Source organism: Leptodactylus fuscus, chromosome 8 (genome assembly GCF_031893055.1).
Source record: "Leptodactylus fuscus isolate aLepFus1 chromosome 8, aLepFus1.hap2, whole genome shotgun sequence".
Classification (NCBI taxonomy): Eukaryota; Metazoa; Chordata; class Amphibia; order Anura; family Leptodactylidae; genus Leptodactylus; species Leptodactylus fuscus.
Genome location: NC_134272.1, coordinates 33,730,268 through 33,802,356, shown reverse-complemented (window position 1 = coordinate 33,802,356; position 72,089 = coordinate 33,730,268). Strand labels below are relative to the sequence as shown.

General features: G+C 43.2%; 1 protein-coding gene across 1 annotated transcript; it reads right to left on the bottom strand.

Annotated features, from left to right (window-relative positions):
- Positions 1-48,888: 48,888 nt before the first annotated feature.
- ZDBF2 (zinc finger DBF-type containing 2) lies at positions 48,889-71,403 on the bottom strand. Its single transcript, XM_075284281.1, has 7 exons — positions 71,286-71,403; positions 61,682-61,771; positions 57,593-57,644; positions 57,068-57,119; positions 53,846-53,951; positions 53,311-53,438; positions 48,889-51,648 (listed from the first exon to the last, which is right to left on the bottom strand). The coding sequence occupies exons 3-7, from the start codon at positions 57,642-57,644 to the stop codon at positions 48,999-49,001; spliced, it is 2,988 nt and encodes a 995-aa protein (XP_075140382.1). The 5' UTR covers positions 61,682-61,771; positions 71,286-71,403; the 3' UTR covers positions 48,889-48,998.
- Between the last annotated feature and the right edge of the window lie 686 nt (positions 71,404-72,089).

Sequence of the window (72,089 nt, the reverse complement as noted above, 5' to 3'; positions counted from 1 at the left end):
CTGTCTGTGCTCTAATGCGAACCAAACGACTGGACCGATCTTCACCAAATTTGGCACAGAGATACTTCAGGTATCCGGGAAGGTTTAAGATGAGACTCCAACTCGCTCGGACGTACCGTTGCTGAGATACAGCATTCCAAACACAATGCCCCCCCCCCTTAGCCAATGCAAACCTGCAAGTCTTTCACTCATATTCCAACTGCAATACACATGGTCACTCCACATGCACAACCCAACACTGATATCCAAACTGAGATACACGCATCAGAGGATTAGATACACAGATCAGCAAACAGTATCACACGCCAGAGGATTAGATACATGGGTCTGCACACAGTCCCACACACCAGAGGATTAAATACGCGCTTCTGCACACAGTTCCACATGCTGAAGGATTAGATACATGCGTCTGCACAAAGTACCACACGCCGGGGGATTGGATACATGCGTCTGCACACAGTACGACATGCCAAAGGATTGGATAAACGCATCTGCACACAGTTCCACACACCAGAGCATAAGATATGCACATCTGCACACAGTACTACATGCCGTAGGATTAGATACGTGCATCTACACACAGTTCCACATGCCGTAGGATTAGATACGCTCCTCTTCACACAATACCACACAGGGGAGGATTAGATACGTGTGTCTGCACACAGTACCACACTTTGGAGGATTAGATACATGCTTCTGCACACAGTACCACAAGCCAGAGAATTACATACACGTCTCAGCACACAGTACCACACAGGGAGGATTAGATACGCGCATCTGCACACAGTACCACATGCCAGACGATTAGATATGTGCATCTGCACACAGTACCACACAGGGGAGGATTAGATACGCGCATCTGCACACAGTACCACATGCCAGAGGATTAGATACACGCATCTGCACACAGTACCACACGCCAGAGGATTAGATACAGTCCTATGAAAAAGTTTGGGCACCCCTATTAATCTTAATCATTTTTAGTTCTAAATATTTTGGTATTTGCAACCGCCATTTCAGTTTGATATATCTAATAACTGATGGACACAGTAATATTTCAGGATTGAAATGAGGTTTATTGTACTAACAGAAAATGCGCAATATGCATTAAACCAAAATGTGACCGGTGCAAAAGTATGGGCACCTCAACAGAAAAGTGACATTAATATTTAGTACATCCTCCTTTTGCAAAGATAACAGCCTCTAGTCGCTTCCTGTAGCTTTTAATCAGTTCCTGGATCCTGGATAAAGGATATTTTGGACAAACAGTTCAGTTAAGTTAGATGGTCGCCGAGCATGGACAGCCCGCTTCAAATCATCCCACAGATGTTCAATGATATTCAGGTCTGGGGACTGGGATGGCCATTCCAGAACATTGTAATTGTTCCTCTGCATGAATGCCTGAGGATTTGGAGCGGTGTTTTGGATCATTGTCTTGCTGAAATATCCATCCCCGGCGTAACTTCAACTTCGTCACTGATTCTTGAACATTATTCTCAAGAATCTGCTGATACTGAGTGGAATCCATGCGACCCTCAACTTTAACAAGATTCCCGATGCCGGCATTGGCCACACAGCCCCAAAGCATGATGGAACCTCCACCAACTTTTACAGTGGGTAGCATGTGTTTTTCTTGGAATGCTGTTTCTTTTTGGACGCCATGCATAACGCCTTTTTTTATAACCAAACAACTCAATTTTTGTTTCCAAAATGAAGCTGCCTTGTCCAAATGTGCTTTTTCATACCTCAGGCAACTCTATTTGTGGCGTACGTGCAGAAACGGCTTCTTTCTCATCACTCTCCCATACAGCTTCTATTTGTGCAAAGTGCGCTGTATAGTTGACCGATGCACAGTGACACCATCTGCAGCAAGATGATGCTGCAGCTCTTTGGAGGTGGTCTGTGGATTGTCCTTGACTGTTCTCACCATTCTTCTTCTCTGCCTTTCTGATATTTTTCTTGGCCTGCCACTTCTGGGCTTAACAAGAACTGTCCCTGTGGTCTTCCATTTCCTTACTATGTTCCTCACAGTGGAAACTGACAGGTTAAATCTCTGAGACAGCTTTTTGTATCCTTCCGCTGAACAACTATGTTGAACAATCTTTGTTTTCAGATCATTTGAGAGTTGTTTTGAGTAGCCCATGATGTCACTCTTCAGAGGAGATTCAAATAGTAGAACAACTTGCAATTGGCCACCTTAAATACCTTTTCTCATGATTGGATACACCTGGCTATGAAGTTCAAAGCTCACTGAGGTTACAAAACCAATTTTGTGCTTCAGTAAGTCAGTAAAAAGTAGTTAGGAGTATTCAAATCAATAAAATGATAAGGGTGCCCATACTTTTGCACCGGTCAAATTTTGGTTTAATGCATATTGCGCATTTTCTGTTAGTACAATAAACCTCATTTCAATCCTGAAATATTACTGTGTCCATCAGTTATTAGATATATCAAACTGAAATGGCTGTTGCAAACACCAAAATATTTAGAACTAAAAATGATTAAGATTAATAGGGGTGCCCAAACTTTTTCATAGGACTGTATATGCCTCTTCACGCAATACCACACAGGGGAGGATTAGATACATGCCTCTGCACACAGTACCACAAGCCAGAGAATTATATACGCGTCTCAGCACACAGTACCACACAGATAGGATTAGATACACGTGTCTGCACACAGTACCACATGCTGTAGGATTAGATAAGCGCATCTACACACAGTTCCACATGCCGTAGGATTAGATACGCACCTCTTCACACAGTACCACACAGAGGAGGATTAGATACGTGTGTCTGCATACAGTACCACACTTTGGAGGATTAGATACATGCCTCTGCACACAGTACCACAAGCCAGAGAATTAGATACGCGCATCAGCACACAGTACCACACGCCAAAGGATTAGATACGCGCGTCTACACATAGTTCCACACGCCGTAGGATTAGATATGCGACTCTTCACACAATACCACACCGGGAAGGATTAGATACGTGTGTCTGCATACAGTACCACACTTTGGAGGTTTAGATACAAGCCTCTGCACACAGTATCACAAGACAGAGAATTAGATACACGTCTCAATACACAGTACCACATGCTGTAGGATTAGATACGCGCGTCTACACACAGTTCCACTCGCCGTAGGATTAGATACACGCCTCCTCACACAATACCACACAGGGGAGGATTAGATACGCGCATCTGCACACAGTTCCACACACCCGAGGATTAGATAAGCACGTCTGCACACAGTACAACATGCCGTAGGATTAGATACGCGCGTCTGCTTACAGTTCCACATGTCAGGCGATTAGATACGCACATCTTCACACAGTTGTACACGCCATAGGATTAGATACACGCGTCTGCATACAGTACCACATGCTGTAGGATTAGATACGTGCGTCTACACACAGTTCCACATGCCGTAGGATTAGATACACGCCTCTTCACACAATACCACACAGGGGAGGATTAGATACGTGCGTCTGAACACAGTACCACACTTTGGAGGATTAGATACATGCCTCTGCACACAGTACCACATGCCAGATAATTAGATACGCGTCTCAGCACACAGTACCACACGGGGGAGGATTAGATACGTGCATCTGCACTCAGTACCTCACGCCAGAGGATTAGATACACCTGTCTGCACACAGTACCACATGCCAGAGGATTAGATACGCGCGTCTGCACATAGTACCACATGCCGTAAGATTAGATATGCACGTCTGCACACAGTTTCATTTACCGGAGGATTAGATACGTGCCTCTTCACACAATGCCACACGGGGGAGGATTAGATACACACATCTGCACACAGTACCACACGCCGGAGGATTAGATAAGTGCATCTGCACACAGTACCACACCAACAAGGATTAGATACTTGCGTCTAAACACAGTACTACATGGGGAAGGATTAGATACAGCTTTACTCCAGGTATCCATAACAACTGATCACAGGTTTTCACTGATATCCAAAATGAGATACACATAATCACATGACGCTTATGGACATACACAGAAACCACATACAAAATACACCAGTGCAAAACTGGACAATTCTTATGGGGCCACTACACAAACATAAAATTTAATATACCCGTGCGAAGCCGGGTTTTCCCTCTAGTATATATTTTTTTTTTATATTAGGCTGGATTTGTATTGATCCTTCATACACACTATGTAATGAATTATCTACATTTTTATACTTTATTATTACATGATCTTATTTGCGTCTTATGATTAGTACACTTTGTTATTCCCACTAGTACAATTGGTATATAGGTTTTATCCATCTTTACCCATTTAATTTCTGTCTGTGGATCTGTTATTACTATTTGCCTTGACAATCGTTCTTTTAATAAAGTTTTAATGGTTTTGTATTAGAGCATGCACAATAGACTACAATGGTGGCCATGTTGTTGTAGTAGTAAAGATCTCTAGTGATAGAATGGTCCGGGCATGCTCAGTAGCATTTTTGTTGGCCATTGTATTTGGATGCTTTCTGGCATTGGCAATACAACGATAGAAATGAAATAATGGTGATTGCCCCTGCGGTAAGTCCTCTAGTAATGACTGAGCTATAGAAAGTCCTTGTGTCCAGTCAGTGTCCCCGGATATATATCACAGGAATGATGGATTGTATTATCTCTCGTGTCATTTACAAACTTCTAAATAGGAGGTGAAAGGGCCTCATAAGTGGCAGAGCCTGGGGCCTCTTCATCTAAATCCGGCCCTGGCTATGGTGTACTGCTGGGGGGGTAGTGACATAACAAGTGTCTTCTGGGACCTGGTGAAAACTATTGTTTGGGCCCCCTCCCCCCAGTGGTGGCCCCCACACAGTCTTACATGCTCAGCAGTGTGTCCACCCCCCATTATTATATGCCCTGCCCAGCAGTACACCCACCCCCACACTATTATATGCCCAGCAGTACACCCCCCCCCCCCCCCCCACAGTATTATATGCCCAGCACTGCCCCCCACAGTACTATATGCCCAGCAGTGCCCCCCCTACAGCATTATATGTCCAGCAGTGCCCCCCTCCCACAGTATTATATGTCCAGCAGTGCCCCCCCACAGTATTATATGTCCAGCAGTGCCCCCCTCCCACAGTATTACATGCCCAGCAGTGACCCCCTCCCACAGTATTATATGTCCAGCAGTGCCCCCCTCCCACAGTATTATATGTCCAGCAGTGCCTCCCTCCCACAGTATTATATGTCCAGTAGTGTCACCCCCCCCCCCCACAGTACTATATGCCCAGCAGTGCCTCCCTCCACACAGTATTATATGCCCAGCAGTGCCCCCCCCCACAGTATTATATGTCCAGCAGTGCCCCCCTCCCACAGTATTATATGCCCAGCAGTGCCCCCCTCCCACAGTATTATATGCCCAGCAGTGACCCCCTCCCACAGTATTATATGTCCAGCAGTGCCCCCCTCCCACAGTATTATATGTCCAGCAGTGCTCCCCCCCACAGTATTATATGCCCAGCAGTGCCCCCCCACAGTATTATATGCCCAGTAGTGACCCCCTCCACACAGTATTATATGCCCAGCAGTGCCCCCCCTACAGTATTATATGTCCAGCAGTGCCCCCCACATTATTATATGCCCAGTAGTGACCCCCTCCACACAGTATTATATGCCCAGCAGTGCCCCCCCACAGTATTATATGCCCAGTAGTGTCCCCCCTAAAGTATTATATGCCCAGCAGTGCCCCCCCCCCACAGTATTATATGCCCAGTAGTGACCCCTTCCACACAGTATTATATGCCCAGCAGTGCCCCCCCACAGTATTATATGCCCAGCAGTGACCCCCTCCCACAGTATTATATGTCCAGCAGTGCCCCCCTCCCACAGTATTATATGTCCAGCAGTGCTCCCCCCACAGTATTATATGCCCAGCAGTGCCCCCCCTCACAGTATTATATGCCCAGTAGTGTCACCCCCCCCACAGTATTATATGCCCAGCAGTGTCCCCCCTACAGTATTATATGTCCAGCAGTGCCCCCCTCCCACAGTATTATATGTCCAGCAGTGCCCCCCTCCCACAGTATTATATGCCCAGCAGTGTCCCCCCTACAGTATTATATGCCCAGCAGTGCCCCCCTCCACACAGTATTATATGCTCGGCAGTGTCCCCCCCCCCCCCACAGTATTATATGCCCAGCAGTATCCCCCCCACGGTATTATATGCCCAGCAGTGTCCCCCCCCCCACAGTATTATATGCCCAGCAGTATCCCCCCCCACAGTATTATATGTCCAGCAGTGTTCCCCCCCACAGTATTATATGCCCAGCAGTGTCCCCCCTCCCCCACAGTATTATATGCTCGGCAGTGCCCCCCCCCCACAGTAATATATGCCCAGCAGTGTCCCCCCTACAGTATTATATGCCCAGCAGTGTCCCCCCTACAGTATTATATGCCCAGCAGTGTCCCCCTCCACACAGTATTATATGCTCGTCAGTGCCCCCCCCCTCCACACTATTATATGTCCAGCAGTGTCCCCCTCCCACAGTATTATATGCCCAGCAGTGGCCCCCCACAGTATTATATGCCCAGAAGTGCCCCCCCCCCACACACACAGTATTATATGCCCAGCAGTGCCCCCCTCCCACAGTATTATATGCCCAAAGTGCCCCCCCCCCCACAGTATTATATGCCCAGCAGTGTCCCCCACACTATTATATGCCCAGCAGTGCCCCCTCACAGTATTATATGCCCAGCAGTGGCTCCCCACACACAGTATTATATGCCCAGCAGTGGCCCCCCACACACAGTATTATATGCCCAGCAGTGCCCCCCTCCCACAGTATTATATGCCCAGAAGTGCCCCCCCCACACAGTATTATATGCCCAGCAGTGTCCCCCACAGTATTATATGCCCAGCAGTGCCCCCTCACAGTATTATATGCCCAGCAGTGGCTCCCCACACACAGTATTATATGCCCAGCAGTGGCCCCCCACACACAGTGTGGTTTATGGGTACCTGTGTCCTTGGGGTCTCGTTCTTCTTGTTTAGGACGTGTGGGTATGGGTGGGCATTGGGTGGGGTTTAATAGTCCTTGGGGTCTCATCTTCCTCTTGTTTCGTGGCAGCTAGACACACATTGGGCAGCGATCTCCGCCGTGGACTCCTCCCAGTAGGATGCAGAGTTTCCTCTTCTCGTCTGCAGATGTGAAGTCTGGGATGTGGGCAGAGAGTCTCGCAAAGTAGATGATCCTCGTTGCTGAGTATTTGGTGCAATGTAGTAGGAAATGGGCCTCGTCTTCTAGGGCCCCTTGGTCGCAGTGTTGGCATAATCTGCTTTCTCGTGGCTTGTACAACTGCTTGTGCCGCCGCAGGGGTCCATAAACTGGGACTCCATGGACAGTTAGAACTATGACCGAAATATGTGCATGGTTACGGCTGCATGCACACGATGCAGACATTGGGGTCTTTTCTAAAATATTTGTTGACATTAACAACCAATCACAGCCGAGTTTTAATTTAGCATTCCTGGCTCGACATGAAAGCTGTGCTGTGATTGGTTGTTAAGCTGGTGTTCAATCAATAAATGGCAAATGTCCCAAATAAGGCCTAGTTCACATGTGGGTTCGGTATTCCGTTTGGGAAGTCCGCATGGGGAACCCCGAACAGAATACCGAACACATTGACAAGCGATGAGCTTATGGAAGCACACGGACCCCATAGACTATAATGGGGTCCGTGTGTTTTCCGCGCGGTTTCCACACAAGTCATGAACTATTTTCCTCTCCGCATGACTCATGCGGACACCATGCGGAAAACACACAGATCCCATTATAGTCTATGGGGTCCGTGTGCTTCCATAAGCTCACCGCTTGTCAATGTGTTCGGTATTCCGTTTGAGGGGTTCCCATGTGATTCCCCAAACGGAATACCGACTGCAGGTGTGAACTAGGGCTAAGCGGCCAATTTATGTGTAGTAAGACCTGCCCACTTCCACTTTGGCTCCGCCCATTCCCATCAATGTCACTTTGTGCCCTCATGCAGTGTAATGCCTGTACAGTGGCCCCCTCTAGCTGCTCCCACTGTATATAGCCCCTTCTTCTTAATTTTTCCCCACAGTATGCAGTCCTCCTCCAGTTGCCCCCCCTAGTATACAGTCTTTTTCCAGTTGCCTCCACAGTACACAGTCCACCTCCAATTTCCCTAACCGTATACAGTAAACTACCTCCGGTATGAGTCATATTTCAACCCTGCTCCAAATGGTATGATCCAAAGAGAGAGGTGACCCTAGCCTCTTTATTGAGTCAAATTATCATCCCCAAAAAAAAAAAAAAAAAAAAAATAGGCACCAGCTATCTCTAGTTTTGTGATTTGGCCCCCCTAATTAGGACCCCCCCCCCCCAATTGGCAGATCAACAAATGCCCTTATTTGGCCCCCACACAATATACAACCTCCCCCCCCCCCCTTTTTCTTGGGCCACCACACAATACATGACCTCCTTCTTTTGGCCCACAACGTGATGCCTGACCACTTTTTCTTGCCCCTCACTCAGTATATGACCCCCTTTTTCTGGCTCCCAACCACCAGACTGTTCAGAGGATTTTATAAAAGACGACACCACACAATAAAGAAGCCACAGACACAATGAATAAACTAAATTAATCTAAGTTTTATTACTATAATAAATGTAAAATAATTAGAAACCATCCAGTATAATTTATAGGATTTACTGCATAAAATAGTGTGAACCAGAGGAAGGCGAAAAGAACCCCCATATAAGGGGGAAAAAATTCCTTCCTGACCCCAAGTCCTGGCGATCGGCTACTCCCTGGTTCACTGCAGTGATGACACTGGATGGGGCCCTGTCACACATAGATTATATCTACGCAATAACTATATAATATCTAACTTATACTGTACTATGTATTATGACTATCACTAAGTGGACCTATACCTATGCACTCTATAGAAGTCTATATTATACTAAGTTTACACATTTTTTTGCATTTTTATTTTCATTTTTTTGTCCTTATTATACCTATGCTAATCCTATTCCTAATCCTATTCTATATATAAGCTCTATCATTCTATCATATCATTTTTCAATTTTTATACTATTTTTCATTACTATTCCTATGCTAATCTTATTGCTGTTATATCTAGGTTATCTTATATAGAAAGTCTAACATTTTATATTATACACCTAGAGTTTTTTTTATTATTTTTTTAATCTGATACTATTTTTCAGAACTACCCTTACACTTATCTTATTATACTACACTTACACTAAACTATTGTTCTATATATTATCTTACTTATACACCTATTTTTTTTTTTTGCTTTTTTATTTTTTTTTTATTTTTATACTATATTGTATTTTTACACTTATCCTTATTATACTACACTTACATTAATCTATCATTCTATATATCATCTTACTTATCTAACACTTATTTTATTTTTTTTTTGCTTTTTTTATATTTTATTTTTATACTATCTTGTATTATTACACTTATTCTTATAGTATACATTTTATCTAGTATATAATGTCTGTTATTCTAATCTATATATCTTATATTTATTTATTTTCTTGTTCATACTATTTTTGGTTGTTGTTTTTTTACTATTTTTTTAGTTATTAGCCTAACTATAATATTATCTTATTTCTGTCTTAGCCTAAAATTTCTAGCTGATATAATGTTATCACATACCTATATTTTACGTCTATTTCTATATTAGCTTTTTACCATTTTTATTTTCATTATTTTACTTATAACTTATTGTTATCTTAAAGGTGTTGTCTAGGAATTGGACCAACTCTTGTAAAGGCTGGGGAAAATAAAAAAGAAAAGCACCTGTACCTATCCCTGGCACACTGTCTCCCGCCGCCTACGTCTGTTCAGACTTTGCTGGTAACTGGATGTTGTAAGTCCTGCGTCCCACGTGACCGCTGAGATCAATCAGTAGCCGCAGCAGTTGCTGGTGAGTAACCGGTGATGGTGTGAGTGATGTCACCAGTTCCCTCTCCAGCGGCCACTGAAGCCACCAATTGATGTCAGCAGTCACGTGGGACGCAGGACTTACAGCATCCAGGTACCAGCAAAGACTGAGCAGACACAGGCGGTGGATAACAGAGCGCTGGGCATAGGGAGAATGGGTATTTTTATGTTACACCTCCTCTGGCCTCCATACACATTGTCCCAATTCCTGGACAACCCCTTTAAATCACATTTTGAAATAATATTCTATGTTATAGTTATGGGATTTTTTTTCAGATTTTTTTTTTACTATAACTTTATATCTATAATTATTCCTATCTTGTCTAGTTTATATCCTATATGACTGCTATCACTCTTATTATTATGTTTTATCTGACTTTTTGACTTTTTTTTTTTTAAATGTTATTGTGACTATACTTACCTATACTTACCTAACTTCTATGTAGGAAGGAGGCGATCCTGGCCCTGACGCTGCGGAGGATGCGTCTCACTGGGATGCAGGACCAGGCGCAGCAAGGTGTTTCCTCCTCCTCTTCTTCTTCTGAGGCCTCTTCTGTTGTTTCTTCATCCTCCACATCTTCAGCTGACTCTGAGGCCTCTTCTTCCGATGTCTCCTCTTCTTCTGAGGCCTCTTCTTCCGATGGTTCTTCTTCCTCCACATCTTCAGCTGACTCTGAGGCCTCTTCTTCCGATGTCTCCTCTTCTTCTGAGGCCTCTTCTTCCGATGGTTCTTCTTCCTCCACATCTTCAGCTGACTCTGAGGCCTCTTCTTCTGATGTCTCCTCTTCTTCTGAGGCCTCTTCTTCCGACGGTTCTTCAACCTCCACATCTTCAGCTGACTCTGAGGCCTCTTCTTCCGATGTCTCCTCTTCTTCTGAGGCCTCTTCTTCCGATGGTTCTTCTTCCTCCACATCTTCAGCTGACTCTGAGGCCTCTTCTTCCCATGTCTCCTCTTCTTCAGGAATCTCTTCAGAAGTTTCCATCGCTGGTTCCTATAAATAAGATGAAGTCACAAATGAATATAAATCTTTTTATTTCAGATGACTGTAAGGATAAGATACGGATCTCTATGATATAATGACTATGTGGAGACATCACTTACATCGTCCTCCTCGGGGGTCCTGAGGCCGTCGTCCTCATTCATGTAGATCCACTGCAATAGATAAGGTAATGGTTAGTTTTCTGTGCCATCTAAGATTATTACCATGTTTAGTAACCTAGTGGCTCTATAAGAAATGGTGAGAAGATCCCGCTCTATAGAGGATCTCTGGTGCTGGTGTAATGGAATGACATGTTATGTGTCAGGATCTGGATGTGATCGGTAAGTAACATGAATAAGAAGAATCTGCAGAATTATAGACTCTGAGATCTTCTGGGCTGTGGGTCACATTTATGTATTACAGTCTATTCTTTACAAGGATCTTACCCCGTCCTCAGAGTCTTCATCTTCATCTTCATCATCTTCATCCTTGGAGAAGTAAAGAGATAAAATATCTTATTAAATATAGAGTTCTGGATCTGAATCCAACCAAATACAACATGTACATAGAGTTTGTCTGTTCTCCTGGTCTTTACATGAGTTTCCTCTACACTCCATAATATACTGATATTCCTATAAAACTGACCCTATTGTATATGTGTGTGATGTAGGTACATTATATAGTGAGCCCCATTGTGGGCAGTGACTGATGTTTATGATGACAATCTCTATAGAGCGCTACAATACAGCACAATAACTAACACAATTGTATGATATTGTCTTATGTGGGGAGGGGGCAGTGAAGTGGATTTTCTGTAATATCAGATATGTACATGTATGTGACATGAGTATCATATGATATTATGTTCTATGTTATAATGATTTGCTGATGTCACTTACGTAGATCTCGAAGGGCTGTATTCCGATGAGCATTGCCTGGAAAAATATAGAAATGAAAATAACTCAGATTGTCTATGTGTGATGATAATGTGGTCAAGTGTCTCTAGTGTAGTGTTGTGTCCGCTGGTGTCACTTACATATTCCTCGCCTCTCCTCTCGATGTGCACTCCGACGTAAACTAGGTAATGCTGCAAGAAAACTTCTTAGATTTAGTTGTCCTGAGTTACAATTGAAAAAATGGCCACAATTACCGTATTTTTCGGAGGAAAATGAGGGTGCGTCTTATAGTCTGAATGTGGGATGGCCGCGCTACTGCCACCGTTGGTTTTCTTCAGCGGCAGTAGCGCGGCAATCTGCAGGCCCCGGCAGCTAAGACAGTCCCCGGCATCTGCTGTAATAGACCGGCGGATGCCGGGGAGTGTCTTAGCTGCCGGGGCCTGCAGATTGCCGCGCTACTGCCACCGCTGGTTTTCTTCAGCGGCAGGAGCGTGACTATACTGCAGGCCCCGGCAGCTAAGACACTCCCCGGCATCCGCCGGTCTATTACAGCAGATGCCAGGGACTGTCTTAGCTGCCGGGGCCTGCAGATTACCGCGCTACTGCCGCTGAAGAAAACCAGCGGTGGAAGCGCGGCCATGCTGCAAATCCACTCCTCCTCCGCAGGTCCCGGCAGTCAGTTAGCCCCCCCCACCGGCCCCATACCTTTAGTGATGTAGGCCGGCTCCTGCACGGCGAGGCCGCAGGAGCCGACCTGTTCCGATGACAGCCGGGAGCCTAATGAAGGCTCCGAGGCTTGTCATAGATATATATTACTATCGCGGCTGGTCTATGACCCTCCGCGATAGTAATGTATAGAATCTCCCATAGACGGCAATACACTTGTATTGCCGTCTATGGGACTTGCAATCAAATGATTGCAGGTTCAAGCCCCCTAGGCGGGGGATAATAAAATAGTAAAAAAAAAAAAAAAAAAAAAACACTTAAAAAAAATATATTAAAAAATAAAATAAATAAAAGTTCACCTCCTTTCCCTAGAATACCAGTACATATAAAAGTATAACATTACTGTGAAACATACACATTAGGTATCCCTGTGTCTGAAAATGCCCGGTCTACTAATAGTTTTATGTACAGTGAACGTCAAAATCAAAACTGCTAAACCGCCGGGTTTTTCTCTCTGTTTTGCCTCTGAATTAAATAAAAGTTGATCTAAGCAATAAACATTTCCCAAAATGGTATATCTAAAAAGTACACCTGGCCCCACAAAAAAAACGCCCTATACATCCCCGTACAGCTGCAAGGTCACCTGTCAATGTGGCCTTGCAGCTGTTCCAAAACTACAACTCCCATATATTAAATATTTTACCATTTTTTGCCTGAAATTTTTTTTTCCCTATTTTTCTCCTCTAAAACCTGGGTGCGTCTTATAGTCCGAAAAATACGGTACATAAAATTCTAGTCATGAAAACCTAATAAAATTATATACTGTTTTGTGGTTATTAAAGGGATTGTCCAGGATAAACTAAGAAATAATCCTTAAACTAAACCCCCTCCCCCTGCCTAACTTCTAATTTACTTCAATTAACCAGACTTCTTGAGGCCATCTTCTAATGTAGAAGATCACTTTTCAGTGCACTTTGTGTAGTCGTCTGAAAGAGGTTTTCTTGTATTTCTCAGTTTCGTATAGTGTAGACATGTTGTATGTGTTCAATAAAACAATATAAACAAAGTAACAACTACAGATAAAAGACCCCGACACTGACATTGTAGATAAATCCTGCCAGCAGTGTCATTGCCATCCAGGGGGGGACGTTGTAGATCTCCTCGTACTCCGGAAGGCGCTCCATGTCTTCTTGGCTGGCTCCTGAACAGAAAGATATTGTATAAGGATATGTAAGGGATAGAAGATGTGATATAAGATATGACGTGTTCATGTAGTGTCATATACAGTATATATATATATATATATATATATATATATATATATATATATATATATATAAAACTCTGCTGCACTTGGAAGCTGTGAATATCAATCTACTGCCATCAATATCTGCACCTGCCAAACCATCTGAACAGAAAGATGTGCATTAAATTCACTAGGATAAACACTCCTGTCACTGTCCCTTATACAGTACACCTGGAGTCCCCTATACAGTCTCCTTGTGCGCCATTGGACTCATATCGTACCTTATAATTACATTTTATAGGCAAACCTTTCACCTGAGACATTTGGCATCAGTGAGCGGTTACACATCTATGAGTTGAATATATAGACAGGGTTACAATATGGATATCAGTCCATAAGGACCTGTAGGTGGTTTATTGTCCAAAATACACCTGACAGGTTTCCTTTATACAGAGACTGCAGCACCTATAGGGTTTCAAGTCTGTCACCAGGGTGAAGCATATTAAACCAGCAACATGATTAGATAGTGTTACATCCAAGTGAGCAGCGTTGGACTGGGGTGTCTAGGGCCCACCAGTGGAATTGTTTATAGGGGCCCACCATCTTGACTCCTGCACACCAGCGATACCGAGACAGGGCGACTAAAGGTAATAACATGTCAGGAGCCATTCTGCTCACCCGCCATACGATGACTCAATGAAAAACACTGTGGAAAAAATTCATTGAGAATCATTTCTATTTTTTTCCATAGTGATTTTAAGCTGCGTCTTGCTGTTGCTCCTAATCCTTAAAGGGATTCTACCATTAAATTCCTTTTTTTTTTCTAATGAACACGTCGGAATAGCCTTAAGAAAGGCTATTCGTCTCCTACCTTTAGACGTGGTCTCTGCCGCACCGTTCCGTAGAAATACCGGTTTTAACCGGTATGCAAAAGAGCTCTCCGCAGCAATGAGGGCGGGCCCCAGCGCTGAAAGGCTGACGAGAGCATCCCCATTGCTGCCCAAAAGCTCTTTCCTGCGCCGCCTCTTTGTTCTGCAGCAACTCCTCTTCTGGCTTCTCTTGCTCTTTTAGTTCTATATAGGAGCATAGAGAGGCCACCCCAAAATGGCCGGCGGTCGGCTCCTGTATTGAACTGCAAGAGCGGCTACCCAAAAATGGCTGCTGGCCGGCCTTTCAGCGCTGGGGCCCGCCCTCATTGCTGCAGAGAGCTCATTTGCATACCGGTTAAAACCAGTATTTGTACGGAACGGCGCGGCGGAGACCATGTCTAAAGGTAGGAGATGAATAGCCTTTCTTAAGGCTATTCCGACATGTTCATTAAAAAAAAAAAGGTAGTTTAATGGTAGAATCCCTTTAAAGAGGACCTTTCACCATTTGGAGCACATGCGATTTAATACACTGCTAGAAAGCCAACCCATTCTGTGCCCCCAGTGAAGAGCTATCTGTGCCGGTACCTTAGCTCTTCACTGTCAGAAGGGCGTTTCTGACAGTCAGTCAGGACCGCCCTTCCTCACAGCAGCAACTATAGTGCTTTACGGTGAGAGGGGGATGGGGTATTCCTTACCACCAAGCCATGACGCTGAGCGGTGAGGAATGTCCCCCCAGTACTAGTCTATGGATGAGTATTATCAGGAGGGGGCGTTCCTCACCGCTCTCACAGTACAGCACTATAGGCGCTGCTGTGAGGAAGGGCGTTCCTGAATGAAACGCTCTTCTGACAGTGAAGAGTTACAGTACCGGCACCGATAGCTCTTCACTAGGGGTACAGATCGTGAAAGTCAATAGTGCGCTGAATTCAGTGCACTGTTGGCTTTCTAGCAGTATATAAAACCACAGGTGCCCCAACTCATGAAAGCTCCTCTTTAACATCTCTATATTGTACATCACACTATAAGGCCTAACGCAGCATCCCGCAGCAAAAAAGCGCTGCGGGAAACCCCCCGGCAGCAACACATAAGTTTTTCCTGCAGCGCTTTTTGCGGAAACTCATCAACAGGTTTCCTCTGAGGACTTTCTACTTCCATTATACCTATGGGGTCACTATAGATGTTTGTGTAGGTATAAGTGACATGCTGCGATTTCCAAAAACTGCAACAGTTACCAAAACACTCATACATATTTATTCATATATACTCACACAAGTGTATATATATAATAGTATATAATATATATATAATGTATGAGCAATATATATATATATATATATATATATATATATATATATATATATACATGAATGTATGAATACTATATATACTCACATATATACATACACTCACACAAACACATTATTATAGCATACTGTATATACTCACACATACCTATATACAAACATACAGTACTCACACAGTATACAAGACACATACTTTAACCCTTAAGTACTATCATGGTTTCTATCATAATATGTGTTTGGTAGTGGTGTATTATAGACACCATGACACTGCTGGGAGGGGGGAAGTCCAGGCTGCACAGACAGCTCTTCATAAAATGTCAGTGATAGGTAAAGCCTCTGCCCCTGGTGTCCTCCCAATGTATACTTTCACTATATTAATAGGGAAAGTATACCACTGCCAGGAGGCCCCTGTATGTGTCAGGGCCCTGGAAAACTGCCGGAAGACGGCCATTACAGTCATTACAGCGCTGCTGGCAGCTTGGGGCCCCCGAGCTTACCAATGCAGCCCCTGACCACTATTGGTGCTCATTTTGTCAATGTAAATGCATTGGACGGGGGCTTGACCCGGCCCCTGAAAATCCCGATTGGGCCCCTTACCAATGCTTCTGCATTGGGGAAATGAGGACTGATAGTCAAGGCTCTGGGCACACCGGGGGATTCACCGGTTCCCCGGTGGGCCAGTCCGACACTGCAGGTGAGCCTGACCTATGTAAATTTCTGCCTCCATTGATGAGATATTAATATTTTTACAATATGTAAATGAGCAGTCTAGAGCACTGAGGGCGGCTCTGTTGCTCCAAACTGCTAGGCCCTATACTGCTCTAATCCACCAGTGTGAATGTGAGAACACAGGGCCAGGTGAGATCTCAGCATCACTATCCTTGTCACTCACAGAGAGGTGGGGGCGTATTAGAGCAATGTGGGGGGCAGCAGTTTGGAACAACAGGGCCACCCTCGGTGCTCCGGTTTGGTCAATTACATATTGTAAAATAAATGAATATCTTAGCAATGGAGGCAGAAATTTCCTTGGCAAAATATGACATTCAGGTGAGCCAGATCTATCTAACTGTGTTGCTGGTTTAATATGATACACCCTGGTGACAGACTCCCTATAACTAGAGATGAGAGAACAGTAGAACGTTCGAGGTTCGATATTCGTTTTGAGTAGCCCCTCAATATTCGACTACTCGAATCGAATATCGAACCCTATTATAGTCTATGGGGGGAAAGGCAACGTTCGATCAAATTATACTTACAAAGTCCACGAGTGAGGGTCGGGCTGGATCCTCCGAGAAGTCTTCTCCTTGCAGCGTTCCCGCGGCATCTTCCGGCTCTGAATTCACTCTGCCAGGCATCAGGCCTGGGCAGAGCCGACTGCGCATGCCCGCACTACAAGCGGACATGCGCAGTCGGCTCTACCCAGGCCCGATGCCTGGCAGAGTGAATTCAGAGCCAGAAGACGCCACAGGGAAGCTGCACGGAGAAGACTTCTAAAGGTAGGAGAAGAACCAGCGTTGATTGGCCGACTGTATAGCATACCTCCCAACTTTTGAAGAACTGAAAGAGGGACAAAATGTGCGGCGCGCGCTGCTGCAAATTTAGCCCCGCCCACTTTTGTGTTGACTCCACCCACTCATTAATTTTTCATGTGCCCGCACACAATATAATCCTCCTACAGTCACCCGTAAATTATAGGTCCCCCTTCTATCTCTCCCCCAGTTTCATATACTCCTTCATCTGCCCCCAGTTTCATGTCCCTCTTCCATCTCTGCCCCCAGATTCATGTCCCTCCATCTCAGCCCCCAGATTCATGTCCCCTCCATCTCTGCCCCCAGATTCATGTCCCCTCCATCTCTGCCCCGAGATTCATGTCCCCTCCATCTCTGCCCCCAGATTCATGTCCCCTCCATCTCTGCCCCCAGATTCATGTCCCCTCCATCTCTGCCCCCAGATTCATGTCCCCTCCATCTCTGCCCCCAGATTCATGTCCTCTCCATCTCTGCCCCAGATTCATTTCCCCCCATCTCTGCCCCCAGATTCATGTCCCCTCCATCTCTGCCCCCAGATTCATGTCCCCCATCTCTGCCCCCAGATTCATGTCCCCACATCTCTGCCCCCATTGTCATGCCGTCCTCTCCATCTCTGCCCCCAGTGTCATGCCGTCCTCTCCTTCATCTGCCCCCAGATTCACGTTCCACCTCCACATTAAACTTACCTTCTCCTCCGCTCCCTCGCCACTCTCTGCCCGCCTCTCTCGCTGACACATGCGGCTGTAACTTCAACTTTGTCACTGATTCTTGAACATTATTCTCAAGAATCTGCTGATACTGAGTGGAATCCATGTGGCCCTCAACTTTAACCCCTTAGCGACCCTTGACGTAACTGTACGTCATGGGTCGCATGGGGATGTATGGAGCGAGCTCACACGCTGAGCTCGCTCCATACACGGCAGATGCCGGCTGTATCATACAGCCAGGACCTGCCAATAACAGCAGCGGTCGGTGCCCGAGCCGATCGCTGCTGTTAACCCTTTACACACTGCGGTCAAACGTGACCGCAGTGTGTAAACTGCGCCGGCGGCATGGGCGCCGCCATGTTTCGCCGATCGCCGCCCTCCTGAACGTCACATGAGGGCGGTGATCGGTTGCTATGACAGCCGGAAGCCTATTGAAGGCTTCCAGGCTTGTCTCTGCACTAGATCTATTAGACGATGCCAGAGGCATCGTCTAATAGAAGTGCTGCGATTTTCCTATTCACTGCAATACTATAGTATTGCAGTGAATAGTATGAGCGATCAGACCCCCTAGGTTTCAAGGTACCTAAGGGGTCTGATCATAAATGTAACAGAAGAAAAAAAAAAGTTTTTAAAAGTATTAAAAAAAATATAAAAGTTCAAATCACCCCCCTTTCCCTAGATTAGCTATAAAAGTAATTAAAGAACATTAAACATAAACATATTAGGTATCCCTGCGCTCCAAAATGCCCGAACTATTAGAATATTGAAACATTTATCCCGTACTGCGAACGGTGTAGCGGCAAAAAAAATAAAAACCGCCAAAAAGCGTTTTTTTCAACACTTTGCCTCCTATAAAAAATTGAATAAAAAGTGATCAAACCATCAGATCTTTCCCCAAATGGTATCAATAGAAACGTCATCTTGTCCCGCATAAAAAGACACCACAACCAGCTCCATACATGGAAATATGAAAAAGTTACAGGTGTTAGAACATGATGACACAAAATTTTTTTTCTATTTTGCAAAGTTTATCATTTTTTTAAAAGTATCAAAACATTTCAAATACTATATAAATTTGGTATCACCGCGTTCGTACTGACACGTAGAACACAGGTAACATGTCATTTGTACCAAACAGTGAACGCTGTAAAAATTAAACCCATAAGAAAATGGGGCAAATGCATTTTTTCTCCAATTGCACCTCATTCTGAATTTTTTTCCAGCTTCCCAGTACATTGCACAGCATATTGAATGATGCCATTACAAAGTACAATTTGTCCCGCAAACAATAAGCCATCATGTGACTCTGTGAACTGAAAAATGAAAAAGTTATGGCTCTTGAAATGTGAGGAGGGAAAAACGAAAATGCGAAACCAAAAAATGGCCGGGTCCTTAAGGGGTTAACAAGATTCCTGGTGTCGGCATTGGCCACACAGCCCCAAAGCATGATGGAAGCTCCACCAAATTTTACAGTGGGTAGCAAGTGTTTTTCTTGGAATGCTGTTTTTTTTGATGCCATGCATAACGCCTTTTTGTATGACCAAACAACTCAATCTTTGTTTCATCAGTCCACAGGACCTTCTTCCAAAATGAAGCTGGCTTGTCCAAATGTGCTTTTGCATACCTCAGGCGACTCTGTTTGTGGCGTGCTTGCAGAAACGGCTTCTTTCTCATCACTCTCCCATACAGCATCTCCTTGTGCAAAGTGCGCTGTATTGTTGACCAATGCACAGTGACACCATCTGCAGCAAGATGATGCTGCAGCTCTTTGGAGGTGGTCTGTGGATTTGACTGTTCTCACCATTCTTCTTCTCTGCTTTTCTGATATTTTTCTTGGTCTACCACTTCTGGGCTTAATAAGAACTGTCCCTGTGGTCTTCCATTTCCTTACTATGTTCCTCACAGTGGAAACTGACAGGTTAAATCTCTGAGGCAACTTTTTTTTCCCTGAACAACTATGTTGAACAATCTTTGTTTTCAGATCATTTGAGAGCGGGCTGTCCATGCTCAGCGACCATCAAACTTAAAGGGGTTGTCCCATCACAAGGATCCTATCTATACTGCTTGATAATGTGAATGTAAGACTTTTCCTAAATACATTGTTTCAGCAAAACGGGTTTGTTTGTCCACTATCATACTTTACTCATTTCTTTGTTGACACATCCCTTGACTTATCTGGTCAAAAGTCAAGTGATGTATCTGCCTGCTGCCAGGGGGGAGGGAGGAGGGGCTAAGTGCATGGAAGCGAGCCTGGAAGGGGGGGGAGTTAACACTTTGGGGGAAGGAGCCGCCAATACAGACCCGGCATCCGCTGTAATAGAGAGGCGGGCTCCGGGGAGGGTTAGACGCCGGCACAGGTGCCTGCAACATCGCTACGCTCCTGCCCTGCATGAAGCCAGCAGCGGCAGGAGCGATGCTGCTATTTTGCTCTTCCGCCCCCCCCCCCCTTCGGAATAGCAGCATCGCTCTTGCCGCTGCTGGCTTCATGTAGGGCAGGAGTGTAGCGATGTTGCAGGCAATTGTGCCCATACCTCCCAACTTTTGAAGAACCTAAAGAGGGACAAAATGCCGCGCACCGCCCACTTTTGTGTTGACTCCGCCCACTTGTTAGTTTTTCATGTGCCCGCACACAGTATAATCCTCCTACAGTCACCCGTAAATTATATGTCCCCCCCTCTATCTCTCCCCCAGTTTCATATACACCCTTCATCTGCCCCCAGTTTCATGTCCCCCTTCCATCTCTGCCCCCAGATTCATGTCCCCACATCTCTGCCTCCAGTTTCATGTCCCCTCCATTTCTGCCCCCAGATTCATGTCCCCCCATCTCTGCCCCCAGATTCATGTCCCCCTTCCATCTCTGCCCCCAGATTCATGTCCCCACATCTCTGCCCCCAGTTTCATGTCCACTCCATCGTCTGGACGCAGATCTGAGTTGAAATCGGGACATACCTCCCTCCAACCGGGACCGCGGGACATGTCACCCAAATCGTGAATGTCCCGCGGAAATCGGGACAGTTGGGAGGTATGCTGTGCCGGCGTCGAACCCTCCCCGGCATCCGCCTCTCTATTACAGCGGATGCCGGGTCTGTATTGGCATTGTGAAGGCTGGAGCACTGACTGGTCTCACCATCTATGAGTTCACACGCAGGACCAGCGGCATCTCGCCGCTGGCTTCGCATATGTAACCCCGCCCACCAATGACGCAACAAAGCAAGAAGACAGAAGATTTTACAGCAGCGAAGACTGGTGAGTATGCAACGTGGGAATACCCCTTTAATATCTTGACTCTTCTCTTCTACTTCCCCTGGTTGGCATAGATCCGTGTGAGTGCCCACGGTAAGGACTACTGAGTTGGGAACTCTCATTACCAAATTTTTAATCCAGAATCCCACAAGATCCATAAAAATCTGCTCATTGGCGATTTGATACTTGCGAGAATACAACAATGGAAGTCAATTTTTTTGTTATTTCTGCAGTTGGGCATTAAATCTATATCAGGGTGCACATTATTTCCCTTTGGCTAAAATAACATAAAGGGTACGTCCACATGGAGAGAATATTTTCAATGCAGATTAAAAAAAGCTTTCATGTTTATCATCAGATTTTGTTGTCGGGTTGCTATGTATCTTACTGTATGCAATGAAATAGGGTGAAATGCGCAGTGAAAATCCAGATCATACATTTACATGCTGCAGAAATACAGAGTTAGAGTCTGTGGCAGAAAATCTAGAGACTATCCATCCCATGTGTACATACCTTGATGGTAGACCATGACTGATAGATACAGTCCTATGAAAAAGTTTGGGCACCCCTATTTTTAGTTCTAAATATTTTGGTGTTTGCAACAGCCATTTCAGTTTGATATATCTAATAACTGATGGACACAGTAATATTTCAGGATTGAAATGAGGTTTATTGTACTAACAGAAAATGTGCAATATGCATTAAACCAAAATTTGCCCGGTGCAAAAGTATGGGCACCTCAGCAGAAAAGTGACATTAATATTTAGTAGATCCTCCTTTTGCAAAGATAACAGCCTCTAGTCGCTTCCTGTAGCTTTTAATCAGTTCCTGGATCCTGGATGAAGGGATTTTGGACCATTCCTCTTTACAAAACAATTCAAGTTCAGTTAAGTTTGATGGTCGCCGAGCATGGACAGCCCGCTCTCAAATGATCTGAAAGCAAAGATTGTTCAACATAGTTGTTCAGGGGAAGGATACAAAAAGTTGTCTCAGAGATTTAACCTGTCAGTTTCCACTGTGAGGACCATAGTAAGGAAATGGAAGACCACAGGGACAGTTCTTGTTAAGCCCAGAAGTGGCAGGCCAAGAAAAATATCAGAAAGGCAGAGAAGAAGAATGGTGAGAACAGCCAAGGACAATCCACAGACCACCTCCAAAGAGCTGCAGCATCATCTTGCTGCAGATGGTGTCACTGTGCATCGGTCAACAATACAGTGCACTTTGCATAAGGAAAAGCTGTATGGGAGAGTGATGAGAAAGAAGCCGTTTCTGCAAGCACGCCACAAACAGAGTCGCCTGAGGTATGCAAAAGCGCATTTGGACAAGCCAGCTTCATTTTGGAAGAAGGTCCTGTGGACCGATGAAACAAAGATTGAGTTGTTTGGTCATACAAAAAGGCATTATGCATGGTGTCCAAAAAAACAGCATTCCAAGAAAAACACTTGCTACCCACTGTAAAATTTGGTGGAGGTTCCATCATGCTTTGTGGTTGTGTGGCCAATGCCGGCACCGGGAATCTTGTTAAAGTTGAGGGTGGCATGGATTCCACTCAGTATCAGCAGATTCTTGAGAATAATGTTCAAGAATCAGTGACGAAGTTGAAGTTACGCCGGGGATGGATATTTCAGCAAGACAATGATCCAAAACACTGCTCCAAATCGCCTCAGGCATTCATGCAGAGGAACAATTACAATGTTCTGGAATGGCCATCCCAGTCCCCAGACCTGAATATCATTGAACATCTGTGGGATGATTTGAAGCGGGCTGTCCATGCTCGGCGACCATCAAACTTGACTGAACTTGAATTGTTTTGTAAAGAGGAATGGTCCAAAATCCCTTCATCCAGGATCCAGGAACTGATTAAAAGCTACAGGAAGCGACTAGAGGCTGTTATCTTTGCCAAAGGAGGATCTACTAAATATTAATGTCACTTTTCTGTTGAGGTGCCCATACTTTTGCACCTTTCAAATTTTGGTTTAATGCATATTGCACATTTTCTGTTAGTAAAATAAACCTCATTTCAATCCTGAAATATTACTGTGTCCATCAGTTATTAGATTTATCAAACTGAAATGGCTGTTGCAAACACCAAAATATTTAGAACTAAAAATGATTAAGATTAATAGGGGTGCCCAAACTTTTTCATAGGACTGTAAATAAAACCACCTACCAGATCACTGCTTACACGTTGTCTTCATATTACAATGATATATCTATTATCACCATGTTTCCATATATCACTAGTGCATGCAAAGATAAACTTTGTAATATACCTGTATCACCTCCGCTTATCTCGTCCTATTGACAGCCACTAGAGATGAGCGAACAGCATTCGATCCAATAGCTATTCGATCGAATATCAGGCTGTTCGAGATATTCTATTACAATCGAATACCACGCTGCAAACGCAGTAAAAATTTGTTACCCCTCCCACCTTCCCTGGCGCTTTTTTTTACACCAATAACTGTGCAGGCGAGGTGGGATAGGAAATAGGAAAACGTAGGCATCGAAAAAAAATCGGAAAAAGTAATTGGCTGGCTAAATCAGGTGACCTCCACTTTATACCAATAGTGGATTTCAGATTCGGTTCATATGCCACTGTGAACTAGTCAGGGATAGATATACTGGCAGGGTTAGCTAGGAATTAGCTTTATTTAGGTAGGAATCTTACTCAAACAGCTCTTTGGGGCCTTGACTTCCAAGTGCTGTGACCTTGCCAGCTCAAGATACATGCAAGAGTACGGTCAATGCATTCCTGTGGAAAAAGTCAGCTCCCGCATAACGCAAGCTGCCAGCGATCCCAATTAGCATATGGTGCACTGCCACGATGTGTTTGCATTGAACTTACTCTCCCATTTAGCTCGGGCTGGCAAGGTCTCATCACTTTCAAACTTCACCTGCAAGCACATCTCTTGGCAGCCCATTATATGCTAGTCGGGATCAATGGCAGCTTGCGTTATGCGGGTGCTGACTTTTTCTCATAGGAATGCATTGACCAGCATTGATTGGCCAGATGTACAGCAGAGCTGTGTGCTCAACTCTGCTACACTTGAGATCGGACCACAATGGAGACTGCTGTGGACCGATCTTAGACTCCGCCTCCTCACAGACGTGCCTCCAGCAGAACCAGCATTGATTGGCCGAATGCTGTACATTGTATAGCATTCAGACAATCAACGCTGGTCAATGCATTCCTATGGGAAAAAGTCAGCTCCCGCATTATTAGTGGCGTAATACAGGGACTTGGGCTTGATAGATGCCCCCAGACATGCTTCCCCTGCTGTCTCAGTTGCATTCCAGAGGTGTTGTCATCATTTGCTGAGGTGTCATAGTGGACTTGGTGACCCTCCTGAGTCGAATAGTATCTTCCCCTTAAACAAAGCTTTTTTCTCCATCCTATTAATATTATAAATGTGAATGTTTGTGAGTTTGGATGTTTGTGGGTTTGTGTGTTCGGATGTTTGTTAGTCAATCACGCAAAACCCGCTCGACCGATTTGGCTGAAATTTTCCACAAACATAGTTAATACACCCCATTGCGCAATAGGCTACTTTTCGTCACAATAGCGCACATACGTTTTTCCCAGGACCCCCACAAACCCCAAACTCACACCACCATCTCTGCAATCTCACACACTTTGGACCATAGCAAGCCACAAAATTCATATTGCCCTCTACAGCCTCGCCCCTAACCCCACACAATCACATATACATATACTTTACCACTTTGCCCCTCACCTTAACGATACTCCAGGAGGCTCTCTTTAACGCTCCGGAGCAGCCATGTTTGCCAACCCCCACCGCTATGACAATCCGCGACACCGCCCACCCATGTCAATACCCCTAGGCGGTCTAATAAATGCAAAAAAAAATTTTAAAAAAGTTAAAAAAAAATATTAAAAAACAAAAAAAAAGGATTAAAAATTCAAATCACCCCCCTTTCCCTAGAACACATATAAAAGTAGTTAAAAACTGTGAAACACATACATGTTAGGTATCCCCACGTCCGAAATCGCCCGCTCTACAAAGCTATGCAAATATTTTTCCTGTTCGGTAAACGCCGTAGCGGGAAAAATGGTCAAAAGTGCCAAACCGCCGTTTTTTCACTGTTTTGATTCTGATAAAAATTTGAATAAAAAGTGATCAAAGCAATAACATTTCCTGAAGATGATAGAACTACAAAGTACACCCAGTCCCGCAAAAAAAGACGCCATATACATCCCCGTACATGCACGTATAAAAAAGTTACGGCTGTCGGAATATGGCGACTTTTCAAAAAAAATTTTTTTTAACAGTTTTGGATTTGTTTTTAAGGGGTCAAAATGTAACTAAAACCATATAAATTTGGTATCCCCGGAATCGTAACGAAACACAGAATACAGGGGACATGTCATTTTGGTTGCACAGTGAACGCCGTAAAACCAAAGCCCGTAAGAAAGTCGCAGAAATGCATTTTTTCTTGAAATCCACCCCATTTTGAATTTTTTCCCTGCTTCCCAGTACATTATATAGAATAATTAATGGCGGCATCATGAAGAAAAATTTGTCCCGCAAAAATTAAGACCTCATATGGCTCTGGGAGCGGAGACATAAAAAAAGTTATGGGGTTTAGAAGGAGGGGAGTCAAAAATGAAAATCAAAAAATGCCATCGGCGGGAAAGGGTTAACTTCAAATACCTCTGTCCCAAAGTCACTATGTAAAGTTTCTCACAACACCATATATATAGCAGCTCAAATACAAATTAACTTCACCACAAAAGTCTCACGGATTGTCAGAATTACAGCAAAAACAAGATACAAACTTACATTTCATATCCCAGACCTTATACACACTACGAAAACCTTACCCACGCCTGTATATACCCACTTCTACAATCACCGCAGACGAAGTCGCGGTTACCAGCTAGTAGACTATAATGGAATTCGATATTCGTTCGAATAGTCGAATATTGAGGCGCTATTCGAATTGAATATCGAATATTTCACTGTTCTCTCATCTGTAACTGCCACAATTGCTACAGATCTGTATACTGGGCCACAATGTTCTGTCCAATTCTCCTGTGCACATCCATAGGGTTTGTGTGCGCTTCCTTGCTGACCCTTAAACAACAAGCTTGCACTTGGATTACAATCTCTGGACAATGCCCAAAAGTTCCCGGGTATTAAAACACCTTCCCCCTGAGCAATAAGGTTCCTAAGTTGCTATATCATGTGAAGGTGTTATCTGCTTCAATATTGTGTTTACCCATGTCCTGACCTCTGCCGTCTACCTGACTTTGTACCTGTTATATACAAACTCCACCTAGCCATGGCTTGCCCTTTGATCACATCTCTTTCAGGACCACACTTCGTCCTCTCCTGACCCACCTGGGTCAACTGTCACAAAACTGAGACTACTTCTCAGTCATGTAACTAGGAATCACTGGGCGCCAAGGCAAACATTTGACATGGGCGCCCCCCCCCCCCCACGCACAAACTGCATTCCTGCACACACTATTATGCGCCATATTTTGGATCACTGTTCTGGTGAACTGATCTCTTGCTTATTTGGTTTTATCTACAAACTCCTGTGCTCTCTTCTGGCTTGGATTCCTGTGTTCTTCTGGTTTTTGGCTGGTATATTGTTCTTTTGCCCCAAAATGGTTTCTGGTTTGGTCCTTGGTTTGCAAATGCACCTGTCCTGAGGTTTCAACCTGGGCCTCAAAGCAGCCAAGTGCATTCCGCCTCATAGCTCACTCTGGTTATCTGCTACATATTAGGAAATTGCTTAAACTGTAATCCCATAACAAAAGCGGAGAAACCTGTAGAGGATTCTAATAGCGGATTTAAAATTCAATTTATATCCCCTGCCACGATTCTAGTACCTTCTGCAAAGTCACAAACAGGTGTAACTTGAAGCTCCTGGGATCCAATGTAGAATAGGTAATAGGGCACACAAAGCTCTCAAATAGACGGCTTCTTGTCCTTAGGGAACTTGCAGGGGCGTAACAACCGGGGTAGCAGTGGTAGCAGCTGCCACAGGGCCCGGGACAGTAGGGAGCCTGGCGGCAGCCGCTACTGCTGCATATTTTTTTTTCTTTTTAATAGGCCCTATTTACTTACCGATCCTTGCTCCTGCTCACGACTGCTTTTGCTACCCATTCTGTAGAGGTGGCTGTGAGCAGGAGTCGGGAACAGTAAGTAAGGCCATGGGCCTGCGAACCCCACAAACAGCGGTATCATTATACACAGGGGTTCGGAAGGTTTCGGGCCTACTTGGTGACATCCCAGACATCATGTTGGCCGGACTTGTGTCCTTATACATTGCAACATAAGCCTGGCTCAAGTGACGTCTCTTCCATCATTGAAGATGGTCAACATCAGCAGGGAGTGCGCTGGAGCCCAGGAGAGGTAAGTAACAGTGTTTTTTATGTTTGTATCCTCCCCTGGGTCTCCAATTTTTATACTCTTGGGTCTGAAAAGAGCCCAGAATATAATATTTGTTCATGAGTAGTCCATACTGGGGCATAATACTGTGTGCAAGGGTCATTATAGGGCATGATACTATGTGCAGAGGCCATTATAAGGCATAATAGTGTGTGCAGGGGCCAATATGGGGCATAATAGTGTGTGTAGGAATGCAGGTGGGTGGGTAGGTCGGTCAGAGTCTTCGGGGGCGGGGTCATATCAAATTTTCATTTTGGGGCCCGCCATTCCTAGTTACGACACTGCTGGGGACTTGGAATTTTCCACTGTAGGCCATTGCATCAGTTACAGTCAGGAAGGGAGGTCTCTGTATTTGTTCGACATCACCAACCAGGAAGAGACATCTAGGGGTAGAGTGCTGAGTGTTATAGATGACATGGTTTCCTGAAGGTATGCTGCTTTCCTCCTAAATGCTAAGTCTCACTGGAAAGAGCCATTTGTACATTAACTTGAGGGGCCAACCACTTGAAAAGAGTATCGCATGCCAAGTTCTGAAGTAGGGATATTTAATATTCTCCCAAGTGAAATGTCTTCATAGTCTCTACAAGCTTTAAGGATTCCAGAGCCTGTAATAATAGACCCCAGACATTCCTGAGAGGACCGCCCTGTTTAGAACTAGAACTGGAGGAGCAATGTATGAGCTCTGTGATTATACTTCCTATACTTCTGAACCAGTTTTCACTCTGCAGTATTGTGAAGATCTGCTTGATGGCCTCCAGGAGCTTTTTATGTACAAGTGTACCTAGAAGAATTGATGCTGTTTAGAAAGCAAAGAGTGGTCACACCAAATGTGGGTTTGACGCTAGGTTCACACCTGCGTTCGGGTCTCCATTCTGTGGTTTCCATCTTCTGCATGCAAGAAGACAGAAACCACAGACCGGGTCTGGCCGTGAGCGGTGGTGAGCATTTTATGCTCTCCGCCGCGAAACCAGTTTTTTTAAACCGGACACAGAATACTGCATGTCCGACTCTGTGTCCGGATTTTAAAAAAAACGGTTTCGCGGCGGAGAGGATAAAGCGCTCACCGCCACTCACGGCCGGACAGCTATCAAACCCATTCAAATGAATGGACGAGAAAGAATCCTGCAGGTTTCCGTCTCCTGCTCTGTTTTGTGCAGGGCTTGTGACTAGAAGTATCAGCAAAGGAGGAAGAAGATCAAGACTTTCAGCCTTCCCAAATGTGCTCTGCAAGGCTCATCCTTGGGGCTCTGGGGATGCTTTGTTAAAGTAACGATAACCCTTTGACTGCTGGAGAGCTGTGCTTTCTTTGATACATCTCTGTACAAATGTAAGGATCTCATAGGCTTCTGTCCAGTGTGTATTGGGAAATGATCTATGCTCAAGCAGAGTGAAATCTGAGATGATATGGATTGAGAGGCCTATAATAGATCTGGCCATGTCACATGCTGTGAAGGTATGTAATGGACACTACTTTATCAATTCTTTTTAGCTTTCCTCTACTCCTTATGTTCACTGTAATGGTACAGCCAGAGTTGGATGTTTAACCTTTCCCTGGCTTATACTCCAAATATCGGGCTCTGGAACAGTGTACACAAAGCATTATATTTGCCTATTGCAAATTGCATTCCAAATACTAGACAGGTATTAAGAACACCCCCCCCCCCCCCCTAAAATATCAAAATGTTTAGTATAAAGAGATTAAAACAAGCACAATAAATATATTGAAGTACAGGTAAAGCCTGTGAGTGCCACTGCTATCTGTTTTCCATTCCCCAATAATCACTTGGGTCTCCAGGGAAGTTATGTAGCTCTGTTTCTTATTAGCTGTATAACATAGGGGAAATAAACACAGCATCAACCAAACAACGTCTCCCAGTAGACTGCAAGTCAGCCTTACTTCTTGTGTATCTTTGCAACTTAAAGAGAACGTGTACAGTCATGGCCAAAAGTTTTGAGAATGACACAAATATTATATTTTCACATGATCTGCTGCCCTCTGGTTTTCATGTGTGTTTGTCAGATGTTTTTATCACATACAGAAATATAACTGCAATCATATTATGAGTAACAAAAGCTTATATTGACAGTTAGAATGAGTTAATGCAGCGTTGCAATATTTGCAGTGTTGACCCTTCTTCTTCAGGACCTCTGCAATTCTCCCTGGCATGCTCTCAATCAACTTCTGGACCAAATCCTGACTGATAGCAGTCCATTCTGGCACAATCAATGCTTGCATTTTGTCAGAATTTGTAGGTTTTTGTTTGTCCACCCGTCTCTTGATGATTGACCACAAGCTGATCACTCTTTATAACATTCTGGAGTATATGCAAACTGCCATTAGAAAAACTGAAGCAGTAGACTTTGTAAAAATTAATATTTGTATCATTCTCAAAACTTTTGGCCATGACTGTAGGCTTGACTTAAAGGGGCTCTATCATTGGGAAAAGTCAGTTTTAGATAAGCACATCCTTGCATAGCCTTTAGAAAGGCTATTCCACACCTACCTTTTCTATGTAAATTGCCTAAGTAGATCTGGAATAATTTCGTTTTTATCCATATGTTAATGAGCTTCCACCGTGCACCGGAAGGGTCTGTGATCACAGTTTGCTCTGTGTGTATGTACAGCAGAGATAAGTCATCAACACAGCAGCCTCTGCTATACATACACATAGAGCGGACAGTGCATAGAGACATTTCCGGTGCACGGTGGAAGCTCATTAATATGTGACTTATTCCAGATCTATTGAGGCGATTTACATACAAAAGGTAGTTTCGAAATAGCCTTTCTAAAGGCTTTGCAAGTATGTGCTTATCTAAAAATGACTTTTCCCAATGATAGACCCCCTTTAATATCCCTTACCACCATCAGTACCTCATAGTGCATCTCACATGTTGCCAATCTTTCTATGCCCCAGCACTATGTTGTGACCGTAGCAGGGATGAGAGATGTCAGTCACAGTATGGGCACCAGATTGGAGCGTGAAGAGCTTTGCCTTATTCCATTAGCTTTCCATATTTGGCATGGAACACCTAATTTGAATATGGAATAAAAGTTAATTTTCAGAGAATGGAAAGCACTTGGGCATTGTAAGCAGCAAAAATGTTATCATAAAGATTATATCAGCACCATATTGTCCTAAAAAGGAATGTGGTGTACATAATAACGCTGGTGTTTATAATCTCTGTGCCAGGGGAGAAGACGACTCATATATTAAGTGTGTCCTCCCGGCAATCCATCTGCTGATACCCAAATCTATGTCAGCTCATAGCTGGTGTAGATTTCATATTAGATAAGGATACATGTTATTCCACATTGGTATATTGAGTCTTCCTATCTGGCTCACTCCTCCCCGCACGGCTTTTCATAGTTGCTTCTTGATATGTGTAATCTGATAAATATGATATGAAAACTAGAGTGATCTGCAGAGATTTCAGAGTGAATGTCAGTTTAACACATACGGGAAAAAAGAGGAAAACAGTAATTTTTTGACATGCTAGTGACCATTACATTTTTTAACCAAAGATTTTATTATTAACCCCTTCATCGTCCTAGACCATACTATTTAATCTGTTCAGAATCAGACAATGAAAAAATGTTTAACCCTTGTAATGGATTTTTTTTTTGTGAATATGTACCCTTATTGCTACAGTAAGGGCTAGTTCACACGTGGGCAAAGGGGAGGTTTTTGACAGCGGAATTCGCTTCAAAAACCTCTCCTTTAACATGGTGGTCTATGTAGACCACTAGCTTTTTTTTTCCTCCTAGCGTTTTCCGCCTGAAGAAGCGACATGACCTTTCTTCAGGCGGAAAACGCCTGAAGAATTGCATAGAAGTGAATGGGAGGCGAAAACCGCACGGTAAAAAACCGCGCGGTTTTTTGCACACAAAACTGCGCGGTTTTTTGCAAAAAAACGCGCGGTTTTCGCCTGCAGTTTCTATAGCACATATAGGAAAAAAAAACCCTAGCGAAAACCGCGTCAAAAACCTCGTCAAAAACCGCGTGGAATGCAAAAAACAGCGTCAAAAAAACTCCTCGAGGTTTTTTACCTCGCACAAATAAGCTAGGCGGTTTTCACGTGTGAACTGACCCTAACAGCTGTAACAGCACTGAAATACACAATATGATCATTAAGTAAAATATCACATAACTAGTTATAAGAAGCCTATTTGCTCAATTATGTTTAAACATATGACTGCTTCGTATCCAATATTAAGTTAATTTAATAAATAATCCAATTAAATGTATCTATTCTAGGTATGACTAGTCCTTTAAAGCAGATCACCCAATCTATAACTATGTGCACAGTCACGAAAAGATGACACGTGAAGCAGAGAGCAGTAATGAATAGATGTGATCAAATTTGCTGATCAGGCTACATTTATAATCTGAAACTTCATCCATTATTTAATCCTACATGTTTTTCTTGCTCTTGAAATCGATCCGTTTCTGAAACCATGAAATGTATAAATGCACATTCCCAGCAGTATGCAAAGAAATTCAAGGGCAGCATCTGATAATCATTAAAAGCGATTGGAGTTATTCACGTGAAAAAAGGTTTGTTAACTATTTATCCCCATCGCATCAGTATGGAGTATCCTTATTATCAATATTAGTTATCCTGCATCATCCTGCATCATCATTTGTGCTATCAGTGTGCAATCCAAGTGTGCAACTAAGTGTAGCTTCAGAATTATACCAGAATTGAACCAGAAGGTAACATAATCTAACTGCTGTAAACTGCTCGAACAGAAATGCTTCTCATTTTAATCACTGTTGTTCTCCCACTCCTTGTAAAAAACACTTTTCCACCCCAAACCAGCCTGGTCAGTAAAGAAATCCTCATCTCTCTCTCTCTCCTACCCCACCATATAACTTTCTCTGCACAGCTCCTCACAAACCTGCAGGCTTTCCGCCCCAGACACATACAACCCCCCCGCACCCTCTCCTACCTACACCTGCTGTCACTCTCCCTACTCCTCCTTACTTCTGGCGATATATCTCCTAACCCTGGACCTCCCCAGCAAATCCCCACACCTAGCGCTAGCACACGGAACCTCTGAAATCTCAAACCAATCTCACTCACTCCTACCCCTCCCCCTGCCCTCCCTGGTGCACTATGGAATGCCCGCTCCGTATGTAATAAACTTGCCTACATCCACGACCTTTTTATTCTTAACAAACTTACATTTCTCTGTCTCACAGAAACATGGCTGACACCCTCAGACACAGCCTCTCCCGCCGCCCTCTCCTATGGAGGTCTGCACTTCTCACATACCCCCTGCCCCAACAACAAACCTGGTGGAGGTGTAGGCGTCCTCCTGTCAGACAAGTGCTCATTTGCCCCTATCCAGGCGCTACCTGCCCTCACCCCCCCCACCCTTTGAAGTGCACGCTGTTCGTATCTACTCACCCTCCAACTGGCCGTCATATATCGACCGCCGGGACCTACCGCTGCCTTTATCGACCACTTCACCACCTGGCTCACACACTTCCTATCCACAGACACCCCCACCATCATCATGGGTGACTTCAACATCCCCATTAACATAGACCACCCTTCCGCCTCCAGTCTCCTGTCCCTCACCGCCTCCTTTGGTCTCTCCCAATGGTTCTCCTCTGCCACCCACATAAAAGGGGGCACACTAGACCTCATATTCACCCGCCTCTGCTCCATATGCAGCCTCTCTAACTCTCCATCCACGCTCTCGGACCACAACCTGCTGACATTCTCTGCCCTCTCCTTTCCAATAGACACCCCAACCTCTAAACCAACACGCCCCTGCAGGAACCTCAACCACCTTGACACCTGCATCCTCTCAGACTCTCTCCTACCACTCACTGACATCTCCTCACTCCAGGACACAGATGCCGCTACTGCCTTCTATAATACCACCATTACCTCAGCCCTTGATTCTGTAGCCCCCTACACATACACCAGAGCCCGACCGATCAATAGACAACCCTGGCACACTGACCTGACTAAAAAACTGAGACATGCCTCGCGGGTTGCAGAACGCCTCTGGAAGAAAAGCCACTCCAAGGAGGATTTCCTCAGGTACAAAGAAGCAGTGCTCTCATTTAAGAACGCACTCACCTCTGCAAAGCAGGTCTACTTCACCACACTCATATCTGCACTCTCTCGCAACCCCAAACAGCTATTCTCCACCTTCAACTCCCTCCTCCGTCCCCCCCACCCCCCCTCCGACATCACTTATGATGCTGACGACTTTGCCTCTTACTTTAAAACTAAAATTGACACCATCCGAGACAGTCTCACCCTACTCCCCCGACAACCCCTCTACCCAACTACTTACTGTTCCTCATCCCTGACCTGTTTCTCCTCCATAACTGACAAAAAACTCTCCTCCCTAATCTCCAAATCCCACCTCACCTCCTGCGTGCTCGACCTGATTCAGTCACATTTCATCCCCAAACTCGCTGAAGTCATTACTCCAGCCCTAACCCATCTCTTCAATCTATCCTAACCAATGGATCCTTCCCCTCAGCCTTCAAACACGCCACTGTCACTCCTATACTTAAGAAACCGTCCCTCGACCCGTCCTCTCCTGCCAACTATCATCCCATTTCACTGCTCCCGTACGCCTCAAAACTTCTTGAGCAGCATGTCCACTCCGAACTCTCCTCCTATTTCTCATCCAACCTGCTCTTTGACAAACTTCAGTCAGGCTTCAAACCCCGGCACTCCACTGAAACTTCCCTAACAAAAGTCACCAGTGACCTGCTAACCGCCAAAGCCAAGCGCCATTACTCTGTCCTCCTCGACCTCTCCTCTGCCTTTGACACAGTTGACCACTCCCTCCTGTTAGAAATTCTCTCATCCCTTGGTATCTCAGACCTGGCCCATTCCTGGATCTCCTCATACCTCACCGACCGCACATTCAGCGTCTCCCACTCGCACACCACCTCCTCACTTCGCCCCCTCTCTGTAGGTGTCCCCCAAGGCTCTGTCCTAGGACCCCTCCTGTTCTCCATCTACACCCTTGGCCTGAGCCAACTCATAGAATCTCATGGCTTTCAGTACCACTGCTATGCCGATGACACCCAAATCTACATCTCTGGACCAGACATTACCTCCCTGCTGGCCAGAGTTCCAGATTGTTTAGCGGCCGTAGCCTCCTTCCTCTCCTCCCGCTTTCTCAAACTCAACATGGAGAAAACAGAGTTTATCATCTTCAGCCCATCCTGTATGGCCCCTCCATCTGACCCATCTATCAAAGTTAATGGAACCACAATTACCCCTGTCCCACAGGCCCGATGCCTTGGGGTAACCCTGGACTCTGAACTATCCTTCAAGCCACATATTCAAGCCCTCAACACCTCCTGCCGCCTCCAGCTCAAGAACATCCACCGAATTCGCCCCTTCCTCACCCAGGAAACTACCAAGATGCTCGTCCAGGCCCTCATAATCTACCGCCTAGACTACTGCAACACCCTTCTCCATGGACTCCCAGCTATCACCCTCGTCCCCCTCCAGTAAACCCTAAACTGCGCTGCTCGCTTAATCCACCTCACCCCCCGATCTTCATCAGCTGCTCCCCTCTGCCAGTCCCTCCACTGGCTACCTATAGCCCAGTGAATTGAGTTCAAGCTACTAACGCTAACATACAAAACCATCCACAACCTGTCCCCTCCGTATATCTCTGAACTAATCTCCCGCTACCTGCCCACACGTAACCTCAGATCCTCCAATGACCTCCACCTCCGCTCTGCTCTCATCCGCTCCTCACACAACTGTCTCCAAGATTTCTCCCATGCATCCCCCATACTCTTGAACTCCTTACCAAGACACATAAGACTGATCCCCACAATCACAGTATTCAAGAAGGCCCTGAAGACCCATCTATTCAGGAAGGCCTACAACCTCCAATAACACTATCACCGCACCACCATCTGTACAGTCTCCCCCTCTCCTTCTGTCTCTACCCCCCTTCCCTCATAGATTGTAAGCCCTCGCGGGCAGGGCCCTCTACCCCACTGTGCCAGTCGGTCATTGTTAGTATTATATCTACCTGTATATTCTGTGTATTGTATGTAACCCCCAAATGTAAAGCACCATGGAATTAATGGTGCTATATAAATAAATAATAATAATAATAATCAACTTCTGTAGCACTTACATAAGAGAGGTTGTGGTGTTAGGGAATTAGATTCCCAAAATTTGAACCATGATGCACTCTCTCTCTCAATACAGTAGGATGCAGTATACATGAGTAGTAACGAAAAGAAGATTATTGGTAAAAGATAATGCATTTCAGGTGTTCAGTGTTATACACAACACCACCCCTTCATCAGATCTCCCAGAAGATGGTCTCAGCTCCTGGAAGGGATGTCTCAGGCAACTGCCCGAGTGCCATTTTCTTGTGGACAATGGAAGAAAGTGCACAAGAAAATGGCGCTCAGGCATGCGCAGTAGCGCTCAGAAGGGAGCGTTACTGCGCATGCCCAAGATTTCAATGCACAGGGATCGAGACTACAAGAATGGAGGCGGTTACAACAACAGAGGAGGAGAGCAATCATGGAGGACAAGCAAAGGAGGGGGCGTTATCAAGGTATGACGCTGGGGGTGCATAGAGAGGCTCATTTACATATCGGTTTTACCGATATGTAATAGAAACGGTGTGTGTGGGGGGGTCTTTTCAAAAACGAGTAGCAGCACCTGAACAGCCTTTTTAAAGGCTATTCACGCATATCACTGGCTCAAAACACATTTCACCAATGATAGAACCCCTTTAAGTATTTTAGACACTTTTATTGCCTTACCCAACAAAAGAGTGTAACTTAAGGTAAGAGGTAAGGAGCGAGATAGAACATGCACCAAAATATTGGCACAAAATTCAGACACAAGGTAAATCAATAAGTGGCATAAGATTATACAGTTTAAAGATACATTAAAGGGGTATTCCCACGTCGCATACTCACCAGTCTTCGTTGCTGTAAAATCTTCTGACTTCCTGCTTTGTTGCGTCATTGGTGGGCGGGGTTACATATGCAAAGCCAGCGGCGAGATGCTGCTGGCCCTGCGTGCACACTCATAGATGGTGAGACCAGTCTAGCCTTCACAATGCGAATACAGACCCGGCATCCGCCTCTCTCTATTACAGCGGATGCCGGCTCTGTATTCGCATTGTGAGGGCTAGACTGGTCTCACCATCTATGAGCGTGCATGCAGGGCCAGCGACATCTCGCCGCTGGCTTTGCATATGTGAATACAGACCCAGCATCCGCTGTAATAGAGAGGTGGATGCCGGGGATGGTTAGACGCCGGCACAGATGCCTGCAACATCGCTATGCTCCTGCCCTGCATGAAGCCAGCAGCGATGTTGCAGGCATCTGTGCCGGCGTCTAACCGTCCCCAGCATCCGCCTCTCTATTACAGCGGATGCCGGGTATGTATTGGCGGCCCCTTCCCCCAAAGGGTAAACTACCCCCCTCCAGGCTCCCTCCCCCCTGAGAGCAGCAGATACATCACTTGACTTATGACCAGATAAGTCAAGGGATGTGTAAAAAAATGAATATAGTAAGATAGTGGACAAACAAAGCAGTTTTGCTGAAGCAATGTATTTAGGAAAAGTCTTACATTCACATTAACAAGCATTATAGATGGGGTCCTTGTGATGGGACAACCCCTTTAAATGTATCATTCGGCATAAGACTGATAAATCTGGCACATTTATAGCCTTGGCCAGAATTCTGAGCAGCCTGTCCAAAAAGCCATGAACTTCCCTGGAAATCTCTCATTAGAACAGTCTCATCTAAAATGTAAGTTTGAACTCAGAAACGGGATAAGACTCATTTGGCCGCTATCACTAAATTAAAATACTGATTGTGATTTTTAAAACGTGGTAAAGTTAAAAAATTTTAGGGGGCGCTAGAAAATAATTGATTCTCAAAGTGGGCGATAGACTAAATAAGTTTGAGAAGCTCTGCTTTACACCATGCTTTACACCAATTCATGTAATTTCTCTCTAAGTTATGCCCTCTTGTCGGATGCAAAGAACACAAGTGTCTAAACATATATCTGTTCACAATACTGACATTACTATATATGCATCACAGCAAGGAAGGTTTGTAAACCCCTCACTACAAGAAATCTGCAGAAGTATTTTTTGAAATTGCTGCTTCTGCATTCTAAAAATGCTGATAAGGATTTGTATTTCCAAACTAAATGTCCTCATAATATTTCCCAGGGACCGAGAAAATGTGCAGGTGACCTGTCCTAGTTATAAGAGAAAATCTTACACAGATGAGTCTCAAGAACGGGAAACTCAAAGTATCGCACCAATGTTTTATTAGCTCTGGTAAATAAATTGAATATTATTACATTTAGTAGAATTTATGCGTTGACTTATATGATTCTTAGGGCACAGTTTACATTGCCTGACATGCAGGACAATGATCTGGTATGAGATTTCCTAGGAAAGTTCATTACCAATAGTTTCTCAACTGGTCACTGCAACTATTACCTGGGCCAGTTATTAGGAGCAACCATGAATCTGGGTTACCTGATCCAGTGGATGATAATGATGATAGACCTCAGGGTCCCGGCCTCTTCATGACCCTCGAGTCACATGATCAAGCAGAACTCCATCCCTCCTTCCCCGATCTCACAGGTAATTAGGGCTGACTGACTATAGTAAAGGACATCTGGGAAGACAGTCAGCTGTCTTAAATGTTTTCTATTTAGGAGCAATCTTCCTCACTATAGAATAATAAACTCGTTTGTAAATGGGTTTATAACTCTTCTCAAATTATCAACTGCTTCTCTAAGATCAATGCTGATGTCTTTCCTCCTTGATATTGTGTTAATACAGCTGAATGCTCCACACCAACAAACTGCCAAAACTTGTGCTTTTATAGCTGTGTTCACACTTGCTGATCAATTAATCACAGACATTTGATTGGCAGCACCTACTACTTATCCTCTTAATCCCTATGGAAACAGTAAGTGTTTATGATTTTTCACACACTGTTTCTGTATTGTGACCTATTTATCAGTAAAGGGAATCTGTAAGCATGGAAATTTGTATCCAACTAATGATAGTACCTTGTAGGGTGACTTCTACACTTTTAACAGATGCCTTTCTTGTTCTGCATTTCAGCTCCATTATCATGAAAATCAGAGTTTTATTTATATGCAAATTAGTTGAAAAGGGCTTTAAGGGCGTGTCTTCTCCTGTCAGGGCTTCAGTTGTCAGCTCCAAATAACGGTCCCTAACTGCTGCCTACGGCCTCGTTCACATCTCCATTGGTAATCCATTCAGGGAGTCCGCATGGAGACCCCCCCGAATGGACTACTGAACACATTTGCAAGCGATGTGCAGTGAAAGCACACGGACCGCATAGACTATAATGGGGTCCGTGTGCTTGCCGTGAGATCTCCGCAGGGAACACATGGACAGAAAAATACTTCACAATCTACTTTACTGTCCGCATGACTTGTGTGGAGATCTCGCGGCAAGCACATGGACCCCATCATAGTCTATGGGGTCCGTGCGCTTGCAAATGCATTCGGTAGTCCATTCGGGGGGTCCACATGCGGACTCCCTGAACGGATTACCAAATGCACATGTGAACCAAGGGTAAGTATGACAAAGTGGAAGATGTCGCTCAAGCAATGTGGCTATGGAAGTTATGGGTGATTATGTAGAACAGAGTTCGGGGGATATTGTCACTCCTTAGGGAGAGACCACCATATAGGTGTGTGGAGACTTGTTAAGCCTTTAGCACTCCACTTTGCAAGGAACTATGGGAAGAATATGCAAATCTGCCTTCCATGATGTAATTAGGAAGACAGTTGCTGCCTCAGTGTTGCAAACCAATAGAGGGCGCTCACTGGAATGTGCAAGCCTGTCTTAAGACAGGATTTCTCGATTGAGAGACTATACCTGGTAATAATCCCATCGTCATTGCTAAACAAAGGCCTCTTGGAAGGTCGGGCATGAGGCTAAAGGGAGCAGCCATTATTGGGTTATTTCACTGGAATCCTGTCTTAAGACAGGCTTGCACATTCCAGTGAGCGCCCTCTATTGGTTTGCAACACTGAGGCAGCAACTGTCTTCCTAATTACATCATGGAAGGCAGATTTGCATATTCTTCCCATAGTATGCAGAACAGAGTGAAGCACCAGCAGAAGAAATGACCTTAAAGCTCTTAACAGTTAATTTGTATATGAATAAAATGCTGATTTTCAAGAAAATGGAGCTGCAATGCAGAGTAAAGCAGGCATCTTTGGAAAGTGTAGAAGCCGCCCCTACTGTCATAAGTTTGATATTGATTTTCCCTTTAAATAATGACACTGTATAGTTAGTCATGTTTTGTTCCTCTGAGGTTGTAGTTACCCAATTTAAAACTTTTTAAGGACCAGATTTTTTTTTCTTATTATTATGTCCTAAAATGTAAAGCCATACAATTCACAGAAGGTGTACTTTTATTTTTCTCTGTTAAGTTTTTTAACAGATTGAGACAGACAGCTATCCGTTCACATAGAGATCAATGTTGATAAAAAAGAACTAAACAAAAAACATATGTTTGTCTTTTTTTTTTTATAGAGTCAGTATTGTAAATGTATCTATTTTTTTTTTTTTTTTTTTTTTAATATTGATGTTTATGTAAATGGGTGGCTGTTTTCATCTGTTTTTTTACCAGCTATGAATGCGCCCTATGTTTGGATTGATGTTTCTCAGGCTTATTTTCCTGTTTTTTTCTATTATTTCAGGAAATGGACTTGAAAAAGAATGAGTGTTTTTGTGCATCGTGGTTTTTCCTGCATTGCTTTTCCTAAAAAGTCCGCAAAGAGTCTGAAAGTTTTACAAAGTTTCCGTAGGTATACATGACATGCAGAACTTTCCAAAAGCATAACTGTTTTGGAAATCGCAGCATTTCTGTTGCGGCTATTTTTCTGCAATGTGTGGGATGGGATCCTCCAGGGACTGCAAATAACTGTAAAGCCACAATCTCATCCACTTTGCAGGTAATGTAAAACACAACTTTTTCTCTCCACTGCATTTCTGCACATTTATACAATAAACATATGGGGTAAGTTCTATCTCTTCCAATACCTCATCTAGTGCAGCAAGGCAGGCACCCCCATCTTAATGGGGACTAGAGAAGGGGCTACATATGTGCACATCTCTTTATTACTCAGCTTCATGGCCGTTCTGGGGATAGGTGCGGGTACCACATCCTGTAAATGTGTAATAAATGTTGAAGGTACGAATACTCCTCTATATATAGCTCACTAAAACTCCCTCCGTATGACTGAGCCATTGTAGAATACTGTAATAAATATATACTCCACTCTGTGAGGTTTACATAAGTTATATTGTGATCTTTTGTGAATTTTGTCTGTGTAATTTAAAGAGGACCTTTCATCACTTGGGACACATGCGGGTTTATAAACCACTGGAAAGCCGACAGTGTGATGAATTCAGCGCACTGTCGGCTTTCCCGATCTGTGCCCCCGATGAAGAGCTATCGGTGCTGGTACCGTAGATCTTCACCGTCAGAAGGGCGTTCCTGACAGTTAGTCAGAAACGCCCTTCCTCACAGTAGCGCCTATAGCGCTGTACTGTGAGAGCGGGGAGGAATGAGCACTATCAGGAGGGGAGGCAGGTGTTCCTCCCCGCTCTCTCACAGTACAGCACTATAGATGCTACTGTGAGGAAGGGCGTTTCTGACTGTCAGGAATGCCCTTCTGACTGTAAAGAGCTACAGTATCGGCACAGATCATGAAAGCCAACAGTCCACTGAATTCGGCTTTCCAGCGGTATACAAAACCACATGTGCCCCAACTCATGAAAGGTTCTCTTTAAAAGATTAATTTATTTGTCCAGGCAAAAATATAATTTTTTTAAATCGTCCTGAGTCTGTGAAAAAATTGGAAAAAACCCCCCAGAAAACAAACAACCCTACCCTTTCCCGGTTGCCTTCCAGCACAGTTCGGTCCTCCCGGTCTGTTGTGGTCTTCTAGCAGAAGGCGCCACTGCACATGACCACTGAGGGCAATCGGTGGCCTGAGCCAAGGGCAGGTGATATCACTACCTGTGAAGTCCCGGGGTCTCTTCCTGAGGCCAAACGGATCTGGGACGTCACAGCTGGCAAGTAGTCTCACTTTGAGAAGATGCCAGAGCAGGAGTACGAGATCGCACTAGGAGGGCACCTTCACAGTCTATTTTTAAAAGAATTGATTCGCCTGAAAAACTTCTTCAATGCTAAGGCCCCACACAGCGAGCCGCAGCCAAAAACAGCTGCACAAAAAAACGCGGTGGAAAAACATTACAGTTTTTCCTGCAGAGCTTTTCACAGGGGACTTTCTGCTTCAGTTATACTTATAGGGAAATTGGAGGTATTCCCCCCCCCCCTCCATGGGGCACCCCGGCCTTGAGGGGTCTTCCAGGATTATGATACTGCTGACCTATCCTTATATTATGAGATTGGTGGGGGTCTAACTAATCGTTACAATTATATTTATGAGTCCTTGAGGGTATGGGGGGGAAAAAGGGAAAGAAATTACTTACAAAATGCCTTTGTATATGATTTTCTCCACTATTTTTTATTTTTCCATTCATGTTAAAAAAAAAATATATAGAACAAAACATGTTATTAAAAAAACAAACATTTGCATAGCATTTGTAATATCAATACCTCAGAACTGGTCGATGTCAAATACAACTAGCTAAACTAAAATATTCTCAAATCATAAATACCATTTTTTGCCATATGGTTATAGATAACAGGAGAATCTAGACAATACGTTACCTAATTTGATCCATATTCTAGTCCAAGGCAGAACAAGAAATAACAGAAAAAAACACTGCCACCTAGTGGTATTACATAACAATACATGTCAAAGAAAAACTAACACCGTACAAAAAATCTGTGTACACAGAAAACAACTCTTCAAGAAATGAGAACTATGAGCTCCACAACACAGCGACCATGTTATTCAATATTTGTCTATATAAATTCATTTGATAAATTGTATCCGAATGGTTTTCCTGATTCAGTAATTTAATGAACTGGTTTCTAGTCTTTCAGACAATAAGGAAATACACTCTGTTGGGTAGAAGAAATACTCATGGTAAGTAATACTAGAAACCTGGTCCTTACCACAGATCATCGGTGGTGCAACTTTACTCCAAGCAGCAAGTGCACCTTGGTGGGTCAAAGACACAGATGTGGCCAATTTATCTTAAGATATAGTAGGTGAGTGTAGTAACGTGCAAGACTCTTATTGGTTATTGTTACCTATTTTTGACATACAAATGTAGCAAATGTTAACCCTACCAATATGATGCGCTATCCTACTAATGTATCACACCTACACTACTTACTTTACTTCAACGATTGTTACACAAATAGCATAACATATGTCCTGTAATTCAGACTATGAAAAGGACAAGTGTAATATTTAAAGAGGACCTTTTACCACTCCAATTCTTTGCATCCTTCCATGGGTGCAGCTTTATGGATTCCAGTGATGTTAGCCCCACCATTCCTGAACAATTGGTGCTGCTTAGTCTCAGAACCCTATAGGCTAAGTAGGTTCTCTAGTCACAGGTAGGTGGTCCTGAGCTGGAGCTGAGACCATCCACCTGACAGTAGGGAACATAATTAGCATACTGGGTAAGGAAACTAGCACCCATTGCTCAGGAAAGGTGGGGGCTAGAAAAATATAACTGCTCTGGAATAGCACCTAATGAAAATCGCAAAGAACTGAAGTCAATGGAGGTAGTTAAGGGTCCTCTCTAAGGGGGCGTTCACCCTACCGTCTGTGTCCGACAGGTAGTGTCCGCTCCTAGTGTCCGTTCAAAATCTGGCACGGACACTAGGAGCAGACACTAGCTGTGTCCGTGACACCTGTCATTTATTCAAATGGCGATCAGGTGCGTTCTTTTGCACTCCGTGCCCTTCCTTCACTGTCCGCATGTAAAGATGTCCGACTTTTCAAGCAGACAGAAAAACCCGACATGTTGGGTTTTTCTGTCCGCTTGAAAAGTCGGACATCTTAGTACTTAGTACTATCGCCTGGCATTGCTAGGGTTTGACTGAATGGACTTTGTATGCTCTCCCCGTGTTCGTGTGGGTTTTCTCCAGATACTCTTGTTTCCTCCCATACTGACCAAAGACATACTGAATTAAGATTATGAGCCTTACTAGGCACAGTAGGTGATATGGGCAATATCTCTAAAGTACTATGGCATATGTTGGCTCTCTATATACAGTGAAGGAAATAGTTTTTTGATTCCTTAGTGCAGTGGTTCTTAACCAGGGTTGGATCGAACCCTAGGCCCTATGAACGGTTCATTTTGTGTACCAGTAAAAAAAACATATACCTGTGTCTTGAATTTGGAAAAAAAATCATATTTGATTTATCACTAAAGAAGGGTTCGGTGAATGTGCATATGAGACTGGGGTGTTTGGTACCTCAAACAAGGTTAAGAACCACTGCCTCAGTGATTTTTTAAGTTTGCCCACTGACTAAGACATGAACAGTCTAGAACAAGGGTAGGGAACCTTTGGCTCTCCAGCTGCTGTGAAACTACAACTCCCAGCATGCTCCATTCACTTCCATGGGAGTTCCCAGAACAGCAGAGCAAGTATGCATGCTGGGAGTTGTAGTTTTGCAACAGCTGGAGAGACGTACGTTCCCTACCCCTGTACTAGAATTTTAAGGGTAGGTTAATTTTAACAGTGAAAGATATACATTTTAGAAATGTATTTGTATTTTGCAGAGAAATAAGTATTTGATCCCTTACCTCTTATATTGTCACCTGTATAGAAGACCCCTGTCCACAGACTCAATGAATCAGTCACACTCTAACCTCTACAACTTGGGCAAGACCAAAGAGCTTTTCCTTTCTAAGGATGTCAGGGACAAGATCACAGACCGGCACAGACTATGCTGGGTGAGAAGGAGACAACTGTTGGTGCAATAATGAGAATATGGAAGAAATACTAAATGACTGTTAATCAACATCGATCTGGGGCTCCATGCAAAATCTCACCGTGTAGGATATCCTTAAACATAAGAAGGTGAAAGAGCAGCCTAAACCTACATGGGGGGAAACTTGTTAATGATCTCAAGGGCGCTGGGACCCCAGTCACCAAGAAAACCATTGGTTACACTGTAATGGATTAAAATCCTGCAGTGCCCACAAGGCCCCCTTCTCAAGAGGGCACATGTGCAGGCCTGTCTGTAGTTTGCAAATGAACACCTGGATGATACTGAGAGTGATTGGGAGAAGGGGCTGTGGTCAGAGGAGACAAAAATGGACCTCTTTGGCATTATCTTGACTCGCTGTGTTTGAGGGAAGAGAAATGCTGCCTATGAACCAAAGAACACCCTCCCCACTGTCAAGCATGGAGGTGGAAACATTATGTTTTGGGGTTGTTTCTCTAAGGGCACAGGACTACTTCACCACAACAATGGGAAGAATATGAAAATCTGTCTCCCAAGATGTAAACAGGGAGACAGTGCCGCTGTTATGCTGCCCTCTATAGCAAGCAACCCTAAACATCATGCCCGACTTTCCAGAAGCCTTTGCTGCATGATGCGAGGTTGTAACCAAATCAGTTTCTCAGCTACGGACGGCACCGTTTCTGTCTCTTTGGACGTCATGAGTGCAGCCTAGAGAGAACTGATTTGGTTTAAGTGAGAGGCTGAGAGACCAGATTATGGGGATAACGTCTATCTTTAGGGAGAGACCACCTTCTCAGGTGTGTGGAGACTTATAGCCAGATTTGCATATTCTTCCCATGTTCCTTTGCAGTGGAGCAACTATGGCTATAAGTCTCCACACACCTGAGAAGGTGGTCTCTCCCTAAGGATAGACGTTATCCCCACAACAATGGGAGAATGGATGGAGCCATGTACCGTAAAATCCTGAGTGACAACCTCCTTCCCTCCGCCAGGACATTCAAAATGGGTTGTGGCTGGGTCAGCCAAGCCATCTAAAAAGTGGCTCAAAAAGAAGCACATTAAAGGTCATGGAGTGGTCTAGCCAGTCTCCAGACCTTAATCCCATAGGAAACCTATGGAGGGAACTGAAGCTCCGAGTTGCCAAGCGACAGCCCCAAAATCTTAATGATTTAGAGATGATCTACAAAGAGGAGGGGACCAAAATTCCTCCTGACATGTGCGCAAACCTCATCATCAAGTACAAAACCCGTCTGACTACTGTGCGCGCCAACAAGGGTTTTGCCACCAAGTATTATGTCTTGTTTGCCAGAGGGATAAAATACTTATTTCTCTCTGCAAAATGCAAATACATTTATACAATGTGATTTTCTGGATTTTATTTTTGATATTCTATCTCTCACTCTTCAAATGAACCTACCCTTAAAATTATAGACTAAATAAATATTCTTCCCATAGGAATGCCAGGAACGTCTGATTGCAGGTCATGCGGGACAACAGAGGAAAAGATCAAAGCAGAAACTTCAATTAAGCGCCTGATAAACTCCTGCTGGGAGAGATGTTTTAATGACTCCTGTATTATCATCTATTGTTCTTTTTAAACTTATTTTTTAATTTGCTGTTTAATATTTTTGTATCATACAATATTTTAATATTTTATATTGCATAATTATCCCTGTACATAATTTATTTTCCTTATTATCTGATAAGACAGAATGCAGAGAAAAACAGTATTTTAAGAAAAATACTCAGAAGTACAAAAATAGATTTTTGGTTCTCATAAAACATAGATATCTGTGATCATTTGTAATATATCTTTACATCTCTGCAGGCTAAATACTGTTTCCTTAGGTTAAATAGCCCACTCTGAACCATACTAAGCTTTGAAGACACTGCAGACACTATAGACACTGTACTTTTTCATTCATTCTTTCTTTCTTTCATTCGTTCATTCATTCTATGGGTAAGGAGATCTCCTAGCTTAGTGGAAAGCGATCCAGGCCAGGAGCTGTAAAGTTTTGTGAAATGCAGAATAGTCTGAACGTTTTTATTGCCACTGTATTTATATATGGAAAATATCTATTTTCAGTGCAAATAAACTTTCAAGCCATTGTAGGCACAGTCTCTGTTAAAGGGGTTATGCCATTAGAAACATTTATCCATAATATATTGATGATCTACCTGCTGAGACCCCCACTGATCCTGAGAACAGGGGGTGCTGAACCTCAATTGTGAATGCCCTTCACTTCAATGGGAAAGACAAAGATGGCTGAAATACAGCACTCGGTTTTCTGACGTGACGTGAATGGAAGCAAGAGCATGTCCACTGGTGGTTCGGCTGCCTTTACAACAAGGGTAATTCTACCTGTACTCAATATCGGTGGGGTCTCAGCAGTCAGGCCCTCACCAATCACTAAATTATCCTCTTTCCTATGGATAGCAGATAACTATTTCCCATTACATAACCCCTTTAAATACATCCAAACACAAGCTCCATCATTGGGCTTAGCAGTTCTTCTGAACACAGTAAAGGGGTCAAAACTACACAAAAAAAAAAAAAAAATCAACAAAAATTTATGGATTACCTCTATCATCTCTACAAGAGATAAACGACAGTCTAAATTTCACAGTTAGTAACCTGGAAATCCACAGCCAATTCATTGGAGTTGTGGGAAGCCAGCAGTGAAATGAAGCCATCCAACACTGGGAAAGCCGACCGTACGCTGGATTCAGAGCACTGTCAGCTTTCTAACGGTATATAACGCTGCACATTGGTGAGGATGAGGAAGGTCCTCTTTAAGACAGACATTTTATAAGTTAGTCTAGATGTGCCAGAAGTATTACAAGACTCCAGCCTCTTAATAATACTGGCGCACCTTGGGAGGTCCTTTGCACCAGAATTGAAATCTATCGGGAGTGGTGCAGATTTTTGGAATAAACTCTTGCCACTTTTTCTGGCATGAGTTATAGTAAATTTGATAGGCCAAGACATACTGCTGTAGCTTGATCCCTGTCCCACTCTCTTTCGTAAAAAGTGGCAAGCAGGGAGCAGAAAGAAGAAGATGGTGCACATCATTGGTGCAAAAAAGGGTCATGAGCCAAAGATGCGCCACTTCTACACCAGTTTTCTGGTGTTAAAGGGATTCTATCATTAAAATGAAATTTTTTCTCTCTAACACGTAGGAATAGCCTTAAGAAAGCTATTCTTCTCCTACCTTTAGATGTCTTCTCTGCACCGCCGTTTCGTAGAAATCCCGGTTTTCTTTGGCATGCAAATGAGTTCTCTCAAAGCACTGGGGGGCGGTCCCAAGCGCTCAAATAGCACTGGGGCATCCCCAATGCTGCCAGAGAACTCTCCAGCGCCGCCTCCATCTTCGCCTGGAACGGTCTCTCCCTGTGTCTTCTTCCGGGGCTAGCTTCAATCTTCCAGGCATGCGCAGTCGGCTCTGCCATCGGGCCTCGGGCAGAGCCGACTGCGCATGCCTGCCTGGGGTAAGCGGCCATTTTCTTGTGGCTGCTTACGCAGTAGGCTGGGGTAAGCGGCCACAAGAAAATGGATGCGCGCATGTGCAGTCGGCTCTGTCCGAGGCCCGATGGCAGAGCCGACTGCGCATGCCTAGAAGTTTGACCCCCAGCGGAGAGAGGCCGTTCCAGACAAAGATGGAGGCGGAGCTGGAGATTTCTCTCACAGCATTGGGGATGCCCCCAGTGCTGTTTGAGCGCTTGGGACCGCCTCCAGTGCTGCGAGAGAACTCATTTGCATACCGAAGAAAACCAGGATTTCTACGGAACGGCGGTGCGGAGAAGAATAGCTTTCTTAAGGCTATTCCTATGTGTTAGGGAGAAAAAATGTAATTTTAATGATAGAATCCCTTTAAGGTTTTAAAAAAAATTCCTCCCATAGTCAGTTCTCCTTATGGGGATAAGCTTTAGGTTTTTTTTTCTTGATTCTGATCCCACTTAAAATCTGCAATCCAATAACACACAAACATTTACAAGATTATAGTTAGCATAGCTTTATAAAATAAACCAATCTAGCATCTTACAATTTATAAAAAATGGAAATGTGTAAAATAATTTTGAAATTAGCTTAATAGTTAGAATTTTCAAATATAAAAAAAAATTAAAAACATTTCTTTATAAAACCCGTTTTCCAGCAGACAGTGTTATATTGTTTTAGGAGTTTGGAAGTAAAGATGTCCAGGATTTCATCTGACTTTTCTCCTTGTCATTGTGTTGGTGATAGTCCTTGAACTAGAATCTGTGGTTGAAGCTTTATGTCTGCTCCTTAGATGGTGTCTGGTGTTGTGGACGAGACCCTCGGAGACTCTGCTACGAGTTCTTTTAACAATTTTCTCTTGGTAGTTCATCTGACTGTTCTTTTTTGACACCACTTTAGATATGTTTGGCTTTCTTTTTGCAGGCCTCCGTGAAACAAATTGTGGTTTTTCAAGTGCTTTTTCGTGTTCTCCAGCAGACTGCTGACTCCTTCGGCCTCTAACTTTCTTACTGGGCTGAAAAGACTGAACTATTCCCCTTGTAGGTTTTGCAACTTCCGAGGGAGACTTTCTACTTGGCTGCTTATTGCGTGTAACTTTTGCTTGTGCTAGTTTTTTAACCATTCGATGGAGATTATCCTTGGGCTTTGTGACAACTCTAGGTTCCATTCGTGCCCTGGTTTTCCTGGTTGAGGGTTTAGAAGATTCTCTTCTTATCACTTTCTTTGGCTTTAAAGGCTTTATAATAGATTTTGTAATCATGGGACTAGGCTGGATGTCCTCCTTAGTCTGGGTGAAACTAGAATTAAAGGGGCAAAGAGAAAAATTTGCATAAGGCTTATCAGGGTTCCCAGATTTCACACAGGCCGTGCCCATATATTCTGTGCTCACCGAAGATCCGCATCCCTTAATACTTGAATTTCGATCTTTTCCTGTGCTGGACTCAAAATGTAGAGAACTAACAGAACAACTGCTCAGGGATTTTTTAGAATTATTGGACTCCTTTTGCTCCGACTCTAGGTTATCAACATTGACGTCACTACTTAGTGTCCGAAACAACTTCCGAACGCAGGGTGCCTTAGCGCCTATTCCTCGCATTGAGTTTCTTGGAGGCGTTTTAAGGATTCGATTCGTTAAAGGGTCATAATACTTCAGAGCAGATTGCTTGTACTTATAAAATACCGAGTCTCTACTATCAGTAGAGTACTGGTTACGGCCTCTGTTACGGATTGAAGCTGGTTTACTAGTACTTGGTTTTAAGTCTGGGTGGGAAAGAACATAGACCATGGTCTTGGGTTGTAAAGGAGTCAATATTTTGGTGTAAGATTCTGGAAGTTTTAAAGCACACATTCGAGTTTTCATGTCTGGTGTCTTTTCCTCCACAAAATCAAAAACTGCTGCTTGTTCACTTTTCATGACTTTCTTTTTGACTACCGGAAAGTTCACCAAACTTGTCTGAGTACCATGGCTCACCTTAACAACTTGGCATCGTGAAGCTTGTCTCCAAGTTCTTTTGCAAGGTTTAGGAAGCGTGGGTTGCAACAGTTTTTCTGATTTAATACTGTCAATCTCAGAATGATGATCTATTAATGGTAGAACATCAATCTGGTCACATTCTTTCTGGTCTTCAGCCTTTACTTCACACTTCTTCTCTGTTTCTTTACTCTTATGACGCCTCTTCCTACCAGATTTCGTTAAATGCCCATCCTCAAAGTAGCAATGGAATTTCCCTTTTCTAAACTGTTTAACAAGAGCTTCGACCTTTAAGTCATCTTCATACATTACTTGCGACCAGGTTTTACCAACAAAAGATGGAGGCACATGAGGCAGTGCTGGAAGAATTTCTTCCTCAAGGTCAGGCTTTATGTCTTTATCTAGCATGGGGCTTGTTCTTAGAACACATTTAAGCTTGGACTCATAGTCTTCATCAACATTTACATTGGACTCCTTGAGAAAGTCTAAATTTATCATCTTGGAATGATCGTCTTCACACTGAAGGGGAACATGCCAGTCAAAACTTAGACTTGAGGCCTCTGTGTTACCAATAATGGATTGAACGTTTAAAGATAAGACACTTTCTTTATCTCTTTCCTGTAACAGCTTTGATGAGGATTCGTGGCAGTATTTCCATATGACTTCATCAATTATGTCATCCACGGTGGTTTTATTACTTCTTAATAAGTTGGTTTCTTTGAGGGATTTATACCACCCACATTCACCGGTAACATCTCTTTGTTTTTCGTCCACCAGACAATCCCTGAGAATATTGTCTTTCTCCTCCTGAGATTTCAATGTGTTTTTGATTCCACATAATGATCCTGAGGTCACGTTATAACAGCTGCCTTGGGAATGGAATTGTTTGTTTAGTAAACCCGTTGTACAACATGTGGTTACATTAAGCCCAGGATTCTTCCTTCCCTTTCTATAATTTGTCTCTTTATTTTTACTCGCTTCCACACACAATTTGGGATAAGGTGCTTCAAAACTGTTGTTGTTCATCTGCTGGCTAGATGGAGTCAAAGGTAAAGTCTTGAATGGAGAGCAGTAAGTTGCCATATTTACCGCTTTATTGTCAGATTCTTGGCAGGCAGTTAATTTACTGTGAAAAGTTAGAATATTCTGATGAGGGTCATCACTTTTGGAGCTGTGGCCCTGGTCAGGATTTCTATCATGAGACTGTGTAAATGTCATTTTCCTGTAGTTGTACCTCAAACCACCTCCAGACACGTTGTTCATGTCCAAGCCTTCATTTGGTACCATAGAAGACGACAACGCGTTTGTTTGGAAAGATGGATTACATAGTTGGTCTTCTTTAGTAGAAGAAAGTAAATTTGCTTCTGGAATATCATCATATGTTGGTCTGAAAAACAAAAAAAAAAAGCGAAAAGGCTGAAAAAAGTGAAAATAGGCTACTATCAAATATATGGCAGTCCATGATAAGCCCAGTAAGATCAGCCTTCATAACTACAAAAGACCCCTTGATCAAGAGGAAGCCCAAAACCATACAGCATGCAGTAAATGAATTTATCATGGAGAAGTAAAATTCCATCCTGACCTGCTGCTGACATTGAACAGATCTAAATTCATTTTTTCACAATACCAGTGACTTTGTATGTCGTGTTACTCAATGAAGATGTCTAATATATCCACACTTTACCTTGAGGGCATGTTCCATAACACGCTGTACAATATTGTAAAGCTTCACAAATTTTAAAATAAAATCTCACTACCCTTAACTGCAAGTAGCAATAATGGATCCTCTGTGGAGTCCGCAAGAAAATACTTTATTAGGCTGCGTTCACATTGAAGAAACAGTCAAAACTACAGACTAAAAAAGCGCTGCATGTCAGACTTTTGTGTTTGACAAAATGACAAACACCATAATGGAAGCCTCTTGGGATTCGTCTTGGTCTGTCATATAAAGGATCTTCCCTATTAAGAATTTACATTTTTCTATTCCTCTAAAGGAACAGAAAAACGTAAATCCTAATGGAGATATGAACACTTTTTTTAGGGCTACTTAAATATGCAGTTTGGACAAACCAACTATTAGGGCATCGTCTACATTGTGCACTTGCTGTAAACTGCAACCTAGAGAGCTGTAAGTTTAATTAAATAGTTAAAATCAATAGTCATTCTACAACAAATCGCAGCGTGGCCCCAGTCTTATTTCACTTTACACAGCTTTCACATATGGGTTTTGTATGAAGAGACTGCAAACTGCAGTTACTGCCATATGAACACTTTATATTGGAGTAACCCAATATCCATTTATGTTAACGCCATATCCTTTCATTTTTATGTAGATTGTGAGCCCCATATAGGGATCACAATGTACATTTTTTTCCTATCAGTGTGTCTTTGTAGAATGGGAGGAAATCCACACAAACACGCGGAGAACATACAAACTCCTTGCAGATGTTGTTCCTGGTGGGATTCGAACCCAGGACCCCAGTGCTGCAAGGCTGCAGTGATAACCACTGAGCCACTGTGTTGCCGTAGCCATATCCTTTCTAGTACAATAAAGTATCTTGTTATGTTTCTATAAAGTAGAATGGCATTGAGTAATACAACTCTTGGCATAAAAAGGTTGGCATTATGCATTTAGAAGGTTGGCCCAGCCTTACAGGATTTCTGAGGCAGCGGCCATGTTTGCAATATCAGCAGATGCCTGTAGAGTATCTGACAAGAGAAGTTGTGCTACTGCACCTGGTTTCTTCCTTTATTCCACTCTATTGTATTATCCTTTCCACATCTATGTAGACCCTTTGTACCGATATCTTGATTTGGGCTTTACATCCTCATTTTTCTTACTTTAGTCTTCTATGCATGCCATCTGCCAACATTTTGGACAGCCTCCCCTTCTAGGCTTATTATTTCCCTTTCCTTATTTGTTTTCTATAAAATCTTCTCAATAGAACATTTATGTACAAAATTTTCAAGGTTTTGCAAATTAGGAGAATTACTGTCATTAATTTGTCATCTTTCATGATTGTGACACTGGTCCACGTGTAATTTCTACCTTATATCATGATAATTCTGTGGGTGATAAAGGTGAACATCCTGCAGGAAACGCTCCATCAACAAGGTGGTTCCCAAACGGTTCCTGTTGCATGTAGACAGCTGTCTGTGATTGTCACTTGCAAGATGCTAAGGAAACATTAAAACATTTGCTGTAAATGCCTTGGTCACTTGGACATGTAGAAAGGTAAAGATCAGCAATCTAAACTAACTATACATTCATTACGTAAACTGGCATTGGAAGTGCAGACATATTACATTCACATCAAGTAATAGAAATATCAGTGCTGAACATAAGTATTGGGACTGTAAAACCGGATAAATTATGTTTGTAATAAGGAGAATTCAATGTATAAGAAAATAAACTGTATACAACTTGTAATGGACCTGTATAAAAACAACTTATTAGCTATAGAATGGACGACGTCCTCCTAAATGCAGCACATTTGTGTATGGTATATACTACTACAATATGAGAAATGAGAGCTTATTTCATTACTGAACACCTCTCTTATAAGTGGTAAATGTTAGCTTACCTTTTCTAGGTTAATGTAATGTACTTGGCAGCAGCTGCAGTATCCTTGCCTGTAATGCCCTGGAGGTATACTGGTTCTTGACTGCTCCGTGATCTGAACATTTTCACTTGAAAAAAAAAGTGGTACAAATTTTATACATGAGAGGAGATCCCTCACCCTTTACATACTCATTTCTAATATTATGATTTGATTTGGAACATCTGGCAGGGCTATTCTTATTGCTTTAGGGAGCTGTAGAAAGGGTATGTGCACCATATACACTGTGTTGCTGTTCCTGTATTGTTTTCAAGATCAGTGTCCTTACAGATGTCTTGTGCTTGTAGACCAGCAAATTCAGAGTTAAGTGGGAATTCTGGGTGACGCATACTCGCTCCTTCTCCCTCCATTTACTCAAGGTTTTAGCCCGTGTCTCCTCTCTATTAACCTTTTCTCACATGACAAGGCTGCGCAAGATGTGGATTCTGAGAGAAACATGCAAAGACAATGTGGTCGAACCAAAGGTGTCTTATCACCGCTTATTAATAGGTTAGCAAAAACTAGGGGAATAATATGAAACTGAAGTGCAGGATCAGGCTATATACTGAGTTTGTTTGTAGTCTATACCATGGAGAAGCAGGCTTTATATATATATATATATATATATATATATATATATATATATATATATATATATATATATTTTTTATGTTTGATCATCTCTTCTGGGCCTCCGATCATTATACTCTGGGTTCTGAAGAGATCCCAAAGTATAATAATAGCAGTTTCAGTTCGGACGTATTCAGTCACAAGATGAATCTCACAAGGTTCGCCAAACAAATAAGGACGTCCGCTGGCCGAGGCAAGAGTATTGATCCCTGCTCCTGCCCACGGTCACCTCCAGGAGTCTCCATGCATTCCATATCATTTCTAAGTCAGCAATGTTATGATTCTGAAGGGGAAGTGGAGGTATTCGTGGGCAGGATCAGGGATCAGTAAGCAAATAGAGTCTCTTACCTGATAAAAAAAGAAGAAAAAAAAACCACGGGAGCCCATTGGCACCCTAAGGTCGCGGCCTTGCACGTCAGCATTTTGAAGCCAAAGTCAAGATTGGCTTCAAAAGGAATGGAATCTGTAACAAAAAAGCTGTGTTTCCACAATGTAGGGCCTTAGCACCAGCTGGGTGGATAGCGGTCTATGATTCGTTTCTGCCCAAACTTCCTGGCGTAGACCTTAAATGGATGGGTGGCACATAAAGCAAAAGTAGCCTAAGTGCATGGCGTCCAGAGCGCATAAAACAGCCTATGTTCTATGTATGCACTGGAAAAACTTCCCAATCCATAGGCGTAACGTTTTCTTAGATTGCCAGTAATCCAATGTATGCCAACAGTGTGATCTATTGTAACATGAAGTAATCTAAGCTGTCTTAATATGGTCAAGAAACAAATTGTTATGATATATTTGGAATACTACTAGATGTAATTACCATGCTTAATGATAATGGAAATCCAATCCATAGTCCAATAACTTTCAGGAACAACATAGTAATAGACAAAAACCCAGCCATAGTATACAGTATACGCTCTTTTCATTGAGCTTACAGAATCCAACAGTGAAGTATCCTGAATCCATTGTATAGATTATTCCAGGTTTGAAGGGTTAAAAATATTGATAATTAACTATTTCCTGTAAATGATAGTTTCATCATAGTCAAAATTTTAAACAATTCCTTTTGCATGGTCAATTTTGTAAGTAAAGTTATTTAATTTGTCCGGTGTCCTTTTCAGTCTCTCATACAGACATGATACTTCATCATCGTGGCTCCATGATAAAAATGAGATATAAGAGACGAGCAATAATATAAAGGGAGATGAAAAATGGTCCAGCAAAATATTTGGAAACCAACGTGTGAAGATGGTCTACTGGAAAGAAAAATGCTATACAATGTAAAGAAGGATAGTCCAAAATGACATACCAGTGTCTGACACCTTTAATATTCCCATATTATTTTAGTCATTTTTTTAAAAGTCTTTCTATACTGCAAAGTACATATAACAACCAGATACTATATATACACTGCATAATATATATGTGACATAACGGATATGCCATTAATACAGCAGAGAAGATTTAAACAAAGACAAAGTAGCGTTACATTTATTTTCAGTCAGCACAATTAGCTTTATGCAAAATGTATCTAATTAATAAATAAATAAATACCTTTTTTCCCAAAATAAAATTTGCTTATAGGCCCGGTTCACATCTGCATTCGGTACTCTGTTCGGGGAGTCCGCTTGGGGACCCCCGAACAGAATACCGAATGCATTAAAAAGCGGTTAGCTAAGAAAGCACACAGACCCCATAGGCTATAATGGGGTCCATGTGTTTTCCGCACTAATCATGTGGACAGAAAAGTAGTTCAAGCAGCACTTTTCTCTCCATATGATTCGTGTGGACACGTGGAAAACATACGGACCCCTTTATAGTCTATGGGATTGGTAGGTGACCTCCACTAATAGGTTTTAAGCGCATGGGCTCTCCATCGTTCAGATCCCCATATGGATCCAAACACTAGTGTGAACCGATCGCAAGTATGACTTTTAGTGGAAGGGATCAAAAAGGCAATTGGGGCATGGTGATATTTTTTTCTGTTATGGCATTTACCGACCAGGATAAATACATTATGGAACATATATTTGGTAATGGCAGAAAATATAGTAATTAAAAAAAAACAAAAAAAACACCTATCTTCCTTGTACACCACAATATTCACTACGGAGCTACTAGTTATAATGTAGATTCAGGAACCTGTCCAAACCAGAAGGGGTCAGGAAGCCATTTTTTTTCACTTTATGATGAACTGGGTCTATGTCATGCACATGTTTTGGTTCTCTGAGTAACGTGCCGCATGACCTGGCACGTATATGCATGTGAGATTTTGAGCGCCGTATACGCTCCCATTGATTTCAATGGGAGTTAGTCTCGTATACGCAGCGTTATTTTGCGGCCGCAAAATCATGGCCACAAAATAACGCGCCGTATACGATCCAGGCTCCCATTGAAATCAATGGGAGCTATACGGCGCTCAAAATCTCACACGGTGTATACGTGCCAGGTCATGCGGCACGTTACTCTGTGTGAATGCACCCTAAAACTGTTGAATGTGATGGTCTTCAGTCTTTTTTCAATCTAAAATGCATGTATTTATATGATATAGGCTGCTAGCTCATTAGGTAAGCGTCTTACCTGCTGGTGCTCTCCAATTTAACATAACTTGCTTCTCCTTTCCTATCGACATCTACAAGAAAACCCCATACAAAGGCGCTGAGAAATATTTCATTATGGTTTACAATACAGAAAAAATAATTGAAGCCTCTATATAGATCACATTTTTAAATCCCTTTAACAGATAAAAAAAAAACAAACGCAAAAAAAATCGAACTGATGGTCATCCAATTACCGTACATAGACGTCAATGTTAAAAAAAAACTTTAAAAAAACAAACTGTTTTTGTCTGTTTTTTTTTTTTTTTTTTTGATAGACACAAATATGCAGTAAACCATATTTTTGTGTCAGTCAATAAGAACTGACACTTTAAACCGTTTTCTTCTGTATTATCAATCTAGGATTTAAAAAGAAGAAACGAACAAAAGTGCAGGAAAGAAAAGCAAAGAGAAGCACGGTATAAAACTGGAGGCAATGAATCTATAGTATTGTCCTATAGCAGCCTGTACTATGGATTGGATCCATACAAGGATAAAAGAGCAGTACCTTGTATTGAAGCAGATGAATCCTCTTCAGATGGCCGTCTCTTATCATACATCTGTATAATAAAGTAGTATTTAAGTATCATGTAAAGCATAACAGAATAACCTGCCAACATGCAATATAGTAAGAAGCTATAAATAAGAAGGTATACTAGGTTACATTCACACTACCATTTTACAGTCCGTTGTTTAAATCAGTCACAGAATCAAAACAAAAGACTATAAAAAACAAGGGCTAGAGAGCCGGAAGGCCTAACTACAAACTCCAACGCCTTTATATTTCCACTGACTCTGGCTCCTTCAAAAATGGCCGACAGTCATGGTCAATTCCTCTAATACACAAAAAATGCCAGCGGGGGGCCACACGGTGGCTCAGTGGTTAGCACTGCAGCCTTGCAGCGCTGGAGTCCTGGTGTTCAAATCCCGCCATGGGCAAAAAACCATCTGCAAGGAGTTTGTATGTTCTCCCCGTGTTTGCATGGATTTCCATCCCATATTCCAAAGACATACTGATAGGGAAAAATGTACATTGTGAGCTCTATGTGGGGCTCACAATCTATATTTAAAAAAAAAAAAAAATGCCAGCGATTGAATTCCCATGAAAGTAAATGTGTAATAAACTGTGCATCAAATTAATCATACAATACCATAGACTGTAAGCCCTCGCGGGCAGGGCCCTCTACCACACTGTGCCAGTCGGTCACTGTTAGTATTATATTTGTTTGTATATTTTGTGTACTGTATGTAACTCCCAAATGTAAAGCACCATGGAATTAATGGTGCTATATATAAAAATAATAATATAATATATTACAATATAAAATAATGAATCCTTTTAATTTTGAAGCCAGAATTGGCAACTGTTTTCCAATTCCCAACACTGGACCCAAATACAGTGTTAAAGGTTTCTTTAGGTGGAAGGAAAAAGCACAGCATTTTGCGTTTGTTTTTTTTTTTCTTTTTCTATAGACATAAAAAGCCTCATAGTTGACTGTCTATTTTCTTAAAAGGGTTTTCTAAATCCAAATCGAGTTTTCATACTTATGATCTATGCACAGGATAGGTTCTCAGTATGTTATCTGTGGGGTTCCCACACCTGGGCCCTGTAAAGATCAGCTGCTGCAGCAGCCTCCGGATGGCGAAGCTGCCACTGGACAGCCTGCACACCTACACCTGGCCAATGAAGTAGCTACTGACACCTGGAGGCTACTGCAACAGCTGATCTGTATTGGTTCCAGGTCTCAGACCACCAAACTTCAACTGAAAACTTGGTTTGGGGTCGGAAAACACCATCAAGGCCTAGGCAGACACGCCGCGATTTCCAAAACTGCTGCGGGACGCCCCGTGGGGCCTTGGCCTTACAGTGTTTTCAAATACGGTAACTGTGCCAATTAGGCTGGTTTTTTTCACTGATCTGTGAGGTATCAATGAGATGAACTGGGATGAGGAAGATAAAGTATGTGCTATTGTTTCACACTACATAGCTATGAACATGTGTGAATACAGCGTAACATTGTAGTCAGTGGTAACAAGTGAAAGTATATTGTGTGTATCAGTCATTCTGACAGTTTTACAGTTCACTGGTCTGATGGATCAAAATGGACTGTAAAAGTGTATTGTGAAAGAAGCATAAAATAGCATCTACCTATTACAACAAGACTCTTGTAAGAAAGGACACCACAAAGCTTTCCAACACATAGGTTTGATTAGATCACATGAATAATGCAAATTAAATTTGCTTGCGACTTGAAGTTGAGTCGTTGTTGGCAGTGAATTCGATATAAACCTAATCCCAGTATCTTGAGGAGGTGATTCTACAGTTTTATGCCTTTGTTTTTAGCTTCGGAGACCCATTTTTCAGAAAATCTTTTTTTTTTTTTATTAATGTTGAAATGAGTGAGAATAAAATTGAGATTTACATGAAAATGAGGCTCCAAAGCTGAATAATAGAGTCATATTTGGAAACTGTAGAATCACCTTTATAAGGTATTATTATTGCATTTATAAACAATTTACTGCTGATAGACTCCCTTGGGTTCTGTTTACACTTATGTCGTGGTGGTAAATCCATCCTATGGCAGATACCACCAATGGCAGACAGTCACAATAGCATCAGTCATAGTGATAGGAAGAATACCACTGCATGCAGTACCATAACAACCTCCCACCAATTCTGATGAAATTTGATGTCCAGACTGAACAAAATCTTACAGATATTAGCAGTATACACAGGGACTCATGTTGGTTACAGGGAATCACAAACTGAGGCGAAAGTGGGCAATGCTAACACAATATCTTATAAAGAAGAAGAAAGCAACAAAAAAATGACACAAAGAAACAAAGTCAGCAGAAAGCTTGGCAATAAGGACCCATGAGAAGCTATATTCTTAAGCCACGGGTTATAGTCCTTTACACCAAGATTGCAACCTTGGGAGGAACGCTTCCTAATGCCAGGAAAGAAAGTTATCATGTAGATAAGTGGCCATCTGGAGAACAGAAGAGGTTTCATCCAGTTTTTATGTCATTTTTAGTTCAATCCTCCCTCTGTTCATTTTATTAAACACTAACAGCTTAATAGATATTCCAGCATTTACCTACAAAAGGTCATGAAGAAAAACATGGTTACTGGGGTCAACAGCCTTTAATGACTGACTCTATACATATACATTCGCTATAGAAGCTCTCCTATTCTTAAGATCTACTGTGACCTAACTCCCTGGCATGTAACACAAATCAATATGTTCTCTATATTATGTTTGTTAAAACTAGAGTTGTCAATGTAAAGCCTTATTCGCATGACCGTAAAAAAAAAAAAAAAAAAGCAAATAACCAACCAGACCACTAAAAAGGGCTGTCAAAAGTAAGCATTCCTCAAGAGTAAATATATATTGAATTCAGTTATGTCTGTTCACATGGATAATGCCATATATATGTATAGGGTATCAATTTCCACATGAACCTTGGCGAGATTTTATGGGCCTCATGAATGAAATGTGTTTGGACTCTGTTAACTCTGTGAGCTGAAAACTGCTGTTCCCAAACGCTCTCCATCCAACCTCACTGAGCTCCAGCTGTTTTGCAACGAAGAATGGGCAAGAATTTCAGTCTCTCGATGTGCAAAACTGATAGAGACATACCCCAAACGACTTGCAGCTGTAATCGCAGCAAAAGGTGGCTCTACAAATTATAGGGGGGGGTGAATAATTTTGCACACCCCACTTTTCAGTTTTTTATTTGTTAAAAAAGTTTAAAATATCCATTAAATTTCGTTCCACTTCACAATTGTGTCCCACTTGTTGTTGATTCTTCCCCCCAAAATTAAAATTTGATACCTTTATGTTTGAAGCCTAAAATGTGGTAAAAGGCTGAAAAGTTCAAAGGGGCCGAATACTTTCGCAAGGCACTGTATCAAAGTAACATATCATTTTCCACTGCACTTACTAGAAGCAATGCGTCTTTTGATACATGGGGTATGTGCCAGGTAAGGTCTCTTGAAACTTCTGAATGTCTAAGAGGGCTTACAGGTATGAAGGAGCTAGATTAGCATTCCAAATTCTGAACTGGGACTACAAGGTGTCAGTTCATAAGTCTTATGTGGCATTAACAAATACAATGATTGCTGCAATTGTTATGGATAGCATGACAGCCAAAATGTGCTAAGCAGATAATCTAAAGGTAGCTCAAAAGTATACACAGGCCATGCCCACCACATAGAGCAATAACAATTACTAGGATATGCCATCACTTTATGAATGGTGGCAGTCCAGCTGGCAGGAATCACTTGCCAACACCAGTTCTGAGAATAAAGGGCTATATCGCCTTCACGGTTTCCCTGCACTGTGGCCTCCCATCCACTTAAATAGAGGTGTCCTGCAGTTCTTTACAAAGCCCTTATCCAGCGACTCTGTGCAAGAAGCTGCAGTGCTTATCCAACTGGCTGGGAAAAAGATCTGCCATTAGATTGTGTAAAGGGAATAATCCTTTAGAGGAGTGTAAACCAAAAGGCCTAGCAGTCAGCATTGGGTGTTACATTTATGCTGATATTCTTTCACACATATAGCAGAAGCGCACATATTCCTTATTGCTCACATACCTTTTAATAGTTGTTTCTCTACTTGTCTGTTGTTAGTCACCAGTGGAAACGAACGCGGACACATCAACCACTGTCATCTCTGAAGGACATCTGTGAGACAGAGAAGATAAGTTGTGATTAAAAAAAGAATAAAATGACAGTAAAAAGATTAAACTAATGAGTATTGCTCTCAGAAAGATAAGTATGTGACAAACACATTGCTTAGGTAAGGGCTGCACATCCTTGTCTTGTTCCATTCATTACACTGTCAAACATGACTCCTTACAGATTTGTTTCAGTAAGTGCTTGTATTCCACGTTATATGAATTCTGGAGCATGCTTTTCGCTAACTACATTGTGCTATTCCTTAAAGAAGTCTAGAAATAAACTGACATGTGGTTGTTACCAGTTGGGAATCCGGGGTCCTGCACCGTCTGCCCTTGGCCGGGCTATCTTGGGGACATCCTACTTGACAATGAGAATGATCAGATCCAGCTGACAATTTATTCAGAAATGTCTAGCAGGAATTCTAGCGGAATGGCATAATACAGAGCCGTAAGAAGATCTGCTCCAGAGTTATTATATCATTAGGATGTGATAAAGCAGACATGTCATGAGAGGTGACCGAACTCTTTAGCGCATATCTAAACTTACGTATAAAGCCACATACGTATAAAGCGCTCCCATATCCTGAGTGTGTTCTCAACTGCTGACATCACTGGAATTAATACAGAAATAATATAGAACTGCTATCTAGATGGCATATGAAATCTGAGAATCTCATCTTTCACATTCATTGTACATTTTATAGGGCCCAAGACAACTGTCTGAAGCAAAACCCCATCCACCCCCGCCCAACTCAATACAACAGCTGTGTGCTGGCCATTGTATTAATAGCTAGCACACATCCCTATTCACACACCCAATGTTTTTAACGGTCTGTGCATGACAGCAGAGCAGTGGTAATTCTGAAGCTCACAGCATTATAAAATTGGTACAATGATGTAGGTTTAGGTCGTAGGACCCTCGGTTGGGCCAGGAAATAGGGCCCACACTCAGACCATAGTTCTTAGCCCAAATAGAGCCATATGAAAGTGCCCAAACACACCAGTATTTATAGAACTTAGCAGGCCAAAACCAAGAGTGGAACATGAACAGAGGAGAAACTACAAGGAAAAGATTTGTACCTCTTCCATGTTTTGGACTCATTCTTGGTTTTGCCTCAAATACTAAAAAAAACCTCTTTTACTGCCAAGTTTACCAAACGTGAGAAGTGCAAGACACCCCTCTACCTGTTTTCAATGCTAATCACATCATCTATTACAGCTTTCTGGTTTGGTTACAGCAGTGACCATCCTTTACCTAACACAGACCCCCCCCCCCCTTTGGTTACTGTAGTGCCCCATTTCCACTAAAACAGTTTCAGCAAGTCTCTCCTCTTATCAACTAGTAGTCAGAGTAGAGACCATAAATGCCAGTAGTAGTGTCAGACCCAGCCAAATCTTTCCCCTTGGTAACACTGCACCCGTCTTTTCTCCCAAAGTTACCACTTGGTTCAGCCCTCCCCTCTTATATACCTAGACCCCACAGGCCAGATGGTACATGTCAGCATCCTATGCTTGGAGTAATATGTGAGGATTTTTATGCCTTCAGAGATGGCTACTGACTGAGATTTGGGCAACAAAGTGTTGCTCATTACCCATATAACCTAATATTCCCTTCTACTCATTAAAGGGGTAGTCTGGTTTGAAACAAAAATCTGTCTAACTCTAGGTTCACACTACCCGGTTTCCTTTCTTTGAGTCTGACTGGAGACCCAAAAAAGCAAAAACCCAATCCACTTAAAAACAAGTTACCTACGTTAACCTGCAGACCCCACAGACTATAATGGGGTCCACCAGGTTTTCACCTGAAAATGTAGAGAGAAAAGTCCTGCTTGCATTTTTCAAGTGGATTCGGGGATGGAAGTGCTGGTGTGAATCCATCCTGCGAGGGAGGAATTATCTAAAATAACAATATAAGACATATTTTCCTGTTTACCCCTCTGCCTTGGCTCCTGCACAGTCTTTGTATATTGGGCTACAATGGTGCCACATATGCTTGCATTGGCTTTTTAAAAATGATAACCTATGCTTAGGATAGGACATCAATATTAGATCAATGGAGTTCCAACTCTCAGAACCTCAACAATGCAATGCAACCACTTAGTGACTGTAATATCACATCTATCAGTCACCAGCGGAGTGCCATCCAAGTGAAGGGCAATGACCTGCATTACCAGGCATGGCCACTGTGGGGATGCCAGGAGTCAGACCCCCACCAATCTCTGAAAACCCCTTTAAGAGGATGATGTTTGGTAAAACCCAGTAAGAGCTCATCCCTCCTATCCCTAGTCCCACAGCCACACGTGTCACCTACTAAAACCCCATAGAATAAAAGATGTGACCCGGTCTTACATGGTAAATGAAGTTTAATCGTTACACCTTGGTCATAGATATTGATAGAAAATCTGCTTGAATGACCGGAGGAAGTTATAATGTTGCTGTTTTTCTGGTTAATAGGAGGCCTTGTAGGGGGAGCTGTAGTTTTCATTTTTGGGACGCACATCATTTAAAGTAAAACACATTTTTTGTTCTGCACTCCATTTTAAGATAAGCTGGCATGTAGTGTAATGTTATTGAATAACTCACTGATAGCTTAGCTGTGAAGTTATGTGCTCCCCTCTGGACCACTTACCTCTCCTCTAACAGTGGCCAAAAATGCACCTTAACCTGGTATTTTTGGTGAAAATTGGCACATCTCAGTTCTTGTGCCAGAATACTCTTAACAGAGATGATGTAACTTCTGAGCTATGCTGTTTCCATAATTCACCTAGAAGTGTATGGGAGCTGTAGCAATAACATAGCTCAAAGAACTACACTGTTTCTGTAAGACACAACCATTTTTGACAATCTGGATTTCACAGTCAGTGAGAACAAGGAAACGGAGAGCTGGGCGACTGATTCTCAAGAGTGGTTTCATTTCAAAGACAGATTTGGCGCCACATCGATCAGACATTTATGGCATATCCTGTGTCTTTTTATGGGCACCCCTCCTGGAGCTATTAGTAACTCTGGCACCTGATTATAATTTTTTTTTTATAGAGACTGGTGTAAGAATCGCCCATCTTAATACAGTCCTCTCAGTGTTTCCTGTATGCACAGGTGGTCAGATTTGCAAAGAAAGTCTATGTGAGTCAGATCAAGGCTTCAATAGACCGCCATTGTCAGTGTGACCTCCTGTTCTTATAGGAAACCCGGTGTGAAGAAGAGAAGAGCTCAGCATTCTGAAGGGGAACACACCTTAACAATAAAGCTGTCAGCAAGCTATTCAATAATATTACACCACCCACAGGCTCATTTACAAATGGGTGGTGGGCAATTTTTTTTTGACTGGTTCTTCACCCTAAACTATACAATTTCCTGTGTAGGGGACAGCTGTGAAAAGAAAACATTAAAAAAAAAAAAAAAAAAGTACTGTCTGTGCATAATGGCAAATGACTGGCACCTAAGATACATTTGGATTTTCGTAAAGTTTGTTGCTTCAGTGTTTTGTTTTTTTTAAAGAAATTTCCAGAGAAGAGGTGAGAACTACCATGAGCCCTGTGTAATGCCAACAGTAAAGCATCCTGAGACCAGCCATGTGCTTTTCATCCAAGGGAGGAGTCTCACTCACAATTTTACCTTCCCCCCATTCCCTCACATGCATAAAAAATAGGTGTCTAAACATCCATCAAGGGCAACTTCTCTCAACCATCCGGGGACAATTTGGTCATGGAGGACCATATCACTAGGTAAAAGTAAAAACTAAGTGACTTGGTGTATAAAACATTGAGCTTGTGGGAGCATGGCCAGGAAATTCTTTGGGTCTCAATCCCAAGGAAAAACCTGTTGATCATTGAAAAGCATGTGGACTAAAAATAACAAAACACAGAAATTGTGATAAACTCAAAGCTCCGATTAGACAAGAATGGGTGGTGATAGGTCAGAAGCGCGCCAGGGAGATTTCAGAAGGCTTGAAAAATAAGGATCAACATCGTAAATATTGAGTATTTGTATACATTTGATGTAATGGACAATAGTTTAAAAACTTATGAAATACTGAGATTTGTACTTCAGTAACCAGAAAACCCCGACTACAAAATCTAAAAAACACAGAAGCAGCAAACTTTATGAAAACTAAAATTTGTGCCAGTCTGAAAACTTTAGTCCACAACTATATGCTTTTATTATCATCCAATAGATGACATATTCAGACACATTGAATTTTTCCCCCCTAAACTAAAGTGTGATGCGGACGGTCAACTTAATCTTCTTAAAATGTACATTATTATTGTCGTTTATTTATATAGCACCATTAATTCCATGGTGCTTTACATTTGGCGGTTACATACAGTACACAGAATATACAGGTAGATATACTACTAACAGTGACCGACTGGCACAGTGGGGTAGAGGGCCCTGCCCGCGAGGGCTTACAATCTATGAGGGAAGGGGGGTAGAGACAGAAGGAGAGGGGGAGACTGTACAGATGGTGGTGCGGTGATAGTAGTGTTATTGGAGGTTGTAGGCCTTCCCGAATAGGTGAGTCTTCAGGGCCTTCTTGAAGCCTGTGATTGTGGGGGTAAGTCTTATGTGTCTTGGCAAAGAGTTCCAGAGTATGGGGGATGCACGGGAGAAGTCTTGGAGACGGTTGTGGGAGGAGCTGATGAAAGCAGAGCGGAGTAGGAGGTCATTGGAGGATTGGAGTTTACGTGTGGGTAGATAGCGGGAGATTGGTTCAGAGATACCCTGTTTCCCCAAAAATAAGACAGTGTCTTATATTAAATTCTCTTCCGAAATATATGACCTGTCTTATTTTCGGGGGATGTCTTATGGAGCGGGGGACAATCGGCAGTCATGCCAGCGCTTCCTTAACAGAGTGCCGGCATGACTGCCGGTTGTAGGTGGTGCAGGAGGTGGTGGTGGGGGGAGGTATGCTAGTTACCTTCCCCATCTTTATAGCAGCGCTGGTGCTGCTGTTGGTCACGGTGATGGAAGTGGTTGGCGGGGCTTAGCAGAGATTAGCGAGGCTTCCGGCGGTTGTGCCGGAGAGCCTCACTTAGTGGGCATTGCAGCCGGCTGAACACTGTGCTCCGTGTGCACAGGAAAGCTGGCTGCCTCCTCTGCTGTGATACCACTGTTCCGACTGCTGTGGGATGAGCTGGGAGAGTGGACTCCCCGCAGCATACGATGCTTTCCCAGCTCATCTTACAGCAGCAGGAACAGTGGTATCACAGCAGAGGCAGCAGCCAGCATACCTGTGCACACGGAGCATCGTGCATAGTGTTCTGCCGGCTGCAGTGTTTTTGGGGATGTCTTATTTTCAGGGGGTGCCTTATATTAGGCAATTTAACAAAACCTCCCCCATGCCTTACTTTTGGGGGATGTCTTATTTTCGGGGAAACAGGGTATATGGAGGGGACAGGTTGTGGATCGCTTTGAATGTTAACGTTAATAGCTTGAACTCAATTTGCTGGGCTACAGGTAGCCAGTGGAGGGACTGGCAGAGGGGAGCAGACGATGAAGATCAGGGGGTGAGGTGAATTAATCGGGCAGCGCAGTTTAAGGTGGACTAGAGGGGGGCGAGGGTGTTTGCTGGGAGTCCATGGAGAAGGGTGTTGCAGTAGTCTAAGCGGGAGATTATGAGGGCATGGATGAGTGTCTTAGTAGTATCAGGGGTGAGAAAGGAGCGGATTCGATAGATGTTCTTGAGCTGGAGGCGGCAGGAGGTGTTGAGGGTTTGAACGTGTGACTTGAAGGATAGGTCGGAGTCCAGGGTAACCCCAAGACATCGTGCTTGTGGGACTGGGGAAAGTGGGGTTCCGTTAACTTTGATAGATGGGTCAGGTGGAGGGGCCATACGGGTGGGGTGAAGATTATGAACTCTGTTTTCTCCATGTTCAGTTTGAGAAAGCGGGAGGAGAGAAAGGAGGCTACGGCCGCTAAGCAATCTCGAACTCTGGCCAGCAGGGAGGTAATGTCTGGTCCAGAGATGTAGATTTGGGTGTCATCGACATAACAATGGTACTGGAAACCATGAGATTCTATGAGTTGGCCCAGGCCGAGGGTGTAGATGGAGAACAGGAGGGGTCCTAGGACGGAGCCCTGGGGGACACCTACAGAGAGAGGGCGTGGTGAGGAGGTGGTGTGCAAGTGAGAGACGCTGAATGTGCGGTTGGTGAGGTATGACGAGATCCAGGAATGGGCCAGGTCTGAGATACCAAGGGATGAGAGAATTTCTAACAGGAGGGAGTGGTCGACTATGTCAAAGGCAGAGGAGAGGTCAAGGAGGAGGAGGACAGAGTAATGGCGCTTGGCTTTAGTGGTTAGAAGGAAAGAAGGCAGGGCCTGCTGACATGTCTGTAGCCGCTCTCAGTCTCTTGCTAAATAGCACCAAGAAAAGGGAATCTCTCACCTGGAATAACAATAGCTATAAGACAAATAGAGGATTTTATTTCTATACATGCCTCAGTAATACAACAAGCTAATTGTCATTTGTTCTAATACAGATGTTAAAGTAAATTCCACCAAGCAAACCAAACAAATATTATCACCCTCCCCCCCCCCCATACACTGGAGATCTAATTGTATGAGTAGTTACCACTCCTGTTGGAATCGGGAAACTCCTGACATAAGGGTCAAGAGAGTCAAACAGCTGTCTGTACTTGGCAGACAGCCTGGTAACAAAGGAGAAAAATATGGTTTATTTACAAGAGAAGATTTAGAAAAAAAAAGACACACTGCTATAATATTTTATGTTTTTTTTATTTTTCATGAAAAGTCACAGGTTACTGAAAAGAAACACCGATACAGGAGCAAATAAATACCATACAATTACAGAACAATATCCTCCCAATAACGCCACTGCAAGTGATGGCTCCCTGGTACTTAACGCCACCTCCTATCTTGAATTGCTGCTCCTTATAGTCGGAGGTGGCTGCCTATAAATGCCTTTGGAAGCCATGATAGAAAATCGTCTTACAGGGGCTTCAGTTATATGTCCCTTCATATCTCCGCCCCTTACCAACCTGACCACACCTAAAGTGTTCCTGGAGGCCATAGGACGTCTCTTAGCAGCGCAATACAACGTGCCACGGGCAGGGAAAGGTGCTAAAGGAGTCAACAGGACAATGTGGGGTAAAGTACAGCATTCCATCTCAATACAAGAAGAGAAAGAAGACATTGCTATTGAAAATCTGGTCTGAAGTATCAATATCATGGTATTGTTAACATGATAGAGTGTTGCTGTTTCCATCTATATGATTATGAATTAGGCCAGATCTCCACTACATTAACCCTATTCCTGCCAAGGACATATGTCATATGTTATGTCAAGGTGGCGCTTCAGTAGGAGATCCAGCTCTATCCCATACTGGATTCCACCATCTGGAATAGGCGGCTGCCACTCACCCCTCTTCTCCATCTATCAGAAAGCGTATCTGCTCTCTGACAGACATATATGGAGAAATGAGTGAGAGGATGTACCCTATTAGGCTGGGTTCACACAGGAGTTTTTGGACCGGATCTTGAGGTGGAGGCTGCCTCAGAATCCAGTCCAAAAAATGCCTAGCTGCGACTGGATGCCGATGCAGTGCATACAGTACATCAGCATCCAGTGGCGGCACTGCGCTCCGGATTAGGCCCAAATGAATGGGCCTAGTAGGGAGGGAGTGTCGTGAGGCGGACATCCCCGGCTGAAGAAAGGGCATAGGTCACTTCTTTTTTCCGCGAGCAGGAAAAGGAAATGACTGGCTCCCACTGAAGTGAATGGGTGACGTTTTTTTTTTTTAGTCGGATTTTGACGCAGAATTCGCGTCAAAAAAACTCCCGTGTGAACCCGGCCTTATGTTGATCAAGTACTGACGTCACCCCTCCAGACCTTCACCAGTGTCTAGATCATGACCTCAAAACAGTTACACCAAACACTCATTCTTTACAAAGGTCAATAACATTTATATTCAGTGGTTAGTATTGCAGCGCTGGAGTCCTGGGTTCAAATCCTGCAGGAACAACATCTGCAAGGAGTTTGTATGTTCTCCCTGTGTTTGCGTGGATTTCCTCCCATTCTACAAGGACATACTGATAGGAAAAAAAATGTACATTGTGTTCCCTATACGGGGCTACAATCTACATTAAGAGAAAAAAAAAAAAAACATTTATATTTACCTTGTCTGTACCCATTCTTTAAAATAAAATATGCTGCCCGAATCTCTAGAAATATCTGTAGAAATAACACTACTTTCTGGAAATACATAGAGTGCAAGTGTGTGCTCACTTTTCAAGGAGTGTAGTGGTTGTAAATTGCTTTAAGCATTTACAAGAAAGCATCAAAATGGCAGTGGCAAAAAAGCCAGGAGTTTAAGAAAAAAAAAAAAAAAATACATTCTGCACTTTTCTAAACTATTCTCTTTCACAAGGCAAACCCTTTAAAAGGAGTCTACCACCACCACCACAATCACTAGCCACTCATATACTGTTGTATGGACAGTTTTGATAAGTTCACACAGTTGTCTTTTTTTTTTATTACTATTATTATTATTATTATCTGATTTTAAGGAAAATTCTGCCTCTCATTGATTTCGATGTGAGACAGTAGCAGAATTCTCTGCTAGCAGAAATAAGAAGTGTCCTGCCCCATCTTTAAGCAGATTACTCCTGAAACTCCCATAGAAATGAATGTAAGGAGCAGTATATTCACTAAAACAGTATATAAGATAAGTGGTTTAAGACTAAATCCGCCACCCGCTTTTGACAACAAACTGTGCGATTTACAGTAGCTGGAAAGTGAATAAGATCCTGGCTAATCCCATCCACTGTGGAGAAGCTGCATTGTCAAAAACCACTGTGTTTTTGATCATCACAGCAAGTAAAAAATAACAGGGGGGAGGGGTGATGATGGCAGACTCCCTTTAACCCTTTTTCTGCCTTGGCAAATAATTAAACCATTTTTTTTCAAAGTTACTGAATCCCAACAACCCAAGTCATTAATTAATTAGCTGTGAGATTAGGAAAGAAGGGGGTGGAGCTCTGCTTTGACTCATATGACCTATGGGTTGTGACATCACTGGAACATCTGGGCCCATCATCAGCATCCCTGAGTCCAGGTAATACAGTGACTACTCCCTGGACAACCCCTTTAAGATCCACCTCCTCAGGGTTACATCTCTTGCACTTGCACTGTCTCCACTTGGCTTGTGATGTAAAACATTGTGGATGTTCTGTACAAGTAGCACAAGTTGTGCTGGAAACTCAAGTCACACGGCACAAGTTGCTTCCACAATGTTATCAGTCATTCAGGGAGCCGAGGAGACCACTAGTGACAAGACAGTGTCCTGCTGTGAGGAGCCCTGTATATGTATGTATATATGCATGCATGTATATATATATCTGTATACATACATACAGCGAACGGGCAGGTGCACATGCCATTAGCACCTAGTACACACCGGGCGGCGGGGCGCGTTCCGCATCCGGTACCGCCGTCCCTTAGTAATGAATGGTTTCCTGTCAGGCCTGGACGGATAGCTCTTTCTCACGGTTCTCACCCTCAGTAATGAAAGCATCGCCGTTCCCGCCGTACCGAGTGTCCAGGCCTCTCCTCCACTACTTTTCCCAGGCTTCCATTTCTTTCCGGGGTCGTACATTCCACTTCCTGCAAACAACACAAACCATAGAGTCACGGGATGGATAGACGGGACGGCGTGAGTCCTGGACAGAGCTGCGCATGCGCTGGTTCCTGAGCTGTCTCTACTGAATGCTGTGTGTGTACTGGGTGCTAGCTATGGCTTTCTACAATCCCCAGCCTATAGGCATGCTAGCATAGATTAACAGGCAGGTTACTACCTCACACACAAGCAGAAGGGAGTATGTTGTGTGCACTTAACCCCATGCAATGAGTTTATAAATAAGGTCGGTAGTGGTCCATTGCTTTTTTTAATGTACTGTATTAAAAATGAAAGATATTAAAGGGGTTGCCCAGGAATATAGATCTTATGGCCTATCCATATAGGGGTTGTCCTACTAAGTGAAGACTGTGGGACCTTTCTGCTACTCCACATTCAACCTAACGCTAGGTTCCCCTACACAATCCCGTGGACCCCATAGGCTATTATGGGGTTGGCTTGCAGTGCTTTTCTCTCCAAATTTTTGAAGTGGAAAGGGGAACAGAATTCGTGACCTGAGTTCCAGCGCTGGTGTGAACCCAGTCAGAGTGCAGCCAAGCCGAATGTGAGCGGGACTGGAGGCCATGTTGTGCTTCAGCGATCTACACTGTCACCAATCTCTCCCATATTCAGGCTGGTGGTGCTCAGGTTGAATGTGTAGGAGTAGAAAGGTCCAGTGGTCTTCAC

Bases quoted from the DNA above. Each gene is read 5' to 3' on its own strand.
- ZDBF2 (XM_075284281.1), bottom strand. From the start codon at position 57,644: ATGTATGATAAGAGACGGCCATCTGAAGAGGATTCATCTGCTTCAATA. The intron at 57,120-57,592 runs GTACTGCTCTTT...GTTTTCTTGTAG, and splicing joins TTCATCTGCTTCAATACAAG to ATGTCGATAGGAAAGGAGAA. The intron at 53,952-57,067 runs GTAAGACGCTTA...TTTTTTTTCAAG, and splicing joins AAATTGGAGAGCACCAGCAG to TGAAAATGTTCAGATCACGG.